General features: G+C 43.5%; 2 protein-coding genes across 2 annotated transcripts in view; one reads left to right on the top strand and one right to left on the bottom strand.

Annotated features, from left to right (window-relative positions):
- The first annotated feature begins 9,593 nt into the window (after positions 1-9,593).
- Positions 9,594-48,762, top strand: CCNH (cyclin H). Its single transcript, XM_044274840.1, has 9 exons — positions 9,594-9,745; positions 11,609-11,731; positions 16,703-16,776; positions 26,020-26,230; positions 38,250-38,413; positions 38,511-38,581; positions 39,268-39,379; positions 42,031-42,091; positions 48,620-48,762. Exons 1-9 carry the CDS (start codon positions 9,629-9,631, stop codon positions 48,653-48,655), a joined length of 969 nt encoding a protein of 322 aa, XP_044130775.1. The 5' UTR covers positions 9,594-9,628; the 3' UTR covers positions 48,656-48,762.
- Positions 48,763-56,070: 7,308 nt separating this feature from the next.
- LOC122923951 (ras GTPase-activating protein 1) overlaps positions 56,071-72,089 on the bottom strand; it is a gene marked incomplete at its 5' end in the record, with an annotated part of 38,024 nt that continues 22,005 nt past the window's right edge. The window contains 3 exons of the mRNA XM_044274838.1: positions 56,071-56,855; positions 58,530-58,664; positions 62,179-62,256. Of these exons, the coding sequence (XP_044130773.1) occupies positions 56,772-56,855; positions 58,530-58,664; positions 62,179-62,256 (297 nt within the window). The remainder of the gene's footprint in view (positions 56,856-58,529; positions 58,665-62,178; positions 62,257-72,089) is intronic.

A 72,089-nucleotide genomic window follows, 5' to 3' on the forward strand; every position in this document is an offset into this window, starting at 1 on the left:
GTGTGATGGTGTGGGGGTGCTTTGCTGGTGACACTGTTGGGGATGTATTCAAAATTGAAGGCATACTGAACCAGCATGGCTACCACAGCATCTTGCAGCGGCATGCTATTCCATCCGATTTGCGTTTTTAGTTGGACCATCATTTATTTTTCAACAGGACAATGACCCCAAACACACCTCCAGGCTGTGTAAGGGCTATTTGACTATGAAGGAGAGTGATGAGGTGCTGCGCCAGATGACCTGGCCTCCACAGTCACCGGACCTGAACCCAATCGAGATGGTTTGGGGTGAGCTGGACCGCAGAGTGAAGGTAAAAGGGACAACAAGTGCTAAGCATCTCTGGGAACTCCTTCAAGACTGTTGGAAGACCATTTCAGGTGACTACCTCTTGAAGCTTATCAAGAGAATGAATTAAGTCACTGTCGTTTGGAACGCTATATTTCTGTTAAAACTGTTACTTTATTAATCAGAAAACAAAAAGGGAAGGGGGACTAACCTATATTAAAATTCTAGGACGCCATCCATTCAGTATAGGGTCGATGAATAGGACCTATAAACCGCAATTGCGGTGGATACAGCTGTGGATGGGGTCACTAGAAATACCGCAGGCTAGTGCTGTACTGCTGGTTGAAGCATAGGGCCATGGGGCCGTGCTAAATCAATACCACAGAAGTTAGGCACTATGGCGCGGTCGAGGTGCTCTGAACCACTGCCAGCTGTTGGATCCCTGGACTAAAATTATTCATAGACTAATCCAGTGATAAACATCTGCCTGCAGAAGCCGATCTCAATTGAAACCATCCGTTCATATGAAACGGGTGTCTGAGAATCGGCCCTGCAAACACGAATCAATGGATCTAAGCTAAAGCTGGGTGGAACAGAAAAAAACTGAATTGCCGTTGCTCATCTACCTGCAGAGGGCTGAGAGCCGCAGACCTCAACTGCAGTGTGAGCGCAATGCAGATACATATGAACATTATTTCATCCCCACACCACACTCGACGCGTTTCGCCATAAGGCTCGTCAGGAGCGTGTATCTGTGGTTATCAGGAGAAATATTCAAAGCTGCTGAGCCTCCGTTACAGAGACTGCAGCTGTAAGTACGAGGTGGCCGAACGCGGCCGCTCAGGTGCACAGAATATGAGGAGAGTCCTCCTCCCCTCTGCTGAGCCACGCCTACAGAACGGCCAATGAGGATACAGGAGGCGCGGCATCGCCGCATCATCCGTCCCACCCCCATTGTGCCGCCCCCTCTATGAGACCGGCCCAGATGAATGTCATGACATTCTACATTAGAATTAGAGTTGATGTATACGGCGACTTATTAAAACGGCGACTTATGTACAGCACCGATCGGGACGCGGATCATAAAGTGGTATAGACTACATTATATTTTATTTTATTTTGTTGAGGACATCAATCGGTGGTTGTAGAGACAGCACAACAGGATCACAGAGGACCCTGCCGCATTGTTACTAGATGGTGATACTGTGATCAGGCGGATGTACATAGCGATCCCTTCATAGATTGCAGGGGCGGTGTTTGGTATGATGTGGTATAGGTAATCCACAACCCATGATTATACTACCATACCCCTACTGTCTCCTGGCCCCATCAGTGGCCTAGGTGATCACATGTTGTGCTGACCTAATAACATGGGGTCATTAGTGGTCAGTCCTACTAGGACACATGGATCGTGGGCAGTATATCATCACCCCTAATGTTCCCCTGTTGCACTCCAGCTCCAGGGATCTAGAGAAAACACACAAAGGAATTATACTCATTCAATCCCTGGGGCTGGAGCGCACACAGGCGGTAAATCCACTGTGTCTCTTTTTGTAATAAGCGCCTGTCGAAGTCGCCTCCTCTTGGCGATCTTCTGACCACCTCCACAGCCTGAAATTTGATGACATCCACATCACCATTGTGCATGGTTGATATGTGTCTAGCAATCAGGGTATCAGCCCCTTTGCGGATGTCATTTAGATGTTCTGCTACTCTTCTACGGAATTCTCTTGTGGTTTTACCCACATATTGCTTTCCGCAAACACAAGTGGCCAAATATACCAGGCCTCTTGTTTTGCAATTAACAAATGACCTAATAGTGAACCTCTGTTCGGTGACGCTACAGATAAATGTGGCGCCAGTCTGGATTGCAGGGCAGGCCACGCAACTGCCACAGCGGAAGGTCCCTTTGAGACTAGTGCTCAACCATGTGGATGTAGTCGGGGCCTGAAAGAAGCTGTGGACCAGGCGATCTCTCAAACTACGTCCACGTCTGTACGTAATTAGAGGTACATCGCCTATCATATCGCCAATGTCCGGGTCTGATTTAAGAATACCCCAGTAGGTTGTCAGCAACTCACGCACTGTGTTGTGTGCTTCATCATATGTGGCTATAATGCGCAACTGGTCTATTCCAACCGATCCCGACCTAGGGGTAAGAAGGGTATCCCGGTTTTGTGCCAGCGAATGCTGGTACGCCTTAGTTAATACATGTTGTGGGTACCCCCTACTCCTAAATCTGGTTCGTAGATCACTGGATGCCGTTCTGAAATCCGACATGCTGGAGCAGTTGCGCCTTACCCGAAGGTATTGCCCTTTTGGAATTCCCCTCTTCAGGGGCAAGGGGTGGCAGCTGTCCCAACTAAGGAGGCTGTTTGTCGCAGTCTCCTTGCGGAACAGTTGTGTGCCAATGTTGCCCAACCTGTCCCTGAAGATGGTCAAATCCAGAAAATTGATTTGAGATTCCTGGATCTCCGATGTAAAGAATAATCCCATAGTGTTTATGTTCAGGTCTGAAACAAACCGATTGAAGTCCTCAACACTCCCAGACCATAAAATCAAAACATCATCGATGAAGCGTAACCACAAATTAATGTGGTCAGCCCATCTCTGATTATCCGCGAACACAACTTCACGTTCCCACCAGCCCAGGTAGAGATTGGCGAAGGTCGGGGCACAGGGGCTCCCCATCGCCACTCCCCTGAGCTGGTGGTACATGCGATGGTCAAAAATGAAACAATTGTGCTCAAGGATAAATTTCATTAGTTCAAGGATAAACTCGTTATGCTGCCAGCAATGGGTGCCACGTTGACTGAGAAATGAGGCCACAACTGATATACCAGTTATATCAGTGAAATTTTTATCAAGAGAATGCCAAGAGTGTGCAAAGCAGTAATCAAAGCAAAAGGTGGCTACTTTGAAGAACCTAGAATATGACATATTTTCAGTTGTTTCACACTTTTTTGTTACGTATATAATTCCACATGTGTTAATTCATAGTTTTGATGCCTTCAGTCTGAATCTACAACTTTCATAGTCATGAAAATAAAGAAAACTCTTTGAATGAGAAGGTGTGTCCAAACTTTTGGTCTGTACTGTATATATATATATATATATATATATATATTTACCTTATGGTAAGCATTAAGCGTTCTGCAGGTGAAACACTTCGCCAAAAAGTGGTGTCCTGTCTTTTGATGCGATGAGACACTCTTTGGAGCAGATTATCAAAACTGTCGACGCTCATCGGGACAGCAGTTCGGGAAACAGAACTTCAAATGCTCCCCTTCTCATTCTGGCAGAAGTAATCAGATGCACACAATAGTGACGGCGCCGTCTGGCGCGAAGACGTCTTCTCCAGTGGGAAACAAGGATTAAAGCCTGAAATCCAAAGCGAATGTGGTCCGGCATCATCTTGCTATCTTCTGAGGCAGCATCTGAGGGGTTTGTGACCTTCGTTTATCTTTTTTTAGCCACTGTATAATTTGCATGTGAAATTGTTTCTTTTGATATTTTAAATACCGGATCCGTTATTTCGTCTTAAACCGGATAACGGATAAGACGAATCCGTTATTTCACCGGATCTGGGGGGGAGGAAAAGACTATCAGTTTGCATGCGGTTTGACGGATTAGGCAGGCATTTTCAGGCAACGGAACTACTTGTGGGAATCCAACAACGTTAGTGTGAAAGTACCCTTATCAATAAGGGTGCAGCCAATTATGTGACAGAGAAAACAGAGTTAATTAACAGTCGCGTTTCTCTGAAACCACACCACAGTGTGTTATACTGCACGACTAGGCATAGACAGAGCAATCATCAGATTTTAATTTTTTACTTATGCATGAAATCCAGTTTAAAATGTGAAATGTATGACAAGATATTTCAACATCACTTTATTATGTATTGATGGAAATGCATGGCTGTACTATATAACATTTAGAAAGAAGTTGAGTTAATAGGACTGTACACTTTGGACAATATCATTATATAAGAGGTGAGTAGGGACCCTCTTCCCCCAAGAATAAGCTGATTTCAGGGTATACCACTACAGAGACCTCCAGTGATCATCTATAATCCGCAGGTGAACCTAACTGCACGTGTTCAGTTCTCATGTAGCACCACCTCAGGAGAAATGAAAAACTAGATGCTGTGCAATCAATAGAGCATGTGTAAGGCATGGGCCTCCAGAACAAGAGACACTCTGCAGCCACTTTATGATAACAGATTCAGGATCCTCTTTCATTAACCACTTCAGCCCCCCTAGCTTAAACACCCTTAATGACCAGACCACTTTTTACACTTCTGCACTACACTACTTTCACAGTTTATTGCTCGGTTATGCAACTTACCACCCAAATGAATTTTATCTCCTTTTCTTCTCACTAATAGAGCTTTCATTTGGTGGTATTTCATTGCTGCTGACATTTTTACTTTTTTTGTTATTAATCGAAATTTAACGAAATTTTTGCAAAAAATGCCATCTTTCACTTTCAGTTGTAATTTTTTTTTTAAAACGACATCTATATATAAATTTTTCTCTAAATTTATTGTTCTACATGTCTTTGATAAAAAAAAAATGTTTGGGTAAAAAAAAATGGTTTTGGTAAAAGTTATAGCGTTTACAAACTATGGTACAAAAATGTGAATTTCCGCTTTTTGAAGCAGCTCTGACTTTCTGAGCACCTGTCATGTTTCCTGAGGTTCTACAATGCCCAGACAGTAGAAAACCCCCACAAATGACCCCATTTCGGAAAGTAGACACCCTAAGGTATTCGCTGATGGGCATAGTGAGTTCATAGAACTTTGTATTTTTTGTCACAAGTTAGCGGAAAATGATGATTTTTTTTTCCTTACAAAGTCTCATATTCCACTAACTTGTTACAAAAAATAAAAACTGCCATGAACTCACTATGCCCATCATGAAATACCTTGGGTGTCTTCTTTCCAAAATGGGGTCACTTGTGGGGTAGTTATACTGCCCTGGCATTTTAGGGGCCCAAATGCGTGCAAAGTAGTTTGAAATCAAAATCTGTAAAAAATGACCAGTGAAATCCGAAAGGTGCACTTTGGAATGTGGGCCCCTTTGCCCACCTAGGCTGCAAAAAAGTGTCACACATGTGGTATCGCCGTACTCAGGAGAAGTTGGGGAATGTGTTTTGGGGTGTCATTTTACATATACCCATGCTGAGTGAGATAAATATCTTGGTCAAATGCCAACTTTGTATAAAAAAATGGGAAAAGTTGTCTTTTGCCGAGATATTTCTCTCTGCGTCCGCAGCAAGCAAAGTAATTTTTTTTTTTAATGTCTGATGTGGATCAAATCTGAGGCTGATGGGGGTGCAATTTGAGGATCATGGGGGTCTGATGTGAGGCTGATGGAGGCTTTGGGGAGTCTGATGGGGGTCTAATCTGAGGCTGATGGAGCTTCGGGATCTGAGAGAAAATATTTTTTTTCTTATTTTCCTTCTGTATGTGGTAGGCGCGTCTTATAGGTGTGACAGGTGTGTCTTATAGTCTGAAAAATACAGTACCTCATATTCATTTATATAGTGATAACTGCATTAGTAAGGCTAATTTCATACTCGCATTTGGTGCGGATCCGTCTTGTATCTGCACAGACGGATCCGCACCGATCATGCAAACGCTTGTATCCATTCATAACGAATCCATTTGCATTATTCATTAAAAAAAACGTCTAAGTCAAAACGGATCTGTCTTGACTTACATTGAAAGTCAATGGGGGACGGATCCGTTTTCAATTGCACCATATTGTGTCAGTGAAAAACGGATCCGTCCCCATTGACTTACATTGTAAGTCAGGACGGATCAGTTTGGCTCCGCATAGTCAGATGGTCACCAAAACGCTGCAAACTGCGTTTTAGTGACCGTCTAAAAAAACGCAACGGAGACCAAACGCAGCCAAATTGATGCATTCTGAACGGATCCTTATCCATTCAGAATGCATTGGGGCTGAACTGATCCATTTTGGGCCGCTTTTGAGAGCCCTGAAACGGATCTCACAAGTGGACCTAGAAACGCCAGTGTGAAAGTAGCCTTAAATGTATAATCCATATATTCGATATTTGCAGAGTGCTGTTGCATTGTGTTTTTGCTAATTGACTTTATTTCATTCACCTTTCTGACCAGTGGCATATACAGTCAAATGTTTAAAGATGCCACCCTCTCTGGTTTTACAAGTAAGGTACACAGTTCAGTCCTGTTTTACAACACAGACACCTGGAGCTAATGTTTGTGATCGGCAATAATGCCAATTACAGACATTGAAATCCTGAGATGACATGTTCAATTGTGACCACGACATCTGAGGTGGCTTTCCCCAAGAGTGTTTCCAGAGCCCGAACGGCTCCACCTTGCAGCGATCGGGGGAGCCGCTGTTTCGCTGTGGTAACCTCGGTCTCTCTGAAAGATCCAAGGCCACCACAGCGATTGTTTCTATGCTTCATAGGAACATAATGGAACTTCCATAGGATTCAATGGTAATACATTGCTGTCTATGCCAAAAGATGACCTCATAAACAAAAAAAAACAACAAAAAAAAAACTGCTGCATCCCAAAACATCCAAACTATTAAACTATAAATGTATTTATCCTTTATGGTGAACGCCATAGTGGAAAACAAAATCAAAATGGAAGATTCACCACTCTTTTGCTGCTTCGCCTCCCCAAAAAAGTGATCAAAAAGTCACACACACAAAATGGTATAAAAAAAATCCCTACACATTACACCGTAAAAAGTGAGCCCTCACACAGCTCCGTACACACAGCAATAAAAAATAGGGGTCATAATATGGTGATGCAAAGAAAAAAAAAAATCTTTTTTTCCAAAGTTACTGTATTTTTCGCTTTATAAGACGCACTTCCCCCCCCCCCCAAAAAAAAAGTGGAGGGGGGGGGGAAGGTTGTGCATCTTATAAAGCGAATACTAGTGAGCGCTTTAATTATGGAAGCGCTCACTAGTATACATTAGGTGACGGAGAGGGGAATGAAGCGCTGCAAGCGCTCCCTGTACTCAGCCTTCCTGATCTTCCTTCCTGGGGCTGTGGGCGCACTGTCCTGACCGCATACAGCGTCAAGACGTAGTGCGCACACTATGACCCGACGCTGCACGAAGTCAGGTGAGAGAAGACAGGGGAGCGCGACTTCTAAAGACATCGCCGAACCCAGAGTGGAGCTGCGGCGCAGGAGAGGTAAGAGAAATTTTTTCTTTTAAAGTCTGATCTGAGGTCTCATGGGGGTCTGAAATGGAGGGCTGATATGAGGTCTGATAGGGTTCTGATGAGGGTCTGATATGAAGGTCTCATGTAATGTCCTGATGTGGGGGTCTCATGTAATGTCCTGATGTGGGGGTCTCATGTAATGTCCTGATGTGGGGGTCTCATGTAATGTCCCGATATGGGAGTCTGATGTGATATCCTGTTATGGGGGTCTGATGTAATGTCTTGGGGGTCAGATCTAAGGCTATGATATGGGGGTCTGATATGAGGTGTGATGAAAAATATTTTTCTCCTTTAAAACCTGGGGTGCATCTTATCAACAGGTCCATCTTAGAAAGAGCGAAAAAATACAGTATATTTCTTAGAGTATAAAAACACTAGAAAACTATATAAATGTGGTATCGCTGTAATCATAAAGTAACAGGTCAGTTTTACCACATAGGAAATGCTATAAAAACGAAACTCATAAAACTGTCAGAATTGCATTTTGCTTCAATTCCACCCCATTTGGATTTTTTTTTCCACACCACCACTACACTGTATGCAATATTAAATGGTGCCATTAGAAAGTACAACTCATACGGCTATGTGAACAGAAAAATAAAAAAAAGTTATGACTCCGTGAATACAGGGAGTTCAAAATTAAAAAGCTGAAAATCCTCTGGTCAGGACTGGGTTAAGCTGGTCCTCTTACCTGCATGCTACACCTCCGGCAGTCTCAAAATGGATGCTGGCAGAGGGTTATGTAACAATCATATTATATATATATTTATTTCAATGGGTCCGCAAAAAAATAAAAATAAATGAAGTTACTCCATGCATTCCATTTCCGTATGTCCGTATTTCTGTTCCACAAAAAAATAGAACATGTCCTATTATTGTCCGCATTACAGTTCTGTTCGATTAGGGGCTAGCTGTTCCGTTCCATTCTGCAAAATACGGAATGCACATGGACATCATCCGAATTTTTTTGCAGATCCCTTTTTTGCAGACCGCAAAATACATACGGTCATGTACATAAGCCCTAATGCTAATGCATTGGAGTGTATGAGAGAAGCAATCTAAAGTTTGTTTGCTATAGTTCCTTATGAGAGCTATAAAAAAGTGTAAAAAATAAATAAATGTTTTTAAAAATAAAAAATATAGCTAAATATTCTAATCACCCACTTTCTCCAAAATGTAAATAAAAATGTGTAAGCAATAAAACTACACATCATGGACATTGTCCTGTGCAAAAACATCCGTATTATTAAAATATAAAAATATTTATCCCACATGGCGAAGCAGAAAAAAAATCTAAATGGCCGATTCACTGTTTTTTGATCTCTTCACCTACCACAATTTTTTTTAATAAAAAGTAATTAAAAAGTCATACATACCCCAATTAGAAGTACAGATCGCCCCGCAAAATAAGAAGCCCTCACACAGCTCTGTACACACAACTGCTAAAAAGTTATAGGGGTCAAAATATGGTGACGAAAAAATAAAACTAATTTTTCCCCACTTTTTTATTATTTTATCACTATCAAAACGCAAGAAAAACTGTACATATAAGGTATCGCCGGATTCGTACTGACCAGTAGAGTAAAAGTAACTGGTCAGTTTTATTGCACATCGAACGTTCTAAATAAAAAATAAAAATAAAAAAAACCTGTAAAACTGTGGTGGAATTGGTGTGTTTTTTTGCAATTTCGCCCCCAATTGGATTCCCCCCCCCCCCCCCCCCGCTTCCCAGTACATCATATACAATATTAAATGGTGGCGTTGGAATGTACAACTTGTCCTGCAAAACACAAGCCCTCATATGGCTATGTAAACAGACAAATACAAAGTTATGGCTCTGGGAAGCGCAAAACGATAAGGCAAAAAAAATAATAATAACAACTCTGGGGTAAAAAGGGTTAATAACTAGCCCGGTGAGGCGCATGGTCACTTTGGAATTGAGGCTTCCGGTGTCACATGACCCTGTGTCGTCACAAGGTCCTTACGGCGCATGGGATTTAGTCGCACGCTCGCATGCCTCTGACGTCTGCATTGCGTGTTTAGAAAGCGACTCGCCGTCTGATGCGGTGACGTATAATGTGTGCGCAGCAGACGAGGCAGGAACATGTACCATAACAGTACGCAGAGGAAGCACTGGACTTTTCACAGCGAGGACGAGCTGCAGCGGCTCAGGGTCCAGGCTAATAACCGCTTCCGGGCGAGGATACGAGCGACGGGGCAGGTGGGCGCAGGGCAGTAGGCTGGTCCAGAGCCCGGCATTGTGCTTCTCTAGAAATGTGGAGTGACTTCATGTTTTACCGCAGCTGCTGCAGTACATGTTGGGTCCAGAGCAACCAATCAGATCGCGGTTTTCATTTTCTAACCTGCTCTGAAAGCTTTGATCTGATTGGTTGCATTGACCTGATGTATGAGTTCCAGCCTCTAGGGGGCGGGGTTTAGTCCCTGCATATAGATGTTGGCTGTGGACATAGGGATCATAAAACCTGACTGACCTACCCTGATCAATCCAGTGTAAACCAAGCCTTTACCTGCGTAGATCCCGGTACATTTCCCTTATGCAGGACAATGTCCAGGGGACGGCCACGTGGGCTGCACTTTCTGTGTTAGGTTTGTCACCGATTTCATCCTCTGCAGAGCAAAGGTGAAAGAACTGTCACCCCAATTATGGACCATTATCTACAGTAATACACGAGTAGTCCTGCAGATATGGAGTCCAGATCACTATTCTTTACTTTCCTGCTGTCAGTGCTCAGAGCTGCGTTGAAATACGTTGTCAGGATTGCTGCGCATGCGCACGACTCCTCTCCTGTCTTAGAACAGCACAGCAGTCCAGACTGTGCATGACAGTGGGGGATTGGAGGGCAGGCGGAAAGCAAATGGTGATCTGCAGTACTACTCATAAAGCACTAGATAACATGCGCTGCCGCTGGAATTCCATCCCGCCCCCATTATAGTAAATGGGACAGGAGCGGACCTACGGGGGCAGCACGGATCCAGCAGGCTGCCGCTAGTGTGAATGTAGCCTAACGCGGCACTACGGATTAACCCGCAGATTGTTTTCACAGTGTGTTGAGACTATTAAACACTGCAGATTTGCTGCATGTGAATTCCTGGCGACAAATCCCCAGTGTATCCATCTCCTAAAGGAGTTGTCCTGTGGGATAAAACTTTTTTTTTGAAAAAGGGGCAGAATGGGTTAAAAGGTAAAAGCATTACTCACCTCTCCGCTGTTCCATGGCTTGCCGGGTCCCCAATTCCTGGTCTGTCTCGAGATTGATTAGATGAGAGGGCTTTTGTTGTCAGACGAGATGAGACCCGGAAGCGAGGACTTGGGATCAGTGAGGTGAGTAGTGCCCTCGTTAACGAATTCTGCTCCTTTTCTGAAACACGTTATACCATCGGACAACCATTATAAAATACATTGATGACTTGAGTCTGACAGAGCGAGAGCTGCTGCATTTTAGTTAGACGTTTTCTGAGATTTAGGCTAGTTTCTCCTTTGCGGCACAGAGAACAGCCTGCCACAGGTCGTTGGATCTGACATTGCTGGATGTTACCGGAAATCCCGGCGGCCCGGGGATCTCAGATCAATGGGTTTTTGTCCTGCTGATTCCCGACACTATGCGGAACAACCTGCTGGAGAGCTGTGCCGCAGATGAGAACGTTTCCTTAGATATTGATGACCTATTTGGGGGGGGAAGCACCCCTACCAGTCAGGTGTTTCAGGCAGCGACCAGTGCTGGAATCTATAGAGTGGACTGAAAGCTCGATTAACTGCAGTTTCCAGCATCGGCGTAATGTCTCTCCTGCAGTACTCCGTGGTCACTGCACAGTGGATGGAGCCTTCTGCATAGTGTCTGGCACTGGGATGAAGCCTGAAAGGGCTAATCAGTGGGGGTGCCGGCTGTTGAAGAAATCGGTTCTGGATTCTGCACACCGATATAAAACATGTTTTACTTCTGGATCTCCTGCCCCTTTCAGCTGGATTGTGAATGTGCGATGCATAGAGAAGGGATGCTGTGAGCCGTCTCATCCAGTGCTGTCACGATTTCAGTAATGCCTTCTTACCATGCTGTATTTGCAGGCTCATCTGTGTGATATATTTAATCTGGACTATCTTGAAGAGTTAACCATTTGTAAATACTATGAGAAGAAGCTTCTGGATTTCTGTAATGCCTTCAAACCGGCCATGCCTAAGTCAGTACTGGTGAGTAGGATCAGGATCAAAGAAGTTATCAACGTAAAGGGGCACGTTTACCAAGACTGGCTTTTTATTTGCTGGGTAAAACAGAAATTTACAAAAAAAATGGTGCACTACAATAGTAAGTGCAATTGACAGTATATGGCTAAACCTTCACAATGATATTAAAACAAGACTTTCGCCAATATATTCTTATATCAAGAACATACTGGAGACCGTGCACCCTGTCAAGGTATCTCAAAGTGGCACGGGACCTAACTCTAACCTACCTGGGCCGTATAGGCAATTACAGGGGCATAAGGTCCGACACACAGCGAACTGCCCCCAGTTACTTCCAGCGTGAAATCACACATACAATGGGAGGAGGCTGAGTCCCATCTATCACTGACTCATGTGACGCAGACCGCACAGGTGCACCTGAATGTTACCCATAGATCAAAATCAAGACACATTCAAACCTGGAATTGCCTCACCTCCAGGCGTGCATGTACAAAGAGAATAACAAAATAAAGTGGTCCTAAAAGGCAGAAAATGCTCAAAACCCTATATGCTGTTGCGCATTTCTAACCTGGGGAGCAAATCCTGCACATGTGATCCGTTGCTAAAAGCAATCCCCAGCAAAAATGCATACAGTGGAGGATGCCTGCAGCGGAACACATGTACCACAAAGACATCCTGCACAGGATAACCAAATGTGCGGATTTCAGATACCGAAGCCCGCGCACCTCGTCAAGGTATGTTTTTGATATAAGAATATATTGTCGAAAGCCTCATTTTAATATCAGTGTGAGGGTTTAGCCATATATTTTCAATAACATTTACCATTGTAGTGCACCATTTAGTTTTTGTTTTATATAGCCAGTCACATCCGCACATTTGGTTATCCTGTGCGGGATGTCTTTGTGGTACATGTGGTCCGCTGCAGGCATCCTCCATTGTATGCATTTTTGCTGGGGATTGCTGTTGGCAATGGATCACATATGCAGGCTGTGCAACAGCATTTGGGGTTTTGAGCATTTTCTGCCTTTTAAGGCCACTTTATTTTGTTCTTTTTATTTGCTGGGGCAGGAGCACAGTCACACCTAACTGGCAGGTACGGTGTAAAAACGGACGTGCAGCTAAATATTGTCGCACGGCTGGTTAGGACAGGGGACTTGCGACTATTTTACTTCTAAAGTAGTCACAATTCCCTTAGTAAATGAGCCCCTTAAAGAGGTATTCCTATCTCAGACCTCTGATGCCATACCCATGAAACCTTCATTCTCCGTGTAGGTGCAGGACCCTCGCGTATCTGACATTTATGTCTTGTGGATAGGTTATAAATGAGATGGGAATACCTCTTTAAAGAGAATTTGTCATCAGTTTTATGCTGTCCTACCTGAGAGCATCCTAAACCGGTGATGGACATCCTGAGGAAAACAATGGGGCGCTTTCTTTCAATTAGTCATTTTGCTAAAATCAGGAGCCAAGCCCCAGAGTCCACTCAATATGCTGCTCAACCTCTGGAGTCCTTATATTCATGAGCTCCTTGCTCTCCCCATCCACCTGCTGCTGATTGACAGCTCCCTTCCTATAGTAATCAGTGGCAGATGGTCAGGGACATATCATAGCTTGTGCAGTGTATTCAGTGGACTTCGGCAGCATGGGTGGCTCAGTGGTGAGCACTGGTACCTTGCAACGCTGGCGTCCTAGTAGGGTTTTTGCGGGTATTGAAATTTCGATACCCAATCAATACTTTTGTCCCAGTATCGATACGATACCGGGATTTCCATATTTTCGATACTGGGCTGCGCTTCTGCGCAGTCTAGTATCTCTGAACATGAGCTGTCGGCATGCTCATGTTCTCTCAGCAGCACGGGGTGAAGGAAGCTGTCCTCTCTCCCCCTGTGCTGCTGCCACCAATGAGCGGAGGAGGGGCGGGCGCACTTCGCCACCAATGATAAGACTTTTCCGGCCCAACTGCGGCCCTGCTGCCCAACAAAATATTAAGTATGAATCACCCCCTTTTCCCAATTTCACATATAAAATGTATAAATAATAAACATATTACATATCGCCACGTCAGAAAAGTCCTAACTATTAAAATATAAAAAAAATCTATGCGGTGAATGCCGAAACAGGAAAAAAAAAAAACGGCGCGATTCGCCATAAAAAAAAAAAAAAATCGAAATGCACATGGCTTTTTTGGTTTATTTTTTTTCGAATAAAAAAAATTTGGTATCGCAGCAACTCTAGGTCCTAGGTTCTAAAACATCTGCATGGAGTTTGTATGTTCTCTCTGTGTTTGTGTGGGTTTCCTCCTACACTCCAAGGACATACTAATGGGGAGCTTAGATTGTCAGCTCTACTAGGCACAACAAGCCATGATAATGTTTGTAAAGCGCTGTGGAATATGGTGGTGCTATATGAGCAAGTAAAATACATTTATTTTTTCCGTTGACTGCTTTCACAGTCGGTGGGGCACATTTACTAAGTTTCCCCGTCTGCGCTGCCGCTAGGTAGGGCTTCTTTATAATGAGGAGTCTGCCTCGTCATAAATTAGGTGCATCTGTGGCTGGAGTAAAAACTACTGTGCCTGGCGGGCATAGTTTTTAGCTGACATTTGCACCCGTTTTCCCTGACAAGCTCCTGCCTGCCCCTAGGGCTGCAGTAAGCAATTATTTTAGTAATCTAGTATTCTATCGATTTATTTTTACAATTACTAGAGTACTCTAATTAATAAAAAAAATTAAAAAAAAATTCTTAAAATAACATATTTCTTTATAAAAACAATATTTTTACTTCTTACAGTGGTATAGCAAATAATTGCACACACCTAAGGCTTCTTTCACAGCTGCAATATACATTCTGTCAGAAGAACAGCCAGAATGTACCATATCGGGTATAGCTAGATTATCTGCCGGCTGCTGCAGCGATTGACTGTAATGGGGTCAGGCCTTGTTACAGCATTCAAGCTGGGTTTTGGCCAGACAAAAAAAAAGAAAAGAAAAAGCTTTGGACGATACCCAGCATGTATGCCGGAACATGGCCAGATGGCCTTGGACCACATTATAGTCATTGAGAGCATGTAGCTGGTTGTATCCGGCTATACCCAATACGATATACTCCAGCAGGCTGTTCTTCTGCCAGAATGTGTATCTAAGGCTATATTGTGAACTCCGGCAGTTTGTTGCGGTTGGAGGAACAGACTGCCGCAGTTCACTGGCTGCATCTGTCATAGCTGGATGCCCATTGACTGTAATGGGGATCCAGACAAAAAATGATGCACAGTGACATAGCATTTTGATAATACCCCTCCCAAGTCAGCCTTACCTTCAAATCAGTCCCCCCATGCCGCCAGCCCGCAATCAGACCCCCATGCCACTATGATCAGACCCCCAGGCTGCCACCATCAGACCCTCCCTTGCTGCAATCAGAGCCAGACCCCCATGCCATCCATTGCCATGTCCCCCACTGCCATCAGATCAGCCCCTGCATGCCAGATTGCCATGTCCCCCACTCCCATCAGATCAGCCACTCCATGCCAAATCGCAGGTGCTCCCCGCCATCACAGGATCCCCCCGCCTCTAACTATATACTCGCTTTTCCTGGCAGTGCCCTGACACATGGAGTCCACAGGAGACGCGTCTTCATCCCAGCATGCACTGGGTGGGACCTGCCAGCGCGCTGACTGTGTGCATGCAAGGCTCTGGCCAGTGCAGCGCGGTGCCAAGTCGGGAGGCCACGGAGGGGTGAGTGAGAAGCTTCACTCGCGCTCCGTGGTCACGTGATTTAAATGAATCCTCGATGCAGGGAAACTGCATCTAGGATTATTTTTTTTTGCCTCGATACTATTAAATCGATTAACCGTTTCAGCCCTACCCACCCCTTTCACGCTCGACTGGCGTAGAAGGCGCAAAACTGTCCGTTTGCCAAAATTGTGTTGAACGGCCAGACAGGGAAGTGGACTTTCAACACTTTTTTACGTCAGTATTGCAAGTCCATTAGTAAATATGCCCCAGTGTTCGGTCAGTGTTTTCCATCAGTGACTGTGAGCCAAGACCAGGTTTGGGTCTAAACCACTGAACAGGAGCAGATCTTTCCCGTATACCTCATCTCTGTGTAGCTCCACACCTGACTTTGGCTCACAATCACTGAGGGAGAGTTATCAAAACTGGTGAAAAGAAAACCTGGCTTAGATGCCCCTAGCAACCAATCAGACTTTACCTTTCATTTTTGACATACCTACAGAACGAAAATGATTAATAACACAATGTATAGATATATCGCACCTGTCTTTAATCGGCGCAGGCGCACTGAGAGGCGGCCGCTCCATCCTCAATGCGCCTGCGCCGGGTGTAGATGTGACGTCATCGGCGCAGGCGCATTGAGGATGGAGCGGCCGAGAGAGCCACATATGCAGGCTGGTACGGTGCAGGCGCGATATTTTGAATTCAAACAGGGCCAGCAGAGAACGATCCCGTTCCCTGGCCCTGTCAATCACACAGCGGAGGGGGCGTCATTAGCAGCGGACGATGCGGCTGCTACCAGCAAGTAGCCGCCCTACTTGCTGGTAGCAAGGTAATTTACATATTATAAAACTTGCTTTTTTTAACAAAATCTACAGAACCAAAATGAATATTTAGCTTATGTATAGGGAGCTCGCAGTGTAGGGATTAATATTAACCCAAAAAAAAAAAATGGTTTAGTGGGCTGACAGAAGCCCTTTAACTTCTGTAAAAATGTCCTTTCCTTGTTGGCAAAACGGACAAGAATAGGACATTCTATCTTTTTTGCAGGACAGTGGAAAGAACGTGCAGATGTGGACAGCACACTGTGTGCTTTCCTCTTCGTTTGCGGCCCCATTTGAATGAATGGGTCCGCCTTCAATCCGCAAAAAATGTGGATTGGATGCGGACCAAACATACGTCCTTGTGCAATGAGCCCTTAGGGATATAAAAAGTAAAATGATCTATAAGCTGTTTTTCTTTCTTCCAGGGAACGGCTTGTATGTACTTCAAACGTTTCTACCTCAATAATTCAGTCATGGAGCATCATCCACGTATTATAATGTAAGCGCTGATTGCCTCTAATATAGAAATACAAGAATTTGTAGAGGGTAGAAGATGAAGTCAAATGTGACCGTGACCATTTCTACCAGCATTTTGGTGCTCAAGCTGCTGGTAGCTGCAGATGCCATTGTTAAAGGGGTTCTCTCACTTCAGCAAGTGGCAGCTATTACAAGGCACTTACTAAGGTACTGTGATTGTCCTTATCGCCTCCTTTGCTGTAATTTTTCCATCCCATTATACACTGTTTCCATCCATGGTTACGACCACCCTGCACTCCTCATGGGAGGTCATGTGCAAACACACTATAGGAAAAAAACTCTGGCCTATGTAGCGTATTTTCCGCTTTATAAGACGCACCCCTCCCCCCCCCTCCTCCCAAAACACGTGCGTCCTATAAAGCGAATACAGCATTATTTCATGACCTGTGCTACATCGCAGGCCGCTATGCCTATGCATCAGTGACAGGTAAACAATGGCGCTATCTGGGTAGTCATAGCAGCTATACATATAAAGTGTATGCGGCAGCCCCTAGCAGTGCTGCGCTGCTTTGCTAAACTTGCAGTAATCACTTATCTGTAAGCGGTACTCGCCATACACGCAGCGGGCAGGCCGGCAGCGCACTTCTCTTACTCAGTCACGCTCCGGCCCCGCCCACTTCATTAATGGGGTCAGATCCCCCATAACGGAGTCATCCACAGATCCCCAAAAATACTTTCCTCCACAGATCCCACTGTGGGGGTCCACCACAGATCGCCTTAATCACAGTGTGTCCCCCCACAAAAAGCACACCATTTAGTTCAAAATATTTTATTTTCTTCATTTCCATTTCATCCACCATGACGGCTACAGATGAGATTAACCCCTTGACCTCTGTACAGGCATAAATACACAGAGATAGAGTTTAAAGGGCTTCTGTCACCCCACTAATCATTTTCGTTCTGTAGGTATGTCAAAGAAGGTACCTTTATAATATGCTAATTACCTGTCTACCAGCAAGTAGGGTGTTTTTTGAAATGCTGACAGGGCCAGCCGGAGGGGGAAGATTGTGGCTGGCCCTGTCAATCAACAGGAGGGGGGGCCTTTTTTTTTTTTTTTTTGCGGCTGCTACCAGCAAGTAGACACCCTACTTGCTGGTAGACAGATAATTAGCATATTATCAAAGTACGTTTTTTGACATATCTACAGAACGAAAATGATTAATAACATAATGTATAGCTATATCGCAGGATAGGGATTATAAGTACCCCAAAAAAAAAAAAAAGAATTTAGTGGGGTGACAGAAGCCCTTTAAAAGCCCCCACCCACTCTCTCCCTTCAGTGTTTCCTGTCCCTATGGGGGCATTACACAGAGAGGCCTCTCAAAAGGGAGTTTAACAGTTTTTTATTTTTATGTTTTTGTTGTTTTTTATTATTTTTTATTTTTCTTTTAAATATAACAAGGTTGGCTTAGGGTACTTTCACACTTGCGTTTTTCTTTTCTGGCACTGAGTTCCGTCAAAAGGGCTCAGTGACGGAAAAGAACTGATCGGTTTTATCCCCATGCATTCTGAATGGAGAGTAAGGGCCCTTTCACACCTGCGTTATAGTCTTCCGGCATAGAGTTCCGTCGTCGGGGCTCTATGCCGGAAGAATACTGATCAGGATTATCCTAATGCATTCTGAATGGACAGTCCGTCCTTCAGGATGCATCAGGATGTCTTCCGTTCCGTTCCGGAACGTTTTTTGGCCGCAGCAAATAGCGCAGCATGCTGCGCTTTTTGCTCCGGCCAAAAATCCGGAACACTTGCCGCAAGGCCGGATCCGGAATGAATGCCCATTGAAAGGCATTGATCCGGATCCGGCCTTAAGCTAAACGTCGTTTCGGCGCATTGCCGGATGCGACGTTTAGCTTTTTCTCAATGGTTACCATGGCTGCCGGGACGCTAAAGTCCTGGCAGCCATGGTAAACTGTAGTGGGGAGCGGGAGCAGCATACTTACCATCCGTGCGGCTCCCGGGGCGCTCCAGAGTGACGTCAGGGCGCCCCAGGCGCATGGATCACATGATCCATGCGCATGGGGCGCTCTGACGTCATTCTGGAGCGCCCCTGGAGCCGCACGGATGGTAAGTATGCTGCTCCCCCGCTCCCCACTACTACTATGGCAACCAGGACTTTAATAGTGTCCTGGGTGCCATAGTAACACTGAAAGCATTTTGAAGACGGATCCGTCTTCAAATGCTTTCAGTACACTTGCGTTTTTCCGGATCCGGCGTGTAATTCCGGCAAGTGGAGTACACGCCGGATCCGGACAACGCAAGTGTGAAAGAGGCCTAATCCGTTCAGAATGCATCAGGATGTCCTCAGTTCAGTCATTTTGACTGATCAGGCAAAAGATAAAACCATAGCATGCTACGGTTCTATCTCCGGCGGAAAAAACTGGAGACTTGCCTGAATGCCGGATCTGGCCTTTTTCCCATAGGAATGTAATTCAAAATGCCGGATCCGGGGGGTGGGTGGGGGGGCACTGTGCCAGGATCCTTCACGCTGGACTCGTCTCAGAGACAGGACTCATCTCAGGTTAAAGGGGTTTTCTCATCTCAGACAATGGGGGCATATCGCTAGGATATGCCCCCATTGTCTTATAGGTGTGGGTCCCACCGCTAGGACTTGCACCTATATCGAGAACGGACCCCCGAAAGTGAAGGAGAGCGCACTGCGCATGCACAACTGCTCTCCATTCATTTCTATAGGGCCGCCAATAATAGCCGAGCGCTGGCTTGGCTATTGCTGTCTGCCCCATAGAAATGAATGGGAGCATGGGCCGCGCATGTGCGGCAAGCTCCCAATCACTTCTATGGGAGAGGGGGGAATTAGCGCTTGGTGGTGGATGGACCCTGGGAAATCTGGTGTCCTCCAGCCACATCGCTCCCAGCTCTGTTCTCGATATAGGTGCGGGTCCCAGCGGTGGGACCCGCACCTATCAGACAATAGGGCGTATCCTAGCGATATGCCCCCATTGTCTAAGATGGGAATACCCCTTTAATTTGTATCAAATCGTTTTTTTACACAATAAAAGCACACAGAGCTGTGGGGACTGGGTATTGTGGATGTGCTAGTGGCCATCTAGCAACCCATGTCCTCAGCGCTTCACACAAAATCACAGTGACAGGTTCCCTTTAAGGTCCAGATATCGTCTCTGAGCATGTTTTATGATACAAGCCTGGCTGAACATCGATGGGTAAAGAGATTTGTTATAGGGCACCCTCTGACTAAGGCCAACCTTGATTCATCAATGGGATCTTAACATTGTATTAAGTGGTCTGACTAAGCCTCCCTTCTTTCCCTTAGCAGAGATTTCGATCAGACACCTGTACTTCAAAACGGCTTTTCTGATAGACGTATAAGTGAAATTCAGGCCCTTTCCTGTAGAGAACCATACCTGAAGGTTTTTGAGGACAGAGTAACATTGAGGCTAGACCTAGGGTTCCTCCCCAAGGTGGTATCAGATTATCACCGTGACCAGGAAATAGTTTTACCATCCTTCAGTCCCATCAAAGGATGAGGCTGAAGAAAAATTGCATTTTCTTGATGTCAGAAATATCATCTTACAATATCTAGAAGCTTCTAAGACCTTTAGGAAAGACGATAACCTGTTCCGCTTGTTTCGTCCCCCAAACTAAATGAAGAAGCTTTCCAGGGCCTCTATAGGTCGCTGGATTAGAACTACTATAGGTTGCTGTTACTCCCTTCAAAATATTCCTTGTCCTAGGGCAGTAATGGCGAACCTATGGCACGGGTGTAAATATTTGTTAGTTCTCATTTGTGGCCGTCATGTTGGATGAAATGGAAAACCGTAATTGGACTTACCGGTAATTCCGTTTCCTTGAATCAATTATGATGGCCCGGATATATCTCCCCCTTGCGCCCCGGATATTATTTATATATTGTGTGTCACATAGCAAGGGGTTTTGTTTGGGAAGGCAGGTATTTTCCTCCCAACATGGGCAGCTGGGCTGATTTCCAGCCAGGTGAGATCAAATACCGGACCGGAGTTTAAGTGCTGGTCCGGGTTTTGCAGCACCTGGCTGTCCTTTTAAATAGGCAGTTGGGCTCAGAATCAAAGTCTCTGTTTTGGGATCTGAGGCATGGTGCCGCACTGGAGGGCTGACCGCAGCATGAGAGGAAACAGGCCCCCTAAAGCCTGCTAACCAGGTGACTGTTTTGTGCTTTGGACTTTCCTTCGTGTGAACAAACACGAAGACTGAGAAATGTTGCTTTACTTTTGCCTTGTGTGTGAATAAACACTGAAGTTTTCTTTTACAAACTGTTGTTTTTGCCTCTGTTCTGCGTTCGCTTACCCTGCAAATCCTCACTATATATAGTGTATCTCTATCAGATATGTAAGGCCGCTACATGGTCTAGTATCAATACATTCATAATACATTATCGTCTAAACATCTCTGCTTCTACAGATCTGGCCTTTGGCCAGAAAGTTCAGCAAGCATTAGCCCCCCCTACTGTATAATCTGTTAGTTCTAATCTGTAGCAGTCATGGTGGATGAAATGGAAAACCGTAATTGGACTTACCGATAATTCTGTTTCCTTGTATCCACGGCCTGTATATTCCCACCCTTAACCGCTACAGGACCGCTGTAATTCCTCCTGGACGCACACAGGCGCGCGTGATCGCAGGATCGGAAGGTAAGCGAGTGGATCTACAGCCTGCCAGCGGCGATCGTTCGCTGGCAGGCTGTAGATGTTGTTTATTTTTTTTTACACCCCTAACAGGTATATTAGACGTTGTTTTGATAACCGTGTCTAATATACCTGCTACCTGGTCCTCTGGTGGTCCCTTTTGCTTGGATCGACCACCAGAGGACACAGGTAGCTCTGTAAAGTAGCACCAAACACCACTACACTATTTCCCCCCCCCCCCCCCCCCGTCACTTATTAACCCCTGATCACCCCATATAGACTGCCTGATCACCCCCCCTGTCATTGATCACCCCCTGTAAGGCTCCATTCAGACGCCCGTATGTGTTTTACGAATCCACACATACATGGATCAGATCCGCAAAACACATACGGACGTCTGAATGGAGCCTTACAGGGGGGTGATCAGTGACGGGGGTGATCAGCCCATATAGACTCCCTGATCACTTCCCTGTCATTCATCATCCCCCTGTAAGGCTCCATTCAGAGGTGCGTATGTGTTTTGCGGATCAGATCCATAGATGCGTGGATCTGTAAAACACATACGGACGTCTGAATGGAGCCTTACAGGGGGGTGATCACCCCATATAGACTCCCTGATCACCCCCCTGTCATTGATCACCCCCCTGTAAGGCTCCATTCAGACATTTTTTTGGGCACAAGTTAGTGGAAATTGATTTATTTATTTTTCCTTACAAAGTCTCATATTCCACTAACTTGTGTCAAAAAATAAAAACTCACCATACCCCTCACGGAATCCTAATGCGTAAATTTTTTAGACATTTATATTCCAGACTTCTTCACGTTTTAGGGCCCCTAAAATGCCAGGGCAGTATAAATACCCCACATGTGACCCCATTTCGGAAAGAAGACAGCCCAAGGTATTCCGTGAGGGGCATATTGAGTCCATGAAAGATTAAAATTTTTGTCCCAAGTTAGCAGAAAGGGAGACTTTGTGAGAAAAAATAAATAAATCAATTTCCGCTAACTTGTGCCAAAAAAAAATAATTTCTATGAACTCGCCATGCCCCTCATTGAATACCTTGGGGTGTCTTCTTTCCAAAATGGGGTCACATGTGGGGTATTTATACTGCCCTGGCTTTTTAGGGGCCCTAAAGCGTGAGACGAAGTCTGGAATATAAATTTAGTCTAAAGTCTAAAAATGCCCTCTTAAAAGGAATTTGGGCCCCTTTGCGCATCTAGGCTGCAAAAAAGTGTCACACATGTGGTATCGCCGTACTCAGGAGAAGTTGGGGAATGTGTTTTGGGGTGTCATTTTACATATACCCATGCTGGGTGAGATAAATATCTCGGTCAAATGCCAACTTTGTATAAAAAAAAAATATGGGAAAAGTTGTCTTTTGCCGAGATATTTCTCTCGCCCAGCATGGGTATATGTAAAAAGACACCCCAAAACACATTGCCCAACTTCTCCTGAGTACGGCGATACCACATGTGTGACACTTTTTTGCAGCCTAGGTGGGCAAATGGGCCCACATTCCAAAGAGCACCTTTCGGATTTCACAGGGCATTTTTTACAGATTTTTTTATTTCAAACTACTTCTCACGCATTTGGGCCCCTAAAATGCCAGGGCAGTATAACTACCCCACAAGTGACCCCATTTTGGAAAGAAGACACCCCAAGGTATTTCATGATGGGCATAGTGAGTTCATATAATTTTTACATTTTTGTCACAAGTTAGCAGAAAATGATGATTTATTTTATTTTTTCTTACAAAGTCTCATATTCCACTAACTTGTGACAAAAAATAAAAACTTCTATGAACTCACTATGCCCATCACGAAATACCTTGTGGTGTCTTCTTTCCAAAATGGGGTCACTTGTGGGGTAGTTATACTGCCCTGGCATTTTAGGGGCCCAAATGCGTGTGAAGTAGTTTGAAATCAAAATGTGTAAAAAAAAAAAAAAAAAAAAAAATGGCCTGTGACATCCGAAAGGTGCTCTTTGGAATGTGTGCCCCTTTGCCAACCTAGGCTGCAAAAAAAGTGTCACACATGTGGCATCGCCGTACTCGGGAGAAGTTGGGGAATGTGTTTTGGGGTGTCATTTTACATATACCCATGCTGGGTGAGATAAATATCTCGGCAAAATAAAACTTTTCCCTTTTTTTTTTTTTTTTTTTTTTTTTAATACAAAGTTGGCATTTGACCAAGATATTTCTCTCACCCAGCATGGCTATATGTAAAATGACACCCCAAAACACATTCCCCAACTTCTCCTGAGTACGGCGATACCACATGTGTGACACTTTTTTGCAGCCTAGGTGGGCAAAGGGGCACACATTCCAAAGAGCACCTTTCGGATTTCACAGGCCATTTTTTACACATTTTGATTTCAAACTACTTTGCATGCATTTGGGCCCCTAAAATGCCAGGGCAGTATAACTACCCCACAAGTGACCCCATTTTGGAAAGAAGACACCCCAAGGTATTTCATGATGGGCATAGTGAGTTCATGGAAGTTTTTATTTTTTGTCACAAGTTAGTGAAATATGAGACTTTGTAAGGAAAAAAATAAATAAAAAATTCATCATTTCCGCTAACTTGTGACAAAAAAATAAAAAGTTCTATGAACTCACTATGCCCATCAGCGAAGACCTAAGGGTATCTACTTTCCGAAATGGGGTCATTTGTGGGGGTTTTCTACTGTCTGGGCATTGTAGAACCTCAGGAAACATGACAGGTGCTCAGAAAGTCAGAGCTGCTTCAAAAAGCGGAAATTCACATTTTTGTACCATAGTTTGTAAACCCTATAACTTTTACCCAAACCATTTTTTATTTTTTTTACCCAATTTTTATTTATTTTTATTAAAGACATGTAGAACAATAAATTTAGCGAAAAATTTAGATATGAATGTCTTTTTTTTTATTTTTTATTTTTTTATTTACAACTGAAAGTGAAAAATGTAATTTTTTAGCAAAAATTTCGTTAAATTTCGATTAATAACAAAAAAAGTTAAAATGTCAGCAGCAATGAAATACCACCAAATGAAAGCTCTTAGTGAGAAGAAAGGTGGTAAAATTCATTTGGGTGGTAAGTTGCATGACCGAGCGATAAACGGTGAAAGTAGTGTGGTGCAGAAGTGTAAAAAGTGGCCTGGTCATTAAGGGGGTTTAAGCTAGGGGTGTTGAAGTGGTTAATGTACGTTTAATGAGTATGAATTTAATACTTTATTATTTTTTGTGTTTATATAGATATTGTTAGTACTTGATAGCACCCACTTAGGGTAATTTGTAAACACTGAAGGGAGAGAGTGGGTGGGGGCTTTTAAACGCTCTGTCTGTGTATTCCTGCCCGTACAGAGGTAAAGGGGTCAATCTCATCTGTAGCTGTCATAGTGGATTCAAGGAAACAGAATTAGGTAAGTCCAATTACGGTTTTCCGCCTAAAAAACCTAGGTGCGTCTTGCAAAGCAAAAAATACGGTACGTTTCCATTGTCCCAGCCACCAGGCTGGCATTTTTTTTCCTATAGTGTGCAAGCACAGGCACTGCTGCTGGATTGCTGGGTCGTCATAACCGTGGAAACAATCAGTGTATAATGTGGTGGAAAAATTAATCAAGGGACAATATGGGCAATCACAATACATTAGTAAGTGCCTTGTAGTAACTTTCTGTACATAATAAATGTTAGTTGCTGAAGTGACACAACCCCTTTAATTCATCAGCCTCATTCACACGTCAGTGTCTTCCATCAGTGATTGAGCAAAAACCAGGAGTGGAACCTCCACTGACATAGGGTATAATGGAAAGATCTGCTCCTGTTCTGTGTTTAGAACTGCACCTGTTTTTGGCTCACAATCACTGACCAAACACTGATGTGTGAATAAGGCATTAGTTGTGGTGGATCAGGATTTATATGTGTATTCTTTCCTCCATATGTGTATTTGGAAACAAATACAGACAGTACTCGGACATGCTGTGGATTCCAAATACTGATGGAAATGATATCCCCATGTGAATCGCTCCATTCATTAACATTAGCAGCGGATTCCGGAACACAAAATCTGGGCCATATACAGATTTCAAATGCATTCTTGTGAAAGAGGCCTTACTAGAATGTCGTGGAAACCTTAGCAAAGCGTTTTGGTTGGGATCCTATAAAAGACATGCAGCCCTATAGTCAGCCCTGTAGTTTTTGCACTTGCAATATAACTTTTGCTTCAGGGACTGTAGTAGCAAATAGAGTATATGGATGAAACTACTGGGACACCCCTCCTAATCGTCACATTCAGGTGCTTCCTTCTGTCCCATTGCCACAGGTGTATAAAATCCAGCCGCTAGCCATGCAGTCTGCCTTTACAAAGGTTTTAGAACGTCCTATTCTTTCACAAGAGCTTGCTGTATTCCTGAGCGGTCCCGTAATAGGATGTCACCGCTGCAACACGTGCACGTATAATGTGTACAGTAGGTGCCCCAATACTTTTTTTTAGTTTTTAACAATATAATGGAGATGACCGAAGCCTTCTTATTAATTCATGATGGCTCCTGTATCTGATTTGAGCTGAAGCATAATATTTCGTGTTTACAGGTTGACCTGTGCGTTCCTGGCTTGTAAAGTAGATGAATTCAACGTATCCAGTGTCCAGTTTGTGGGGAACCTGCAAGAAAACCCCTCGACTCAAGAAAATGTCCTTGAACAAATCTTGGAGTATGAATTGCTGCTTATCCAACAGCTGAATTTCCACCTCATTGTGCACAATCCATATCGACCATTTGAAGGATATCTAATTGATATAAAGGTATTAGCAGGTTTGAATCCTGTTGTTTGTCGTGAATTTGGTTTGAGGGGGAACTAATATATTCTTACCCTGCATTTAAATCCTATCCCTTATTCCCTGGTATCAGCAATTTCACACTGGGGCTATGCTCTTGGTAGTGACCTTTAATGAGATGAGACTAGGTTGACATCACATTTAAGGCTCTTTCATAGGGCCATGTTCCTTGCAGGAATCGCGCTCCGTGTGAGGGAGAGAGTGTGCGGTCTGGACTACGGACTAAGGGTCCATTCACACATCCGTAGAATGTGTCCGCACCCGTTCCGCCATTATCCAGAACGGATGCCCCATTCATTCTCTGTGGGTCAGGAATGGATGCGGACAGTACACAGTGTGCTGTCCGCATCCGCATTTCCGGAGCGCGGCCCCCAACTTCCGGTCCGCTGCTCCGGGAAAAAAAATAGAACATGTCCTACTGTCCGGGTGTATTGCGGAACCGCAATACACTACGGACGTGTGGATGGACCCTAAAGCTGTGTGCCTCTGCCTGAACTTTATGTAACGGAATCATATTGACATAAAGCTGTCAGCATGATTCTGTTCAAAGAAAAGTCAGGCCGTGGCACACAGTATTATCAATCATAGGGCCGTGCACAATCCCTCTCACATGGAGCATGATTCCCGCAAGGGACACGCTCGTGTGAAAGAGCCACTAAGGACCCTGTTAAACCATCTTGTTTTTTTTGTCTTGCTGAGAAGAAAAGCTGAAAAATGTCTGACCTCTGAGACCCAACATATTTGATAGCTATTGTTTCCTTTTTATTGGTCATGTTTGATATGAATGTATTGTTTTGATTCAAAGCATTCTTATAAACTGATGGTGGGGATCCAACGCTGGAATGAAGAGGTTGCTGCTCTGATTTAGCGCTTTGTCCCCTCCTAAGGTTTCCCTGCACAGCGGCTCTCCTGGCCGTGGGGTTGTATATTGATCTGCAGCAGAAAAGGGGGACTCGGGGATCAGTAGTGGACTCTGAGCCAGACAGCAACCCATCATAAAGGATGGCAAAGCTGTATATATTTTGGGGCACATTTATTAAGACCGGCGTTTTAGACGCCAGTCCTTAACCCTTTCAAGACCAAGCCATTTTTCACCTTCGTGACCAGGGTTAATTTTGCAAATCTGACATGTATCACTTTATGTGGTGATAACTTTGGAATGCTTTCAATTTATCCAAGCCATTCTGAGATTGTTTTCTCATGACATCTCGTACTTTATGTTAGGAGTAAATTTGGGTTGATAATTTTTACCTTTTTTATATTATAAAAAATCCAAAATTTACAGACACTTTAGGGAAAAATGTAATTTTCTAAATTTGAATTTCTATGCATTAAAGGCAAATAATGATACCTCATTAGATAGTTTTTACTTAAGATTTCCTATATGTCTACTTCATGTTGGCATCATTTAGATGTTAGAAGGTTTAGAATTTAAGAAGCAATTTTTTATATTTTAAACCGACTTTTTCAAGGACCAGTTCAGTTCTGAAGTCACTTTGAGGTTCTTACATAATAGAAACCACCCATAAATGACCCCATTTTAGAAAGTACACCCTCAATTTGCTTAAAACAGTTTTTTCAAACTATGTTAACCCTTTAGGTGTTCCACAACAATTAAAGGAAAATGGAGGCGAGATTAACAATTTTCAGTTTTTGCGCAGATTTTTCATTTTAATCCAATTTCTTTCTATAACACATCAAGGGTAAACAGCAAAACTAATCTCAATATTTATTACCCTGATTCTGCAGTATACAGAATCGCCCCATATGTGGTTGTAACCTGCTGTATGGGCACACGGCAGTTCTCAGAAGGAAAAACCATATGGTTTTTAGAGAACAGATTTTGCTGGAATGGCTTTTGGGTGTCGTGTCACATTTGACGGCACACTAAGGCACCGCTACAGTAGAAACCCCCCCAAAAGTGACTCTATTTTGGAAACTGCACCCCTCAAAGAATTTATTGAGGGGTTACCTCAGAGGCGTTTAATAATATTTAGAAACAAATTCCTGTGAAAATAAAAAATTATTATTTTTTTACAAGAAAAAGTTGCTTAAGCCCACATTTTTCACTTTAACAAGGGATAACAGGAAGAATGCACCCCATAATTTGTTGCCTAATTCAAGAGAAAATTGGTAACACCCCATGTGTTGTTGTAAACTGCTGTATGAGCAGACAGCAGAATTCAAAAGGAAAGGAGCGGCATCTGCATTTTCTAACGTGGAGTTTGCTGAAATAGATTTTAAGGGAGAACTCTATTGAAGAAAGAACTTCATTTAATCGGAAATGCGGTAAATCCTATACGTGACATTTCGGCCACAATCTGGCCTTTATCAGACTGTTACCGCTAGAGACTGCTCGGGTGGCAGACGTTGCTTCAGGAATTGCAGAACTTAGTCTGCAATTCCTGAAGCAATGCCTGCCATCCGAGCAGTCCCTCTAGTGGTAAAAGTCTGAAGGCCAGATTGTTGTGTATATGATTTACCGCATTGCTTTTTATTCAATTTTATGTGAGGTGAAGTGGTCTAATTTCAATTCTGCCTTTTTTTTTTTTTTTTTTTTTTTGGGTTAATACAGTTATGTTCTACCACTTTTATATCATAAAATTACTTGTATATAAAACGTTTTGCATCACCAAAACGAACACTCATAACTTTTAGATTTTTCCGTCAATGTAGTTGTGTGAGAACTCGTGTTTTTTGCAGGACGGGCTGTAATTTTTACTGGTACAATTTTCGGGTCTATATGACTTTTTGAGCGCTTTTTATTCCATTTTTTTAATTTTTTTTAGGAGGTGAAACAGGTAAAAATTGCAAGGTGAAGTGGGCTAATATTTTAATATGTGGCATTTTTGATGTGGTAATTTTTATTCTGTGGGTTGATATGGTTATGGCAACACCAAATATTTTTTATTTTTTTCCATGTTCTATCACTTTTTAATCTCATAAATGAGTGGAGATGTGAAAAATCTGTTTATTTTCTTTTTAACCCGTAGAGGACCAGTGCCGTACATGTACTGAGCTATGAACGGGCGGTTGCAGGAGATGCACCCACTCGATTCGCGGCAGGGGTCCGGCAGTCACTGATAGCCAGACCCCTGCTGCATGCCGGAGCATTAACGCTTGATGTGCTGCGGTCAGCGCTGACCGCGGCACCTGCGATGTCCTTGCGGGTATCGGCGCTTCAATCGGGTCCCCGTGCTCCTGTGACGGGACCTTATGGCAGGGAGGGCACCCCGATGCCTTCCTTAGGCATTGTGGCTGCCTTCCGGGAGAGCCTGTGAGATCCAGCCCGCTGGATCTCACAGGCAAACAGGCTGTAAGTGTATTACACTGGTAATACACTTACAGCCAATGCATCACAATACAGAAGTATTGTAATGCAGTGTAAAGGGGACCAGACCCCCAAAAGTTGAAGTCCCAGAGTGGGACAAAAAATTAAGTTTTACAAAACAAATTCAAAAAAAATAAAGTGTCCTTTTCCCAAAATAAAGTAAAGTAAATTCTTATTATTTTTTTTTAAATAGGGAAAGAAAGAAAAGTAGCCAAATCGGGTATCGCTGCATCCATATTGAATACTGTAAAAAAACAATAAAAAAAACACCAAGCAATGAAAAAGGCGTATGCCCCCCAAAATAGTACCAATCTAGCCGTCACCTCATCCCACAAAAAATGATATCCTAACTAAGTCGTCCAAAAACTGAAAAAACTATAGCTCTCAGACTATGGAGACACAAAAATATCTTTTTTTTTTTTTTTTTTTTTTTTTTTTTTGTTTCAAAAATATTTTGTAAAACTTACATAACTAAAAAAAAGTAGACCTATTGGGTATTGCCGCATCCGTAAGAACCTGCTCTATAAAAATATCACATGACCTAACCCCTCAGGTGAACACCATAAAAAATAAAAAGTCATATACACCCTAAAATAGTATCAATCAAACCGTCATCTCATCCCGAAAAAACATGAGTCCCTACACAAGACAGTCGCCCAAAAAATTAAAAAAATACGGCTTTCAGAATGTGGAGATACTAAAAAATCATTTTTATTATTTTTTTCAAAAATGCTTTATTATGTAAAACTGAAACAACCCAAAAAAGTAGTCATATTTGGTATTGTTGCATCCGTAACAACCTGTTCTATAAAAATACCACATGATCTAACCTGTCGGATGAACGTGGTAAATAATAAAAAATAAAAACCGTGCCAAAACAGCTATTTTCTGTTACCTTGCCTCACAAAAAATTGTAATATAGAGCAACCAAGAATCATAAAACTGCCACCTTATCCCGTAGTTTAAAAATGGGGTCACTTTTTGGGAGTTTATACTCTAGGGGGCCTTCAAACAGGACATGTGGTCAAAAACCAGTCCAGCAAAGTCTGCCTCTCAAAAACCATATGGCATTCCTTTCCTTCTGCTCAATGCCCTATGCCCGTACAACAGTTTACAGAAGCACCCCCTATGTGGTTGCAAACTACTACAGAGGGGCCATAAATCAGGGCCATAAATATTGAGTTTTGTTTGGCTGTTAACCCTTGCTTTGTAACTGGAAAAAATTGATTTAAAATGGAAAATCTGCCAAAAAAGTGAATTTTTATCTCTATTTTTCCATTAATTCTTGTGGAACACCTAAAGGGTTAACAAAGTTTGTAAAATCTGTTTTGTATACCTTGAAGGGTGTAGTTTCTAAAATGGGGTAACTTTTTTGGAGTTTCTACTCTAGGGGTGCATCAGGGGGTCTTAATGTGACATGAGAGCTTAAAATTATCCCAGAATCGGGGCAATAAATATTGAGTTTTGTTTGGCTGTTTACCCTTGGTTTGTCAGTATAAAAAAAAAAAATTGATTTGAAATGGAAAATCTGCCAAAAAAGTGAAATTTTGAAACTTCGTCTCCATTTTCCACTAATATTTGTGGAACACCTAAAGGGTTAACAAAGTTTTTTTATAAAATCAGTTTTGAATACCTTGAGGGGTGTAGTTTCAATAATTGGGTCATTTTTGGGCGTTTTCTATTATGTAAGCCTCACAAAGTGACTTCAGACCTGAACTGGTCCTTTTAAAAAGTAGGTTTTGGAAATTTTCGGAAACATTTTAAGATTTGCTTCTAAGCCTTCTAACGTCCCCAAAAAATAAAATGGCAATTACAAAATGATATAAACATGAAGTAGACATATGGGTAATGTAAAGTAATAACTATTTTTGTAGGTATTACTATCTATTATAAAAGTAGAGAAATTTTTATTTGGAAGTTCGCTTTTTCCAAATTTTTGGTAAATTTGGTATTTTTTATAGATAAAATTGAGTCAAATTTTTTTTAACACGGTCATGAAGTACAATATGTGACGAGAATATAATCTCAAAATGGCCTGGATATGTAAAAACGTTTTAACGTTATCGCCACAAAGTGATACATGTCAGATTTGCAAAAAATGGCAGGTCCTGAAGGGGTTAATTTATATTTATTTTCATTATTTTTTTTTCCTTTTTTCTTTTTTCCTTCTTTTTCACACTATTTTTATTTTTATTTTTATTTTATTTTTTTATTAAGTCCCACTTGGATCTTGAAGAAACAGGGGGGCTGATGGCTGTACTATACTTTCCAATGCTCTTGCATTGCAAAGTAAAGTAGTATCAGCTTTTCTGATGGCAACACTGGACGCATTTGCAAAGCGTTCGGTTGCCATGGCAACCAGCGGGCCGCTGCCATCACATCGCAGAAGCCTGATGGTTGGTTGAGAGAGGGAGCGCCCTCCCTCTATTAACCCCATGGATGCCGCTGCCACAGATTATAGCAGTGTCTGCATACAGATGACACTCACTGCTGATGGCGGCAACTCAGGAACTGTTGCACCACTATCTGTGTCTTAAATGCACCTAATTTAGGAGTATTTCAGAATAGTAGATGACACCCTTTATGTTTTGGGGGTCTGATTCCTATGTGTTAGAATATTAGTTCTGCTTTTAGGGCTTGTGCTCACAACAAAACCGTACAGCGAGTTATGGAGTTTCAGTATGTGTTTAGGGTATATAATATACAAAAGTGTTACTATTTATTTTATGGGTATAGGCTCATAGCAGACTTTGGACACCTTATTATGGATTATTTTTGCTTATTGCTACTTGTTCTCTGCTTCTAGAAGATGAGAAGAAACGGCAGATCATAAGGTCCCCTCGCATGTAAGCTCCCTTGTCCAGTGTCAGCGCTGTGAAGGAGGTGACCGATCTGTTGCTGGGGCAAAATAAATATGAAGTCTACCCCAGCCTCCCTCGGAAAGGAATTCTCTGGGCAGGAGGGGAATAGCAGTCACATGTCCATAAGTCAGGACTAGCCTTCTGGACAGCCAAGTTGTCTGTCCGCCTGAGAGAACCCACGGCAGCCTAGGCAGCACGTAATTGTGGCAGGGGCCCAGACCCAGGGCAGCTGGATACTCCAGCTCCCAGCTTTGACCTTGCTCCTGGCCAGCCAGTACTTCTGACTGGCTGGGAGTGCTTACTGGCTCCTGGTCGGTGCTCAGGCGTTGCTTGTTGGGGTTCCGCGGGTCTGACTCCTGCCCCTGGCTTGTGGTTTAGCTCAATTCTGTGGGAGGTGCTTGCAGACCTGCTGCCTCCTGAGTTAGTCTCTTCCCTGTTTCGCTGCTGCATCCCGATTGGTGCTCGGGGGTGCATGTAGCGGAACCCTGGGCCCCACTTATGGCCACCCACAGTAGTCTTTGGTGCAAGGCTCCCTTTGTCTGCAGCCTAAAATTGAGCTAGAAGTAGGCTCCCTTACCAGACTGCCACATTGCGCCCTGCCACAGGCAGAGTAATTGTACATTCCCTAAGGCCATATATACAACCCTCTTCAGTACTGACATGCACCGGACATCAGCTTTAGGCCTCATGCACATGGCCGTAGCCCGGCCGTAACAGCGGGTCTGCAATATGCGGGCACCGGCCATGTGCTTCTCGCATCACGGATGCGGACCCTTTCACTTGAATGAGTCTGGAGCTGCGGTGTAGAACCCCACGGAAGCGCTCAGTAGTGTTTCTCTGTGCCTCAGCACTGCAAAAGAATAGAACACGTTTTTTATTTTTTTAAACGGTGCGGACGGACCCATTCAGGTTGAATGGGTCTTGATCCGTCCTGGCTGCTGCATGGACATTGCCCGTGCATTGGGGACCGCAAATTGCCGGAACGGCCGTGTGCAATGAGGTCTTACACTCTTCAATGGTGGAGTAATTGTGCTGTCGTTAGGAGCCATGTCTGACAAGCCTACATAGGTAAGAGGTGCATCAGACATCCGCCTTACTTAAGTCGTGGGTGGCAGGTGCTGTCGGACAAGCCTGCTTACTATAGACATGAATTAAGTTTTATCTTTTTTTTTTTTTTTTTTTTTTTTTTTTTTATTTATTTATTGGGAAAACTACAAAACATTTGCAATAAAAAAGTTTTTACAATCTCTCAATTCTTAGTGACCCGAGTAATTATATATAAATATATTCCACTCATCTTTTCATAGTATTTAGAAAACCCTCCCCTCCCTCCCTCCCAGTTTGTGGTGCGTCAAAGTAGGACCCCTATATATGAAACAACTTGATCTCAACTAACCAGACCTCCAACCACCCCATATCCTACTCCATTGGTATTCATTTTCCCTCCGTCTATATAAAATTTTTCGTAGTTCTTTACCTTATCAATTAAATTTATCCATGTGTTTATGTCTGGAGTGGATCGGGCAAACCAGGTGCGGCTGATCAAAACTCTAGCCAACATCAGTACTCTACTCAGGAGAATCTTTTGATGCTTATGATTTTTTAATTTGGAGAGATCATTGAGAACAAATACTTGTGGTTCAAAAGGAATTCGAATTTTTAGTGTACACATAATACAGTTATTGATACCATTCCAGTAGTTTATAAGTTCTGGACATTAACATTAAGTTTTATCATTAACTCTTTCAGTGGTTGAGTGTTTGAACTGTTAAGTCTATACATCTCATACCCCGGACAACTGCATTACGCTCCTGCTTGTCAGGTTTATGCAGTCCTGACCTCTCCCAGCCAACAGCATTACTCTGTTCTTTAGGAGCAGTAATTATTCTGTCACTAAATTTTAGAGATGGCTAGCCCTAGCCTGCTAGTCTCCCTGCATGGGCAGGGTAATCTGGCTTTCACGTTCCACTGTATCTGACAAACGCATTAGTCAGTCAGTCCCCACCCAGTGGTAGAGCACTTCTGCTATTGGCTTTTCCAAGCCTAAAGGCCCCTTTCCTCGGCCCGATCTAGTAAGCGTTTACATGCAGCGATCTCAACAGTATGGGGAGGAGCGATCACTTATGCCATCGCTTGTCCTCATCAGAATCCTTGCCGACAGCAGAAGCTGTTTAGACCCAACGATCTGCTTCCAGCAAATAACTACAATCTATTAGGTGAATGTGCGCTTGTTCATTGGGTAATCAGCGGCCCCTTTACACAATCAGATTGTTAATGAACGTCCATAAGAACGCTCGTTAGCGATAATTTGCCCGACCATCGGGCAGTGTATGTAAAGGTCACTTCAGCTGTTCATTACTCTCCTGCGCTATAGTCTGCTGCGATACTGAATAGCCTACGCAGCGGCATTACTTCCCTCACAAGATGGACCGATTGCCCTTCCTGAATGCTGTATTTCACCTGTATATGTAGTACTCAAGTCACAGCATTTTTCCCTCGACGGTGGAGTATTGCACTATGGCCAGATTCTCTGGCAGGCCTACGCGATTTTGTTGGTTACTAGGAAGCGGCTTTGCTCCTCAGTTAGTGATTTATTTGGTTTCTGATAAGCCTGCACAGCTCCTGTCATCAGGCAGTCTCATTATACCCCTTCACTGTGAAGTTTTTGCGGTGTCTCTATATGCTGTATCTGTCAAGTCAGCATTAAACCAGGCGGGGGCATTTTTTCCTTCATATGGCAGAGCGTTGGCGTCTTTGTTGGCTGCTCTACCTGACGACCCTGATTGCTTTTCCTTCCTCATTAGGTGGAATTCTTCTGCTATCTCCCTGTGCTGTATCTGTCAGCCCTACCAAGTCTTTACAGGTACCAGACAACCGCATTACCCCCTTCATGGAGGAGTAATGGCGCTATCGCTTGTTGTCAGAGATGTGTCAACACAGCTCTAACATATACTGGGCAACTGTGTCTTCTCCGTCCACGGTGGCTTAGTTCTCCTATTCATACAGTGTCTTTTGACCATATGATGTTTCGGTTTTCATCAGATGGCGGAGTCTCAGTGTGGCCTCTAGATGCCGCAGTCTAGTGCTCATCAGAGACTCAGAACACAGACAGTTGTAGGACTCGTCGTTAGAGGATCTATTGGACGTGTCTGCACACATTTCCCTCTGTGGGGTAATACGACTTGTACAAGCTGCTGTCTGTGTCATGGTATAGCACTTGTTTCATGCTCCAGGTAGTCTATTATAATGATGGTCTTGATTCTCTTGCCACCAGAATATCCTGAGTCCAAATCATGGTCTGCAGCACAGTAGTAGCTCCAATCTTATGGGAATACAGCCTTAAAGGGACTCTGTCATCACAGTTTCAGCTTTTTAACCCTTCCCATAGCTTTCTAGTAGCATTACAGTTGATAAAAACGTTACCTTTATAAGCAATCGTGGACTTATAAAACTGGCAAAAATCATCTTAGTAGGATATGAGGGTAGAAATGAGGGCTCGCAAGTGCCCAGGGATGGCGTCAACCTCGTAGATGCCCAGGCAGCTCTGCCTTATCGTCGCTTCCCCCCGCCCTATCTTTCCCTCTGCCCGCCCATCTTCTTACTACTTCTCTTGCCGAGATCCCACGCCTGCGCGCTGAGTCCATCGGCCGGCGCATGCGCAGTAATTAATGCGCATGCGCCGGCTAACGGACTCAGCGCGCAGGCGCGGGATCTCGGCGAGAGAAGAAGTAAGAAGATGGGCGGGGGGAAGCGACGATAAGGCAGAGCTGCCTGGGCACCTACGAGGTGCCTGGGCACTTGCAAGCCCTCATTTGTATATCCTACTAAGATGATTTTTGCCAGTTTTATAAGTCCACGATTGCTTATAAAGGTAATGTTTTTATCAACTGTAAGGCCCCTTTCACACAGGCGAGTATTCCGCGCGGATGCAATGCGTGAGTTGAACGCATTGCACCGGCTCTGAATCCCAACCCATTCATTTCTATGGGGCTGTTCACATGAGCGGTGATTTTCACGCATCACTTATGCGTTGCTTGAAAATCGCAGCAAGCTCTATTTTGTGCATTTTTCACGTAACACAGGCCCCATGAATGGGGTACCGGGAAAATCGCAAGCATCCGCCAGCAAGTGCGGATGCGGTGCGATTTTCACGCACGGTTGCTAGGAGACGATCGGGATAGAGACCCGATCATTATTATTTTCCCCTATACTATGGTAATAAGGGAAAATAATAGCATTCTGAATACAGAATGCATAATAAAATAGCGCTGGAGGGGTTAAAAATAAAAAATCATTTAACTCGCCTTAATCCACTTGATCGCGCAGCCGGCATCTCTTCTGTCTTCATCTTAGCTGTGTGGAGGAACAGGACCTGTGGTGACGTCACTCTGGTCATCACATGATCCATCACCATGGTAAAAGATCATAGCTAAGATGAAGACAGAAGGAGATGCCGGCTGCGCGATCAAGTGGATTAATGCGAGTTAAAAAAAAAATTTAACCCCTCCAGCGCTATTTTACTATGCAGTCTGTATTCAGAATGCTATTATTTTCCCTTTATAACAATCTACAGAACACCGATCCCAAGCCTGAACTTCTGTGAAGAAGTTCGGGTTTGGGCACCAAACATGCGCGATTTTTCTCACGCGAGTGCAAAACGCATTACAATGTTTTGTACTCGCGCAAAAAAATCATGCGTGTTCCCGCAACGCCCGTGTGAAAGAGGCCTAATGCTGCTAGAAAGCTATGGGAAGGGTTAAAAAGGTGAAACTGATGACAGACTCCCTTTAACAGAACTTTGTACTGCAGAAACACATTGGGCCATGTTCACATAGGACAGTTATGATGAATAATAGGATTACATTTCTAAATTGCTTCATAAAAAAAAAAAAATCTTGCATCCACCTGAAAAAAAGCTGTAAACTCATGGCCACTAGGTGTCTCTCTTCCACTTAATTTTCTGTCCACTGCCTGTTTTTAGACAGGATCCATCCCTACTAACAGACACAGAAGACATCAGAGAGAAAGTAGGGGCAGGTCAGAGCTTAGGTCCTGCTTCTGCACTGCTTCTTAATTTACAGGAGTGTCCTGCCTTTCTGTAAGTGTGATGTATCCCTCCTTATCTGTTCTGTGAGCTCTGGACCTAAAAACAGACCTAGTGGGAAGTAAGGGAAAGAACGTCACAGCAGTACAGAGCTGGCAGATTTCACAGAAGGGATACACACCCTGCTTCTGAGTGAAATGCATCTAGCTGTGTAGCTGAAAAAAGGAATAATATGGCTGAAAGATACATTAGGGAAGTCCAAAAAAGACCTGCTCTTTCACAGTAATGATATATAGAAATACAGCCATTATGCAAAATTTGTTGTGAAAACACGCGTATGCTTTACGTTTTACTTGAAGGATTTTCCGTGAATTTTTTATTTATTTTTTTGTTACTGATGACCTATCCTATAGGTCTTGATAGGTCTTTAGTATCTGACTGGTGGGGGTCCGACACTGAGCAGCTTACCAAGCAGAGCGCCGTACATTGTATAGTAGCTGTGCTTGGTATCGCGCTCAGCCCTAATCACTTGAATGGGGCTGAGTTGCTCCTAGGTCAGGTGACGCATGAACGTGTGGTCACTCGGCCTAGGAGAAGCAGAGAGAAGGTTGCGTCGCTACTGTGAGTGACGCTGCCTTCTCAAACAGCTAATCAGCAGGGGTCCCGGGTTTCAGATCCCCATTGATCAGTAAAAAAATCTCGGAAAATCCCAGTAAAACAGTTACCCTCACTTTTTGTTTTACTTTTCAGACTCGATATCCACTGCTGGATAATCCTGAAATGTTGAGGAAAAATGCTGATGACTTCTTGCACCGGGTTGCTCTGACTGATGCCTGCTTACTGTTCACACCATCAATAATCGCTCTAACAGCCATTTTATCCAGCGTGTCCAGAGCAGGACTTAATATGGAAAGGTACAAGGAAAATTCTCAACGTAAATTCTTCAGTTCTTGTAGTACATTGTTCTCCTCAGCAGTCACGATCAATACATTTGATTCCTCTGTATTCCAGTTATCTATTGGAGTGTCTGTCACTTAAGGACAATCGAGAAACCATGACACATTTACTGGATGGCATGAGACGTACGTTATATACTTTTCCTACACTTGTATTATATTTGGAGCCTAATGCCAATTTGAGGGCATCACCATTGCACTTCTTCAGTCTGTGGTCAGCCCCTCGCTCACTGCTTTGCCACTGCTTGGCCCTTTCAATCAAAGGGAGGGACTGACCACAGAAAGTGGAGCTTGGGTGCAACAAGAGCAATGGTGATGTCCTCATTGCACCAAAGGCTTAATTTGCATGTCAACAAAGTGTTATAAGTCAGGCTTCAGATTACCAAACGAAAAAGCATTTTAACCTGGAGAACCACAGCTGTGTGTTTGCAAACTGTTTGATAGGGAGGTCACTGGTTACAGATTCCCTTTAAATACATTGAATTATGTATTTGGATTATTTTAATAGATTGGCTACAGCTAATACACATAATATAAAGAGTGGCAGGCCTCATGCATACGGAGTTCCTACAGTTCTGTATTATGGACCCATGTGCCACCATATGGTGCCTCTGTGAAGCCTAACACAATGGCGCATACCATTTTTATTTTCTGTATAAATCCATAATGAAGAAAAACCTGTGTGCCCCTGCCTAAAATCAGAGGTAAATTATGGACCCCCAGAGCAGTCTACTGATCCGTAATGTAGTTCCCAACAAAATAGTGACTTCTGATTAGACTAACTTACCAAGACTCTCAATCACTGGTTTTAGGACTTAAGATCCTGGTGTCCAAATATGAATTTGCCAGGCCTGAAGAAGTTGCTTTGATTGAAAAAAAAATGGAAAAGTGCTACAGCTCTGAAGCTTCCTCTGCTGGCAATGTGTAAGTAGCAAACGGATACGTATTTAACATGGCCGTCCTGGCGATTGTGCTTGTAATATTTTCCATATTTGTTTAAAGTGAATACAAAACCAATATACATTGATTAGCCATAACATTAACACCACTTGTCTAAGGGTCCATTCACACGTCTGTGAATGTCTCATTCTGGGTGCGGACCCGTTCATTCTCTGTGGGGCAGCAATGGATGCGGACAGCACACAGTGTGCTGTCCGCATCTGCATTTCCGAGGCACGGCCCCGATCTTCCGGTCCACGGCTCCCGAAAAAAATAGAACATCTTCTATACTTGTCCGCAATTGTGGGCAAGAATAGGCAGTTCTATGGGGGTGCCGGATGTATTGTGGGTCCGCAATACACCACGAATGTGTGAATGGACCTTAACACAGAGTTAGATCCCCCTCATGCCGCAAAAAATGTTTGACCTCTCAAGACATGGAGTCCACAAGACCTTGGAAGGTTTTTAGTGGGTATCTGGCTCCAAAACCTTAAAGGGGTTGTCTCACTTCAGCACAAGGCATTTATCATGTATAGAAAGTTAATATAAGGCACTTACTAATGTACTGTTATTATCCATGTGGCTTCCTTTGCTGGCTGGATTCATTTTTCCATCACATTATACACTGCTCGTTTCCATGGTTATGACCACCCTGCAATCGATCAGCGATGGCCGTGCTTGCACACTATAGGAAAAAGTGCTGGCCTCTATTGTGGCTGGGACCGTGGGAACTCACAAAGGCTGGTGCTTTTTTCTATAGTGTGCAAGTGTGGCCACTGCTAATTTATTGCAGGGTGGTCGTAACCATGGAAACGAGCAGTGTATAATGTGATGGAAAAATGAATCCAGCCAGCAAAGGAAGCAATATGGATAATAACAGTACATTAGTAATTCCTTGTATACACTTTCTCAGTGACACAACTCCTTTAAGTCCTGTAAGGTGAGGCCTCCAGGGTCTTTCAGATCCTTACACGTGGCCATTTTATGTGCTTCTAAAACATCATCTTGTAATAACTGCCTCGTCACTTGCTCCCTAATATAACCCACCCCTTGACAGGTGCCAGTGGTTTTATTTTTTGGCTGATTGGGGTATATATTTATATACTCTTTAGTTTCCCTGTAATTTGGGACAATACTAGGGCTCATTTACATCTGCATTGAGCTTTGTGATCCATGAGAAAAACAGAAAAAAAAAATCATCCGTTTTATGCCACTTATGTTTGAATTTTAGAACTTTAGATTGTCTCTTCTGCTCAGTCTCTGTCCACTCTGTCGTATTTCCACTATTTTTGGCACAAGAAAGACTTTATTTCCTCCAGAAATAACAGATGCATGACAGAATGGAGCTGTACATTTATTTTTATTTTTTTCTCACATGAAAGTCAGTGGATGATTAATACAGACAGAATAGAGCCGTCATACTGTTATCCCAATTCTACACTCTATTATGCTAACAGATAATGTCTTCCTTTCACAGCAGCAGTAAACTGACAGTTGGTTACTTGTGTGTTATCTACTGACTGCTACAGAAGGATATTTTCTATAAAAATTTCAGTTGTACAATTTTTTTTTTACCACGGAGTTAAAATACTTTGATGGTCATGTCCCTTTTAACTCCTTAGTGACCACTAATGCCTTGTCACAGCGGTCACTTAGGGGTCTTAGGCTGGGCAGCCCAGACTTAGCGCTGCATGATTATCTGCCCTAATGGCTCCAATTGGCATAAATGCCTATCCTGGGTGTTTAACCCCTTAGAAGCTGTGGTCAATAGTGACCGCTGCAGCTAAGTGGTTACAGAGGGAGCAGACTCCCTCTGTCTCCCATCGGCAATCCAGTAATGAGATTGTGGGGTGCCAATGTATGTGCATGGCAGCCTGGGCCTAATGAAGGCTCCAGGCCTGCCTGCAGTGTTTCCAATCTGGCTTTGCCTCTCTGGCACACCCTGATGGTGACTGTCAGTATAGCACTGACAGTATAATGCATTGTACAGCATAAGCTGTACAAATGCATGATAGAAGTGATCAGAAGATCGTGTGTTACAGCCCCCTTGTTATAGGTCTTAAGATGCAGCAATGAGAACTTTTCTTTTTTTTTTTTTGTTTTTTTTTTTGTTTTGTTTTTTTAAAGGGTTTTCATTTTGCAAAAGTGTTAATGTAAAAAAAAACTACTTTATTTGGTATTGCTGTAATCTTTCTGCGATACCATGTTATTTATGTTGAAAAATGAATACCACAAAATTAACGTAAAAACTCTGTGGCGGTATTGCCGTTTTTCCATCCCACCCAGAAAGAGTGAGTAAGCTATGTGCACCCCAAAATGGTGCCATTAAAAACTGCAACTTGTCCTGAAAAAAACAACCCCTCATATGGCTACATTAATGGAAAAATAAAAGTTCTAGCTTTGACGACCGGGGGGGGGGGGGAGGAGAATCATTAAGGCCCAAAAGAGTCTAGTCACCAAGGGGTTAAAACATTCAATTGACTTGTACTGTATATAGTACCGGGTCTTATTTTTGAAGCCCTCAGTTTTGACATGAAGAACAGAATGTTGGCGGCACACTGTATATAGTTTTGAATTAACCCAATACACTGTACCCAAAATGTTAATCCACGTACTTCATATGTCCTTTATTCTAGGAGAAAAAGAAAAGGTTATGAAGATGATGGATATATTTCAAAAAAGTCCAAAACAGAAGAGGTGTGTAACGGTGTTCACCGATTGTAGTACGGGCTCTGGGAGAAGTGTGCATTACAGCCAGGTGGTGGTCAAGGTTTTACAAATGCTGTTTGTATGTGGATGGTTAGAGCAGTAGCGCCTTTATCTTACCATCTAGGTATATTTTGATCAGTGCTTGAGGATCTCCATTTTGCTAGCAACCTATTATAGGGTTAGAGAGGACCTTTCATGGAATTTCTTTTGTTGAAGTACCTTTATGTGCGGGGTACCCTTCCGCTGATGCTGCTAAATTCCTTGTTCTTTTTTTCAAATACCCCTCGCATGTGCCCGCAGTTTTCGCGCCTCCTGGTCACTGGCTGTGACGCGCTCCGCTGCCATTGGACTGCAGCACAGCAAGGGAGAAGGGCCCCTTGAAGTATGCCTATACCTATTCTAGGGTTCTCTAGAACTGAACTATTGGTGACATATCCTTGTGGTAGATTATCAATATCAGATCAGCAGGGGTGCGACTTCCAGCAACCCCACCGAACAGCCGTTTTGCCGTAGGTCTGGAACTTCATGGCTCCGCCCACTGTAGTGGTCAGATCTGGTTATTGCAGCGCTGCTCCACTTAAAGGGAGTCTGTCACCTCCATATGGCCATATACAGTGCTTACATGGCTCTGTAGCACACCTATACAGGATTGTAACGGTACCTTTCTTCTTTTCTTTAGACTTGCACCAGCAGGAAAAACGAAGTTTAATTCATATGCAAATGAGCACTCACAAGTGCCCAGGGGCGGCGTTCAGTGTGTAGGTGCCCGGGCTGCTCTGCCTTCTTTTCACTTTACTCCTCCCCAGACTCTGCCTTTGCCCGCCCTCCAAGTCCGGACCTATCGATGAGGCAAGAGACTTGGAGGGCGGGCAAAGGCAGAGTCTGGGGAGGAGTAAAGTGGAAAGAAGGCAGAGCAGCCTGGGCACCTACACACTGAACGCCGCCCCTGGGCACTTGCTAGTGCTCATTTGCATATTAATTAAACTTCGTTTTTCCTGCTGGTGCAAGTCTAAAGACAAAGGTACTGTTACAATCCTGTATAAGTGTGCTAAAGAGCCATGTAAGCACTATATATGGCCATATGGAGGTGACCGACTCCCCTCAACCCTTTCGCTACCAGTGCCGTACGTGTAGAGCGATATGCAAACATGGCGCCCGTTCACATGTTTCAAACTGAGTCCTTCCACTCATTACTGCGAACGGCAATAATGCTGATAGAGGTAATTAAAGGCTTTAGATGCAGCCACTGGGGATGTCTGTAACTGCTTTGAATGCTCTGAGTCTCGCTGATGAGACCCAGAGCATTCAATTTCAGGCCTCTTGCACATGAACGTTGTGTGCCTGTTGCCATATTGCGGCCCACATACGGCGGGTCCGCAATACACTGGCACTGGCCCTGGCCCGTGTGCACTCCTCATCATGGATGCAGCCACTTCACTTGAATGGGTCCGCAATCACGGAGATGCAGAGTGGAAGCCCGGATCTGAACCCCATGGAAGCACTATGGAGTGCTTCCGTGGTGTTTCTGTCCGTGCCTCTGCACCTCAAAAAAATAGAACTTGTTCTATATTTTTTTTTTTATAATTATTTTTTTTTTTTGCGGTGCGGACGGATCACGGACCTATTCAAGTTGAATAGGTCTCGATCCGTCCCGGCAGCCGTACGGAAGTTGCCCGTGCATTGGGGACCGCAAACGGATGCACAACATTCGTGTGCAAGAGGCCTCATGCTGCAATTCTTATTTTGGCCACCAGGTGGCAGGTCAATTAAAAAAATTAGCAACAGACCGTAATAAAGACCTTTTTAAAAATACATGATTGTTCAAAATGAAAAATTAAACAGATTTTATAGGCTCATATGAGCTTCAAAATCAGTACAAAAATGTTTAAACTGTTAAATATATAAAAAATAGTTTACATCACCCTCTTTCCGTATAATAAAATAAATAAATACAGGTCCTTCTCAAAAAATTTGCATATTGTGATAAAGTTCATAATTTTTTGTAATGTACTGATAAACATTAGACTTTCATATATTTTAGATTCATTACACACCAACTGAAGTAGTTCAAGCCTTTTATTGTTTTAATATTGATGATTTTGGCATACAGCTCATGAAAACCCCAAATTCCTATCTCAAAAAATTAGCATATCATGAAAAGGTTCTCTAAACGAGCTATTAACCTAATCATCTGAATCAACTAATTAACTCTAAACACCTGCAAAAGATTCCTGAGGCTTTTAAAAACTCCCAGCCTGGTTCATTACTCAAAACCGCAATCATGGGTAAGACTGCCGACCTAACTGCTGTCCAGAAGGCCATCATTGACACCCTCAAGCAAGAGGGTAAGACACAGAAAGAAATTTCTGAACGAATAGGCTGTTCCCAGAGTGCTGTATCAAGGCACCTCAGTGGGAAGTCTGTGGGAAGGAAAAAGTGTGGCAGAAAACGCTGCACAACGAGAAGAGGTGACCGGACCCTGAGGAAGATTGTGGAGAAGGACCGATTCCAGACCTTGGGGGACCTGCGGAAGCAGTGGACTGAGTCTGGAGTAGAAACATCAAGAGCTACCGTGTACAGGCGTGTGCAGGAAATGGGCTACAGGTGCCGCATTCCCCAGGTCAAGCCACTTTTGAACCAGAAACGGCGGCAGAAGCGCCTGACCTGGGCTACAGAGAAGCAGCACTGGACTGTTGCATGTCATTCGGAAATCAAGGTGCCAGAGTCTGGAGGAAGACTGGGGAGAGGGAAATGCCAAAATGCCTGAAGTCCAGTGTCAAGTACCCACAGTCAGTGATGGTCTGGGGTGCCATGTCAGCTGCTGGTGTTGGTCCACTGTGTTTTATCAAGGGCAGGGTCAATGCAGCTAGCTATCAGGAGATTTTGGAGCACTTCATGCTTCCATCTGCTGAAAAGCTTTATGGAGATGAAGATTTCATTTTTCAGCACGACCTGGCACCTGCTCACAGTGCCAAAACCACTGGTAAATGGTTTACTGACCATGGTATTACTGTGCTCAATTGGCCTGCCAACTCTCCTGACCTGAACCCCATAGAGAATCTGTGGGATATTGGGAAGAGAAAGTTGAGAGACGCAAGACCCAACACTCTGGATGAGCTTAAGGCCGCTATCGAAGCATCCTGGGCCTCCATAACACCTCAGCAGTGCCACAGGCTGATTGCCTCCATGCCACGCCGCATTGAAGCAGTCATTTCTGCAAAAGGATTCCCGACCAAGTATTGAGTGCATAACTGAACATAATTATTTCAAGGTTGACTTTTTTTGTATTAAAAACACTTTTCTTTTATTGGTCGGATGAAATATGCTAATTTTTTGAGATAGGCAATTTGGGTTTTCATGAGCTGTATGCCAAAATCATCAATATTAAAACAATAAAAGGCTTGAACTACTTCAGTTGTGTGTAATGAATCTAAAATATATGAAAGTCTAATGTTTATCAGTACATTACAGAAAATAATGAACTTTATCACAATATGCTAATTGTTTTAGAAGGACCTGTACCTAAATAACAAAAAATATTTTTCCAATACGGTGATTGGGGTAACGGGGGGGGGGGGTCAAAATAAGTCACATACACACCAAAATGGTATCAATAAAAATGACAGATTGTCCTGCAAAAAATGACCCCCAACACAGCTCAGTAGATGTAACTATAAAAAAAGTTTTTTTTTAAATTTACATTTATTTTTACACTATTTTGTAAAAAAAAAAAAACTATACATATGGGGTATTGTTGTAATCACACTGACCCAGAGAATGGAGGAGATGGGTCAATTTTGCTGCAACCTAAACGCTGTGGGAACAAAACTCGTAAAACGGTGGAGGAATTGTTTTTTTACCACTTCCCACTACATTGTATGCCATAATTAATGGGGACATTAGAAAGTACAACTTGTCCCGTGAAAAATAAGCCCTCATAAACGTAACGTGAACGTAAATATAAAAAAGTTATGTCTCAAGGAAAATATGGAAGAAAACAACAAAAAGCAAAAAAACCTTCGGTAGTGAAAGGGTTAAGGCCACCTGCACAAGTTGCAGAATACATGTGTTTTTTCCACACAGAAAAAATGCAGCGTAATTACAGTTCCAGCAAAGTGTATGACCTTACACAAATCTCATGCACGCTTTGCAGATTTTAATTTTTTGTGTGTGGATTTCAAAATCTGCAGCATGTCAATTATGTTTGTGGTTTTAGCTGTGGATTCCACCCTTTTCAATGGAATCTGCACCAAAAACGCTGTTGGATGTTGTGGTTTTTGGTGCGGATATGGTGCAGAAATGCACATAAATTTTGTGCAGATCCTATATGTGTTCCGCCGCGCTCGTGTGCAGGTGGCCTAAAGAAGTATTTCGGTTGTTTCAAGATGGCTATTAGGCCTCTTTCACACGGGCGTCAGTGTGTGTGTGTGTATATATATATATATATATATATATATATATATATGTGTATGTATGTGTGTGTATATATATATATATATATATATATATAATTTGTTTTTCACGCGAGTGCAAAACATTTAAATGCGTTTTGCACGCGCGTGAGAAAAATCTGCATGTTTGGTACCCGAACTTCTTCATAGAAGTTCGGGTTTGGGTTAGGTGTTGTGTAGATTGTATTATTTTCCCTTATGACATGGTTATAAGGGAAAATAATAGCATTCTTGAAACAGAATGCTAAGTACAATAGGGCTGGAGGGGTTAAAAAATAAATAAAAAAAAATTAAAGATTTAACTCGCCTTAATCCACTTGTTTGCGCAGCCCGGCTTCTCTTCTGCCTTAATCTGTGAGGAAAAGGACCTATGGTGACGTCACCACAGGTCCTTTTTCTCACAGATGAAGACAGAAGAGAAGCCGGGCTGCGCGAACAAGTGGATTAAGGTGAGTTAAATCTGTTTTTATATTTTAACCCCTCCAGCCCTATTGTACTATGCATTCTGTATTAAGAATGCTACTATTTTCCCTTATAACCATGTTATAAGGGAAAATATTAATGATCGGGTCCCCATCATGATAGTCTCCTAGCAACCGTGTGTGAAAATTGCACCGCATCCGCACTTGCTTGCGATTTTCATGCTGCCCCATTCACTTCTATGGGGCCTGCGTTGCGTGAAAAACGCACAAAATAGAGCATGCTGCAATTTTCACGCAACGCGCACAAGTGATGCGTGAAAATCATCGCTCATGTGCACAGCCCCATAGAAATGAATGGGTCCGGATTCAGTACGCATTGCACCCACGTGGAAATCTTGCCCCGTGTGAAAGGGGCCTTAGATTGGGGGTCCTACAGCGCTCGTCTATCTCTGGAATTCCCATAGAAATGAATGGACTGCCCACTCCCAAATCTAATACCGGTAGTTATCTCCTATAACGTGAAGCAACCAGAATACCTCTTTAAAGTGAAAGCTTTGTAGATTCAGTGTATTTCCTGTCCTGGAGCTGCTGCAACACCTGTTCAGCAAGGGTGCCAGTCTCACCCCTGCTCATCTTGTATTGATTACCTATCAGTTCTGGGCAACACCTTTTAAGTGGCCATTCACATGTCCGAATAAATGGGTCCGTATCCGTGACACAATTTTGCGGAACGGGTGCGGACCCATTTATTTCAATGGGCCGCAAAAGATGCGGACAGCACAGTGTACTATCTGCATCCGTAGTTCTGTTCCATGGCCCTGCAAAAAAGATAGAGCATGTCTTATCCGTATCCACAGACAAGAATAGGCATTTCTATCACCGGGCCGGCCATGTGCCGTCTACTAAATGCGGAATGCACATGGACATGCAGATCGCAAAACACTTGCGGACGCATGAATGGACTCTAAGGCCAAATGCACACTGCTGTTTTTCATGGCCGTGAGCGGTCCGTGGAACCGCGGTCTGGATTCCTGCTGAGTGCAGGAGCGCACGGCGTCATTGGTTGCTAGGACGCCGTGCGCTCCCTGCTGCCACCGCAATACAGTAATACACTGGTATGATCTATACCAGTGTATTACTGTACTGTGGCGGCAGCAGGGAGCGCACGGCGTCATTGCAACAAATGACTCCGTGCGCTCCTGCACTCAGCAGGAATCCAGGCTGCGGTTCCACGGACCGCTCACGGCCGTGAAAAACAGCAGTGTGCATTCGGCCTAAGGCTGAGTTCACACTTCAGTTATTTGATCAGTTATTGTGAGCCAAAATCCATAGTGCAGCCTACTCAGATAAGGTGTAATGGAAAGAGCTGCACCTCACAATAACGGATGGAAATAACTGAAGTGTGAACTCAGCCTTATATTTGCACTACTGTTGGAATTTGGACAAGAATATGAAGTGTATAGAAAGTGTGCCAAATCTTCCCTGACAGATGATTGGGGGGAGGCAAAGGAGTGAGAATGGGCACTTCTATGCCCAATACTTTTATCATCAAGGGAGTTCAGGGTGTCATGAGGAATGAATAGCTGTCATCTACTGCCAGTTTTATAGCCGGTCTATAGTATGATTATTGCTTTTTCTTCTAGGAGTGGAGTGATGACGATCTCGTGGACTCTCTCTAGTGGCTCCGCAGACCATCATGTTACTTTGTGTACATAATTTTATACTTTCTTGTGGACAAATATTTAATATGTTTCTAGTGCACTAAAATAAACCTGCATAAACTCTGCTTTGTATGTGATGGCCTTCATTTTCTTTTGTACTTGTCCGAAGCGCTGTCAGGAACGATTGCTTGCTTCCTTCCTGGCTATCATCAGCCTTATCTGCTAGTGCAGGCATGCTCAACCTGCGGCCCTCCAGCTGTTATAAAACTACAACTCCCACAATGTCCTGCAGTAGGCTGAAAGCTGTAGGCTGTTCGGGCATGCTGGCAGTTGTAGTTTTGCAACAGCTGGAGGGCCGCAGGTTCAGCTTGCCTGTGCTAGTGTAATGCCTCATTCAAACATCAGTAATTTTCATCAGCGATTTTGTGAGCCAAAACCAGGTGCTGCTCTAAACACAGAACAGGTGCAGATCCTTCCATTATATCATGTCTGTATAGCTCCATGCCTGGTTTTGGCTCACAATCATTGATGGAAATCACTGATGTGTGAAGGAGGCATAATACAGCCCTAAATATCTCAGAGCCCGGAAGATCTTCTTTGGTCATCTTATCGTCCCTACAAATCCTTAGAATTTAGAAATGGCTTTCACATGCCATGGTTTTGTTAAACATTTTTTTCTTCATGTTTTATAGCACTCTCAAGGTTTTAGTTTCCGGTTTATGCGTTTCTTAAAGGCGTTTCCCAGGTGGTATATATTGATGACTTATCCTCAGGATAGGTTATCAATTGGGATGAGCGAATTTACTTCGGATGCATCATCCGAAGTCGATTCACATAAAACCTTGTTGTGATACTGTACGGGCGGGAGCTCTGTGCAGTATTAGAATGTATTTGCTCGGATGAGCTGAAGTTATTATTTTGAAGTCCCGTGAGACTTTGTGTAATAACTTTGAACTATTACTGTAAAAAACCTTGATACCGAACTCTGGTTCGGTTTAAACCAAACCTGAGTTCGATATCAAGTTTTTTTTTTTAACGATAGTAATTCACAAAGTTATTACACGAAGTCTCGCGAGACTTCTAAGTAATAACTTCAGCTCATCCGAGCCAATACAGTACAGTAAGGAAATGAGATCTGCACACCCTCTAATGGTAGGTGCTTACAGAGGACAAAAGTCAGTCTATTATACAAAGGAAGATCTATGGCCATAGATTTTCCTTTGTATAATACACTGCCTGTCCCCCAAAAAAAGTTGCCACCTGGATTTTAACTAAGCAAATAGTTATGAGCCTCCTATTGGATAATTACTGCATGGGCGATTAACTTTCAGCTGCCAATAAGTAGTTTAACCCCAACTGGTGCAATGAGTTGCCTCTCATTTCTTAAACAACCATGTCAAAATACACATCTCGTGGTCATGGAAAAGATGTTAGATGTTTCCTCTGCTTAAACTATGCCAATGATTTGACCCTTCTCAAACAGACTAAGGTGATTGCAGAAACTACTAAAATTGGGTTAAGAACTGTCCAACGCATTATTAAAAACTGGAAGACTAGTGGGGACCTGGAGATCCCGCCCGAATTTATGCAGGTCCCCATCTGGTGGACACTCCCCTAGGGGACCAGATGGAGGACTGTGACACAGGACAGATATGCAGCATTTCAGGATACACAGACACAATACATCCCCACAATGCATCATGGTTTCCTCCTCTCTGCCCTGGAGACACCCGAGGAGCAATTCAATTATCTCTCATGACAAAGGGAAATTGCCAATACACATGTGGGGACAACAGGACAGAAATCACCATTTAAACATACAATGTCACAACCCTTACAGTAAACAGACATTTAACATCCCGAAATGGCACGAATTAGGCCAAGGGTTCTGATGAGAGGCCCATAATCCTGGGGCAAGAGGCTAGCAAACAGGCCCCTCCAAAACCCAGTGGTGAGGTTGGTTTTGCCACAGGACCCATCGTATTCGAGGAAGAAATCCTGAATGATCATGATCGGCAATCACTTGAATGTTTGGTGAGATCAAATTGAAGATAAACAGCAGAACTCAGGGCCATGTTTAATAGTGAAAGTAAGAGCATCTCCACACGCACAATGTGAAGGGAACTCAAGGGATTGGGACTGAACAGCTGTGTAGCTGTAAGAAAACCACTAATCAGTGAGGCAAACTAGCAAATTTAACCCTTTTTTTTTTTCTGGAGAGCATAAAGATTGGACTCTGGAGCAATGGAAGAAGGTAATGTGGTCTGATGAGTACAGATTTACCCTGTTCCAGATTGACAGGCGCATCAGGGTAAGAAGAGGCAGACAAAGTGATGCACCCATCATGCCTAGTGCCTACTGTACAAGCCTGTGGGGGGCAGTGCTATGACCTGGGGTTGCTGCAGTTGGTCAGGTCTACAGTCGTGGACAAAAGTTTTGAGAATAACACAAATATTAGTTTTCACAAAGTTTGCTGCTAAACTGCTTTTAGATCTTTGTTTCAGTTGTTTCTGTGATGTAGTGAAATATAATTACACACACTTCATAAATTTCAAAGGCTTTTATCGACAATTACATGACATTTATGCAGAGAGTCAGTATTTGCAGTGTTGGCTTTTCTTTTTCAGGACCTCTGCAATTCGACCGGGCATGCTCTTAATCAACTTCTGGGCCAATTCCTGACTGATAGCAACCCATTCTTTCATAATCACTTCTTGGAGTTTGTCAGAATTAGTGGGTTTTTGTTTGTCTACCCGCCTCTTGAGGATTGACCTCAAGTTCTCAATGGGATTAAGATCTGGGGAGTTTCCAGGCCATGGACCCAAAATGTCAATGTTTTGGTCCCAGAGCCACTTAGTTATCACTTTTGCCTTATGGCATGGTGCTCCATCGTGCTGGAAAATACATTGTTCTTCACCAAACTGTTGGAAGAAGTTGCTGTTGGAGGGTGTTTTGGTAGTATGGTACCATTCTTAATTCATGGCTGTGTTTTTGGGCAAAATTGTGAGCCCACTCCCTTGGATGAGAAGCAACCCCACACGATTGGTGTCAGGATGCTTTACTGTTGGCATGACACAGGACTGATGGTAGCGCTCACCTTTTCTTCTCCGGACAAGCCTTTTTCCTGATGCCTCCAACAATCGGAAAGAGGCTTTATCAGAGAAAATGACTTTGATCTGCTGCAGAAAATATGGTGAACAGACTGCTGAGGACTAGGGCAATCTGTCCATGATGGGTTTTTTTGGGAGAGAAGTGGCTTCTTTCCTGCCCTTCTTGACACCAGGTCATCTTCCAAAAGTCTTCGCCTCACTGTGTGTGCAGATGCGCTCACACCTACCTGCTGCCATTCCTGAGCAAGTTCTGCACTGGTGGCACTCCGATCCCGCAGCTGAATCCTCTTTAGGAGACGATCCTGGCGCTTGCTGGACTTTCTTGGAAGCCCTGAAGCCTTCTTAACAAGAAGTAAGCCTCTTTCCTTGAAGTTCCTGATGATCCTATAAATTGTTGATTGAGGTGCCATCGTAGTAGCCACAATATCCTTGCCTGTGAAGCCATTTTTATGCAATGCAATGATGGCTGCACGCGTTTCTTTGCAGGTCACCATGGTTAACAATAGAAGAACAATGATTTCAAGCATCACCCTTCTTTTAACAGGTCAAGTCTGCCATTTTAACCAAATCAGCCTGACCTAATGATCTCCAGCCTTGTGCTCGTCAACATTCTCACCTGAGTTAACAAGACGATTACTGAAATGATCTCAGCAGGTCCTTTAATGACAGCAATGAAATGCAGTGGAAAGTTTTTTTGGGGATTAAGTTAATTTGTATGGCAAAGAAGGACTATGCAATTCATCTGATCACTCTTCATAACATTCTGGAGTATATGCAATTTGCTATTATAAAAACTTTTCCAATATTTATGTAATTCTCAAAACTTTTGGCCACGACTGTAGGTTCAGCAACAGTATGTGCTCCAAGAATGAGGTCAGCTGACTACCTGAACATACTGAATGACCAGGTTCTTCCATCAATGGATTTTTTTTTTCCTCATGGCACGGGCATATTCCAAGATGACAATGCCAGGATTCATCAGGCTCAAATTGTGAAAGAGTGGTTCAGGGAGCATGAGACATCATTTTCACACATTGATTGGCCACCAGAGTCCAGACCTTAACTCCATTGAGAATCTCTGGGATGTGCTGGAGAAGGCTTTGCGCAGCAGTCAGACTCTACCATCATCAATGCAAGATCTTGGTGAAAATTAATGCAACACAGCATGGAAATAAATCTTGTGACATTTTGCAGCAGCTTATCGAAACTATGCCACAGCGAATGCGTGCTGTAATCAAAGCTAAAGGCTTTTTTTTGGTGGCAACTTTTTTTTTTTTTTGAACAGGCAGTGTACATTCTAATACTGCATGGAGCTCCTTCTCTGTACAGTATTACAACAAAGTTTTATGCGAATCGACTTTGGATGAAGCATCCAAAGTCCATTAGCTCATCCTAGTGATCTGATGTGCAGTGGTCAGACACCCCGACCAATCAGTTTGAAGAGGAGGCGGTGCTCCAGGTGAGTGCTGCTTCCTTTTAATAAAGCTAGACCTAGAAATACAAGAATATTCCAGAACGCTAATTACAATGAATAAGCAGCAGTGTCAAAAACAGCTCCGCACTAGCTGTTATAAGCGGATTACACAAGTCATTTGTAAAGAGAAAGGAGACACCGTGCTCAGCCTAGTAAACCTGACCCTTATTAACCTCTGGTTCTGATCGTGAAAAACCGGTCCACCTCAGTTTGGAATAACAAACACCTTCTCGGGTGTTCCAATATGCATGTTTTCTTTTGCACAGAGGCAAATAGCAGGTAGAATAGGCTGTGTGGAGTTCGCATCCCCCCCCCCCCCCCCCCCGGCCGGTAGCGAAACTCCGTTTGTACCTACGCTCACAAGGGGAGCTGGTGACGTCCTTTTAATAAAGCCTCATTCACACATTCGTGCTCAAATCCATGAGAAGGCGTCAGTGATGCTGTCCGTGTGTCATCTGTGTTTCACTGACACCGCACAGCAGAAAAATAATTTTTGAAGCATCACTTCCTAATCAGTGCAACATGGATGCATGCAAGTTTAGTCAGATTTTGTCTGCATTTGTGTTCAGTGTTTGTTATTTTCCGCTCGGGTGCAATCAGTGAAAAACGTATTGGACCCAGGTTACATCTGGATGTAATGAGTTTTTCACTGAACCCCATTCACTTCTATGGGGCCAGGCTGCATGAAAAATGTAGAACATCAAACATGCTGCGATTCTCACGCAACGCAGAATTGATGGGTCAAAAAAATAAACAAACACACGGACACAGACCCATTGAAATGAGTCCGTTTCAGTGCGGGTGCTATGTGTTCATGTCACATTGCACCCGCATGGAAAACTGACTTATGGGAAAGGGGCCTAAGGAAGGCACACAGAGCCATTGTTCTTAGCCCACAGACAAGAGTTGCTCCTTATGAAAACTTTTATTGGGCCTAGAGAATACACCATCCACCCCAGAACAGTCACAGTTCCTACCCTTAGGCCTCATGCACACAACCGTTGCTGTACGCGGCCCACAGTAGGCATCGGCCACATGCTCACCGCATCACGGGTGCGGAACAGAGGCATTGTGGAACCACTAAAGCAGGCATGTCCGAACTGTGGCCCTCCAGCTGTTGCAAAACTACAACTCCCAGCATGCCTGGATAGCTTACAGCTATTAGGGCATGCTGGGAGTTGTAGTTTTGCAACAGCTGGAGGGCCGCAGTTTGGACATGCCTGCACTAAAGAGTTCTATTTTCTTGTGGTGTGGACGGATCACAGACCCATTCAAGTTAAATGGGTCTGGATCTGCCACACGGATAGCGCCCGTGCATTCTGAATGCAAATTACGGTCCCATATGCACAGAACAGCCGAGCAGTGGCCGTGTGCATAAGGCTTTATACTGTTGAAATGTAGCGCTCTTAAGACCAGGTAGTATATCTTATCCTTTTTGACAATATATGGCAATTTAAAGGCTGTGTACACCTTCGGGGCAATTTTTTTATTTTATTTTTTATTTGTGCATTGTACTCATTATGAGGTAAATTATTTTTTCAATTGGTCTTTATTAAAAATATGGAGTCCTTTGCTCTATACAGAGCTGAGATGCTCTACTAGCAGGATCTAAATTTTTCTGTCAGACAGGAAGCTCTGCTCTGACCTTATAAACACTCAAAACTCAATCCTGATAACAATGTGGCTTAAATAAGTGTTTATGACCTCTTAGTAATTTAGAGATAAGGGTTATTAGATGACAAGCACAAAGTGAAAGTAAGATGCACACAGCTATAAAAGCAGTTAACCCTTTGTGACAGAACAGCTCAATATTTAATAAAGACTAATAAAATCATTTTTTTAAGCCCCAAATGAGTAAAAGGCAATAAAAAAAAAAAACTGTCCCCCGAAGGTCCTTTTACATGGGGCTGATTTACTCGGCGATTATCAGGAACAAACAAAATATTCCAAATAATTGCCAGGTAGGGAAATTAGAGCTGCATTTAGATGTAGTTATCTCCTCTGTATGGGGTGCATTGATCTCTACAGCAATCGGCCAAGCTGCTGCGCAGAAATAATGATTTTTGGTGTCGGACAAAAAAAAAAAAAAAAAACGACAATCTGGTGACGAAAGAGCATTTTCTTGTTCACCGGGTGATCGTTAACACCCTGAACATTGCCCAGATTGTTGGTCCTTGTAAAATGACAATTAGGTCATTGGCTATACTAGCAGCACAACCGTTGTAGTGGCCAGAATCGCAATGTAGCGTTGATTCATTAGAAATGAATGGGGCCGCAGCATAGTAGTGGTACCGCAGTAGTAGTACGCATGTGGCTTGTGCTGTAACCTCATTTATGTCTTTGGGATCACTACTAGACCCCTGTGAATCTGGCTGTGCCCAGTGTCACCGTACCCTTAATCAGCACTTACTGTGCAGATGCTGCAACCGTAATGCAAAAGATGCAGCAGGACTGTGAGCAAGTACTTACTCCATTCAGATGTGTAGTGTAAAGACAAGGAAGCAGAGCTCGGCCTCCTCGTTAAACAGGGGTGTCAGATATTGATGACCTATCCTGAGGATAGGTCATCAAATATAAAACCCCCTGCCCAACCCCTTTAAGATATACATGGATTAAATTACTGCCATTTCTGAGGTTCTTGGCACACATTTTGATCAAATAATGTGAGCCCACCAGCCATAACATGGCAGTCGCATATATAAGGATCCCTACACAAGGTGAATATTATTGCCGTCTTAGGCCTGATGGTTTTACAGTAGTGACAGGCAAGTTACTGACACAAGCTCACACTTATGCTATTTTCAGTAAGAAGTTCCTGCAGAAATGACAAAAATAAGAGAACCAGAGAATACTTTACAAAACTGTTTAATGCATGCACATCAAATACAACGATCAATAAATTTAAGGAAATCAATTTACTTGTGTAAACACTTTACAAAAAGCTTTTCATTATACATGGCTTTGATGGAAAACATCTACCATAAATCAGTGATGCATAAAACATCTTTCCAAAACTTAACATGATCCCTGAAAGACAGGACAAAAATAAAATAGTAGCACTTGCTTCATCATCAGTTTTTGAAGACAAAACTACATATTTTTTCAGGTTGGTTTAACAGTCGCAAGTGATAACAGAAACCAGTTAAAAATACCAGTATAAAAATAGCTTGAAATCCAGTTATAAATGACCGTCAGGGAGCGGAACTTGTCTACTGTCAGCCACTGGGTTTTGGAATTGTAGACTTTGGCATTATGCACTGAACTGGGGTCTTCTGAGTTCAGTAGAGGAAGGCTCAGACTTGAAGTCAGTTCAAAGTGTGAAACGTGCAATTTCTGTGGACCAGGTTTCCGGAGATGGAACCCCCTAACGCTGCTGGCACAGGGTTGTCGGCAGAAATGTTTTATTTTTTTTTGCTGCATAGTCTCACACATCACATGTGGCTATCATGTGCTATTTTGTTTTGCTTGTTTTTTGGAAAGAGCAAAAAGGAAGTGATATTGTGAAGAAATTTCCAGGTGTTTGCATGCAGAGCAGGCGGAGGAGGGTGTGCTACCTGGTGTTGTTCGTTACCGAATACTGATTTTGTTTCTGTTGAAGTAGTTCTGTGATTGCTAGAAGCTTTTTGAGGACATGCTGGAAGAAAAAAAATGTTATTTAGAATATATGAAAACTATCTAATGAAGACAACCAGTGTACATATGACCTTTTTGGGAAAGTGAAACTACAACACCCAGCATGCAACTTCCTCTGCTCTTCTCAGAATGCTCATAGAAATGAATAGATCATGTTGGGAATTGTAGTTTCACAACAGCTGGAGTGCCAAAGGATGCTGACCCGTTTTAGGGCATGTAAACATAAGAGACGGGAGTCCAACACTCAACCTCCGTCTCATGAGCCTACAAGGTCTTGGTGCCATTGAGACTGCAGCCATTCTTAGGAGGTCTCTTTCACACGAATACGGATTATGCCAGGACCTGTTCCAGGAAAAACTGATGATTTTGCACACAAGTTCCAATCCGTTTGCATTCAGTGCCTTTTCCCGTCCAGGGTTATATGCGATAGACTGACTATCTATCTACATCTCCCAGCAACCATCAGTGGAAAACCTCACTGCATCTGGATGTCTTTCACACAAGCCCCATTCACTTCTGTGGAGCCAGAGAGCTGCATGAAAAATGCAGAATATAGAACATGCTGTGAAAAACAAAACCCATTGCACAGAACCATTGAAATGAAAGAGTCAGGATTCAGCCTGGATGCTGGGAAACTCGCTTGTGTGAAAGAGCCCTAACACTGCGTTGCCTCTAATATCTAGACATGGCTCCCCCAACATAATCAGCCGTTTCCTAGGGGTACCCGGAGCAGCTCCTGGGTCACATTCTGGAAAGGGTTGTCTGCTTAGACGCCCGCTTTAGATAGGACACTTCTGTTCTCCCGTCACGTCTATTTTCATTTTTTGTCTTTCCTCCTGAAAATGTATGCATACATTGGGTATTAACCATTCCTAGTCACTAGGGTGTGTCCCTGTCACATATGCATTCTCCAAGCATGCAATGTCATTGTGACTGGGGGGCTGGAGGTAACAGACACACTATGCTTGACACTAGTCAAAGGGTTAAACACCGATGGGTTTAGAAAAGGTGTAGTAAGAAAAGGAACTAAATAAAATACAAACAGTTACAAAACAGAACGACCTAACACCCAGTCTGTGTGCTCCCTTGTTCCTTCCCTACAGCATGCAGTGAACCATACTTTGTCCAAAACACTTTTACACTCATTCTTTGGGACCACTTGTCAAATTTGTTAGTGGTTGAACAATGTTAAGGTGGCAGGACCAAGCACCATGGTGGCCCAGTGGTTAGCACAGGTGCCCTGCAGCACTGGAGTCCTAGGTGCAAATCCTATTAGATTGGTGGAGGTCCTACCACTGGCACCCCCATTGACCAAGAGAACACAAGCCCTATACCCTGTGGAGCCCCATGCTCCCTGCCACTCCACTAATTTCTATGGGAGTTCCGGCGATAGGTGAGCACAGTGCATGGCTGACCAGCTGCTCTGTTTATTTTGGGGGCTCCACTGTGTATGGTGCCCCCGTTCTTGTGAGCGACAGTGGTCCCAGCAGTAGGACCCACACCAACACTGCAGAGCTCTAAGAAAATGAAAATGTAAGTCAATTTAAATATTTACTAAACCAGACATGTCAGAAGAGCCAGAGAGGTTCTTTGTAACTAAAGATCCTCCAGGAAAATTCTAATGTCCGTGCGGCGCCATAGCATGACCCCGATTCTATGCTCGATGGAACATTACCTGCTGGGCACCTCGTTCATTACTAATGGTTCGGAGTTCATCAGAATGTGCCACACACATCTCATGTAAAGCTGCCAAATTGCGGGACAGGTCTGTCCTAGAGTGTTCAGTAGTATCCGGTAGCTCAGGAACGTTCTGAAATAGTCAAAATATATTAACCATTAACATTCCAGATTCAATATTCCATTATTTGGTGTGTTCTAATAGTCATTTCAACCAATAACACTGTATATACACAATTACAAACAAGAGGGGTTGATTCCCATCTTGTATATTAAACCATATACAGTATTTTATTTCCATTCCATGTCTTACTGAATTATTCTTTACATTTTAAAGTTTTTTTTGGGGAACTTAGATTTTGATCCACAGCGGGGTCCAACAGTTTTTTGAGGCGCCAGTGGACACAGTCAGAAGTAGAAGGCTACATCCACTGTGTAGTGGCTGTTCTGGGGTACTGCAGCTCAGTTCCCATTTAAGTGAATAGAAGTTGAGCTGCAGAACATTGCACCAGAAACTACACAGTGTACAGAGCTGTCTGCTTCAGGAGGCTGGCCGTCCCGAAACAGCTGATCAGTGGGGGTGTCGGACCTAAGGATAAGTCATGAATATCTAAAGGTCCTTTCTCGCTCATGTCATTGGGGGACACAGAAGACCGTGGATATAGCTGCTGCCCCTAGGAGATGATGCTAAGTGGGGAGAAGAAAGGGGGGAGGAAAAAGAAAAAAAAAAAAAAAAAAAAAAAAAAAAAGGGGCAGACAAGCTGCTATATTTACTTTTTGCTGCTTCTTCATGGGAATACATGCGGTTCAAACCTCCTGTTTCCTAACATGTTTCCGTGGGTGACCAAGTCTGCTGCTCATTCCCTGCCTCTAGAAGACAAGGCGAATCAGCAGATCATAAATCTGCCGTTACCTGCTAGTGATCAGGTCACCTCACGTTAGCCCCCTGTCCAGGGGGCATATACTATTTGATTTTTATAAGAGGGTGTTTTTTCTTCAATAGACAGAGTCCCAGTGTGCCCCCTGGACACCGCATCCTATGTGTATTCTTGGTCATGGGCTTTGCACTCGTTTCACTCCAGGTGACCACACTTCACCATTATGTCGGTGGAATCTGATGGTTTCCGTGGACATCATTTTTCAGCCTGCTAACCTTATTCCCCTGCCTTGGGTGAGGTAATGGCACGCTATCTTGTCCATATGCGTTACTCAGCTTCAGCGATTGGATGCCATCTTTGCAGCTACTAGACCACTAGTCACTGTATCTACCACGTCCATGTCTAGCATTTTGCTGGTCTGATTTGGGAAGCCATGAAAGCTTGAGTCGGGCTCTACAATGGATACGAGGCACCTGCCTGGATTCCACTGCAGCTGTCAGGTTTTCTCCAGTCATTACTTTCTCTTATGCAGTTCTCATGTAGTTGGCAGCTTCCTTAAGTGTTTCTGCCTGGATCGAGGAACTACTTACATAAGTCTCCCCGCAGTATTACAGTTCCCTGAGCCCTAGTGGCATAGGCGATTTTCTGTTGCTGCCAGGATTTTTCAAAAGTCCAGAGCCTGGTCTAGGACCACGGTGCTACTTCCAGTTTTTGGGGGGATTCAGTCTTAAAGGGAACCTGTCACCGGGATTTTGTGTATAGAGCTGAGGGCATGGGTTGCTAGATGGCCGCTAGCACATCCGCAATACCCAGTCCCCATAGCTCTGTGTGCTTTTATTATGTAAAAAAAACGATTTGATACATATGCAAATAAACCTGAGATGAGTCCTGTATATTGAGATGAGTCAGGGACCGGACTCATTTCAGGTTAATTTGCATATGTATCAAATCGTTTTTTTTTTAAACAATAAAAGCACACAAAGCTATGGGGACTGGGTATTGCGGATGTGCTAGCGGCCATCTAGCAACCCATGTCCTCAGCTCTATATCCAAAATCCCGGTGACAGGTTCCCTTTAAGTCTTTATTTTCCAAAGTTTGCCACTGCCATGGCATTTCTCCCATTTGCCAACGGTTTTCGTTCGCCAGTTTTTCCCTCGACAATTTATTTTCTTCTCCTGTTTAGTGCACCCAGCATCATGCACAATTCCTGCAGCCCACCAGCGTACTCCCTAATGGGGATCTTTTCATCCTCATGTTCACCTCGTGTGTGATGGGTTTTCTTTTTTTTCCCTCCAGGGTTAGTTTGTTGGATTTTTGTTGACCATGCCGTTTTTTTCCAAGCCTTCCATCAACTCTTCCTTGCAGTGCAGCCCATCTAGGTCTCCTAGCGAGAAAACTGAATTTTTGTAATCGCCTCCAGTTGACTTTTGCTGGCTGATCCTAATGCCGGTGTAAAAACCGACTGCAGGTGGGAGGAGCATTATTTTTTTTCTTTAATACTTGTGGTCCATTCACACGTCTGTATGTGTTTTTTGGATCCGCAAAACACTGACACTGCCAATGTGCATTCCGCGGACCGCACATCGCCCGTACTTTGTGCGGATCCGGATAGCACATTCCGGCCCTATTAAAAATGAATGGGTCCGCACCTGTTCCGCAAAATTGCGGAATGGATGCAGACCCATTTTGTGGACATGTTAAGTCCCCAATAAACAGTAAGAAAAGGATTTTACAGTTGAATACAAAAATCTCATTTTTACACTGACCGATAATCAGGCCATTTATAGGGGATAAGCGCTTGTAGAAACACTCATTCCCGATAACTGGCTTGTGTAAAAGGCGCCGGTGGTACCCAATGAACAAGCAAATTCTCAGTCAGCCAGAACCAAAAATCATCGTTTCTGTACAGCAGATTGGCCAAACCAGAATTTGCTGCCCAAAATAAATGATTTTCTATGGGGACAGGTGGTCGCTGTAGTGATCGCTTGGCCCCATACAGTGAAGGCGATTGCCACATGTAAATCCAGCTCATCTCTGCCGACAATCAGGCAATTCTAATTAAACGGTCTGTGTAAAAGGACAGTTAGTCCTGGAAAACTCAGCTTTCCATCTTAAAGGGGTATTCAGATGAGACTAGTGCTAGCACAGTCCACACAACTGGTTTCATAACCACACCCTCTGGCCGCTGCATACGGCGGGTATTCTGACCTCTGCCATCCAATCTCACTTTCAAGTACACTTGTTATTTAAGAGATGCATTTTGACCCTTCACAGAATAGGAAGGGCAATCCTCCTCACATCAGTTTGCTTACCACAGTCCTAGTGACCGGGTAACATTACCCCATAGAAGTACCCACACAATACTGCCTCATTGTTTTTGTTTTTCTTAAAAGGGGGTTATCCAATACCATAAACTGCCCCCCATGTGCCGGGCCCCTCACAGGAAATATACTTACTCCGCGCAGCTGCTGCTTCTCCCCGTGAACAGATGAAAACATCCGGCGTCAGGGAGGAGCAGCCAATGGCAGGCGGAGACGGTGATGAGCCTCCCTAGCGTCACATGCGATGCTAGGGAGGCTCATCCCCGTTTGCCATTGTCTGCTTCCCCCCCCCCCCGACACCGGATGTTTTCATCTGCATATGGGGAGAAGCAGGTGCGGTGAGGGGAGCCGGGTAAGTATATACACCCTTTAATTTTGAAATTATTTCCCTCAAGCTATCACAGTTGTGTCACCACAACTCAATCACTGTCAGATATGAACACTCACCCCAAGTTCATCTAAGAACATGATCATGCGGTGTTTGTTACTTTTAATGAATGGATTCACTCCTTCCATGTAAGGTTCCTAAAAAATAAAAAAAAAAGGGAAAAGATAAAACAAGTGTGAGTGCAGCTGTGTCTAAAAAGGATCACTGCTTCATGAGTAATGGAGAGGGTGCAGTCCAGTAATGCCAGCTACAGCTTTCAGGTACTCGTCATGATACACAACACACCCCAGATCTACACACATCACCTGCACTACTGCCATTTAGTTATAGATGCACAAACACGACAACTGTAAAGGATGTAGAAATGGTAAGTGTAATGTGTGGAAAGAGCATACGGTCCAGGTACTGAACAAACATCTACAGCAGCGCTATACATCATGTCTACTAGCCACACACCGGCTCTCGTATAGCGTCAGCTGCTATCGCTTTGGTGGTGTAATCAATTCTTACAGGGAAATTAAAGGGGTTGTCCAGCCAAAAATAGAGTGACTTAAAAATAACAGCAGTAATACCTCACCAGTCCCATGCCACTCCTGTTCTGATGCTTCCTGGGGCCAATGGTGGTCTCCACCTCCTGGTCCCTCTTAAAGGAAATGTGTCACCAACATTCTATTTCCTGAACATGATTAAGGGGTCGTCCATCTGAGCTGTACTTATTTAGACAGCATTGAGAAAGTGGCTTTACAGCAGCCCCATGGGCCATAGACACAATGGTCAGGTGGGGACTTCTGTGGGGGAATTTTCTAGGCATGCCCTGTGACCTGTGCAGTGGTCATTGTACAAGGAAAGGATAGATAGGCTTTGACAATCACCTATTGTGAATGGTGGATCCTCTTATCTTTTGTTCTAATCCTGCCTGTAATGATACCACCTCTGTATATAGATAAGCAGATAACTGCAGTAAAGTAGAAGTGGCGTCCTATTATTAGGCATAGTGTCCAGTTTGAAAACTGCCAGATTTTATGGTTTTTGCTAAAAATATAGATAGATATTGACATGGCAAATTAAAAATATTGAAGTAAAAAATTCTTTAAAAATATGTTAAACATAAGAACATGATTTCAACAATGGGTAATTGTCTAATGATATATTTCCTTTAACACTGAAATGTAAGGGGTCCTTTACTCGAGCCGATTATCAACCAGATGATTGCCAACAAGTGTTCATAGGAACACACATTAGCGATTATCTGGCGGTGTAAAAGTGCCGCCGAATACCCAATGAACAAATGAAATGCTTGTTCATCGGGTAATCACATCATTCATGCGGTCACAATAATCGTTGTTTGCTGGCAGCAGACCGTGCTTTGTAAACATCTGCTGCCGGCAAACAATGAGTCTGTATGGGGACGAGCGATGGCATTAGCGTTTACATTCAGTGATCTCCTCCACTGACAAGCAGGCTCTGGTTGGGAAGGAACGCTTCCTCCCCAACAATCGCTTGCAAAACTGACCTTGAGTGCTCAGTCAGTGCCCGAAGCAGGTCACCACGCCGCGGCCAGTGATTGACTGCTACATTTCCTGTGCTGACATTGAAGTGTTGGAACAGGAATGGCAGGGGATCAGAGGGGCAACTAGGACTTTCATCAGAAAAAACTAAATATGGCCTAAACTGCTAGTAGTGCTGCTCAAACATAAATAAGCAGACCCTGCCACTCCCATACAGCCGCTGCCCATTGCCCCATCGCTTTCTCTTCTTCCTGGTCCAGCGATGACTTTCCTACACAGGGATGTGCGACCAATGCAGTGGTTGCTGGCTGGAGCGGTCACATGCCTGGGTCAGAACATCACTAGACTAGAAAGCAGAGAGCAAATCACACTTTGTGATGGATTAGGTACAGCCTGTAAAGTGCTGTGATATATCAGTTGCCAACTGCTTGCAAATCTTGCTGGATGTCTTGGATGTCTGCACGATCATAACTACCATTAGAGATCACATGACAGCTGATCTTAAAGGGGTTGTCCTGTCACATATGTGTGCTGCTGCTCCATTCAAACGGAGCAACACAAGACCCCTGTTCCTGTGACTGGCAGGTGCGCTAGCCGCCGCCCCCCCTCACTCTAGCGTCCACTTGTCCCCATACAGCGGAGGTGACTGCCAAGTCTAAACGCAGCCCTTATGTCTGCTGATGATCAGGCAATTATTGGGATTGTCTGGTTCATTCCCGATAATTACCTGACATCAGTCCATGTAAAGCGGTCAAGCTAAATACAGGCTCTCACAGTAATGTCTGGGCTAGACAGACTTGTGGTGCTGCAGTAGTAATCTTCACATAGCCCAGATGGAAAGGAATTCTTGTAACCTTTCCTGACACCTGACAAGTGTTTATTAACTACTTGAGTTCCTCATGTTGTAACAATGAAGGTCCGGATGGATGTTACCTTCACTGCTAACTGCTAGTAATTTATTCCTAACTTTTAGAAGGAATAACAAAGGAAGGAACATCACAGTCATAAAAAAAGGTGCAACAGAATGGTTATTACATAAGGAATACAAATCGCTACTAAAACAGACATGTCAGGAGAGGGGACAGGTCCTCTTTATCGGCTGCTAGAAAACTGGTCAAAAATGAAAAATCTGCATTGTGTATAAATTTCACACTGTTCGGCCTCCTTCACACACAAATTTGGTCTGTTTTTTTATGTGTAGAAAACGCTGATATAAAGCATTTTTTGAATTTTTTTTTTATGATAAATACATTTTTACTACACGTCCGACAACCATTTTTTTGCCCTATGGAGACAACTATGGGAAAACCCTGCATAAAAACACTAAACCAAAGCATGCAGCGATTTAAAAAAATGTAATGGACATAAAAACGCACTATATGTGAAATAAGAAAAATGTCTTGTCCAGAGGGGCAGACTGGAAATTTTTCCTCAGGGTCACTAAGTGGCCACATGGTGTACGCAGGTCCAAAGTGGCAGAAAATGGTAGGGCTAGCAATACCGTAGTGCAAAGCAAAATACCGCCCAGCAGAACCAAATACCACAATGCAGCACAAAATACTGCCACCCGCACCACACTATCAATGTTTAACCCCTTAAGGACACAGGGCGTACAGGTACGCCCTTGTGCCCTGGTACTTAAGGACACAGGGCGTACATGTACGCCCTGTGCATTTTCAATCACTGCCGTGCGGCTGGCAGTGATCGGAACCCGGTGCCTGCTCAAATCATTGAGCAGGCACCTAGGCTAAAAGCGCGGGGGGGTCCCGTGACCCCCCCCCCCCCCCCCATGTCGGCGATCGCGGCAAACCGCAGGTCAATTCAGACCTGCGGTTTGCTGCGATTTCTGCAGTTTCTGATCCCCGCGGTCCCTGACCGCGGGGATCAGAAACTTTAGGATTAAAAATTGTTTCCAGTATCCCTCCCCCTGCACCCCTGAGTTATTTGAGCACGGTGGGAGGTGCAGGGGGAGGGTTGCGGGCGGTGCGGTAGGCGGGATCGCAATCCCCCGCCCGCCTCCCATTGCGTAATCGTTGGCGTCTAGTGGGTATACCAGGGTGCCAGCACCCTGGTATAAACGGCTGACATCGGTGATGCGATGTCAGCCGTTTAACCCTTTCCATACAGCGGTCCGTACGGACCGCTGTATGGAAAAGGTTAACAGCTCAGGGAGCTCCCTCCCTCTCCCATCGGGGGGCTGCTGTGCCTTTGCAGTCCCCCGATGGAGAGGGAGAGAGCTTCCAGGCAGCCCCCAAGCCCCGTCCTTACCCTTCCCCGTCTGCGAAGTTCTGGCAACTACTGAGCAGACGGGGAAGGTTCCCATGGCAACAGGTCGCCTTCTCAGGCGTCCTGCTGTCCATGGTGCTGAACAGATCTGTGCTGAAAGCATAGATCTGTTCAGACAAAGTGTAAGTAAAATACAGTACAGTACAATATATATTGTACTGTACTATATTATGCAGACATCAGACCCACTGGATCTTCAAGAACCAAGTGGGTCTGGGTCAAAAAAAAAAAAAGTGAAAAAAGTGAAAATAAAGTAAAAATCAAAAAACACATTCATCACTGATTAAAAATGAAAAAAATAAAATTCTCTACACATGTTTGGTATCGCCGCGTCCGTAACGACCTGATCTATAAAACGGTAATGTTACTTTACCCGAACGGTGAACGCCATAAAAATAAAAAATTAAAAACTATGATGAAATTGGAATTTTGCCCACCTTACTTCCCAAAAAAGGTAATAAAAGTGATCAAAAAAGTCGCATCTACGCCAAAATTGTAACAATCAAACCGTTATCTCATCCCGCAAAAATCATACCCTACCCAAGATAATCGCCCAAAAACTGAAAAAGTTATGGCTCTTAGACTATGGAAACACTAAAACATGATTTCTTTTGTTTCAAAAATGAAATTGTGTAAAACTAACCTAAATAAAAAAAAAAGTATACATATTAGGTATCGCCGCGTCCGTATTGACCGGCTCTATAAAAATATCACATGACCTAACCCCTCAGATGACAACCGTAAAAAAAATTAAAATAAAAACGGTGTAAAAAAAGCCATTTTTTGTCATCTTCCGTCACAAAAAGTGTAATAGTAAGCAATCAAAAAGTCATGTGCACCCCAAAATAGTGCCAATCAAACCATCATCTCATCCCACAAAAAAATGAGACCCTACTTAAGATAATCGCCCAAAAATTGAAAAAACTATGGCTCTTAGACTATGGAGACACTAAAACATTTTTTTTGTTTTAAAAATGAAATTGTGTAAAACTTACATAAATAAAAGAAATTGTATACATATTGGGTATCACCGCGTCAGTGACAACCTGCTCTATAAAATTACCACATGATCTAACCTGTCAGATGAATGGTGTAAATAACAAAAAAAAAAAAAAACGGTGCCAAAAAAGCAATTTCTTGTTACCTTGCCGCACAAAAAGTGTAATATAGAGCAACCAAAAATCATATGTACCCTAAACTTGTACCAACAAAACTGCCACCCTATCCCGTAGTTTCTAAAATGGGGTCACTTTTTTGGAGTTTCTACTCTAGGGGTGCATCAGGGGGGCTTCAAATGGGACATGGTGTCAAAAAAACCAGTCCAGCAAAATCTGCCTTCCAAAAACCGTATGGCATTCCTTTCCTTCCGCGCCCTGCCGTGTGCCAGTACAGCAGTTTATGACCACATATGAGGTGTTTCTGTAAACTACAGAATCAGGGCCATAAATAATGAGTTTTGTTTGGCTGTTAACCCTTGCTTTGTAACTGGAAAAGAAATATTAAAATGGAAAATCTGCCAAAAAAGTGAAATTTTGAAATTGTATCTCTATTTTCCATTAAATCTTGTGCAACACCTAAAGGGTTAACAAAGTTTGTAAAATCAGTTTTGTATACCTTGAGGGGTGTAGTTTCTTAGATGGGGTCACTTTTATGGAGTTTCTACTCTAGGGGTGCATCAGGGGGCTTCAAATGGGACATGGTGTCAAAAAACCAGTCCAGCAAAACATGCCTTCCAAAAACCAAACGGCGCACCTTTCACTCTACGCCCCGCTGTGTGGCCGTACAGTAGTTTACGGCCACATATGGGGTGTTTCTGTAAACGGCAGAGTCAGGGCAATAAATATACAGTCTTGTTTGGCTGTTAACCCTTGCTTTGTTAGTGGAAAAAATTGGTTAAAATGGAAAATTAGGCAATAAAATGAAATTCTCAAATTTCATCCCCATTTGCCAATAACTCTTGTGCAACACCTAAAAGGGTTAACAAAGTTTGTAAAATCAGTTTTGAATACCTTGAGGGGTGTAGTTTATAGAATGGGGTCATTTTTGGGTGGTTTCTATTATGTAAGCCTCGCAAAGTGACTTCAGAGCTGTAGTGGTCCCTAAAAATTGGGTTTTTGTAAATTTATGAAAAATTTCAAGATTTGCTTCTAAACTTCTAAGCCTTGTAACATCCCCAAAAAATAAAATATCATTCCCAAAATAATTCAAACATGAAGTAGTCATATGGGGAATGTAAAGTCATCACAATTTTTAGGGGTATTACTATGTATTACAGAAGTAGAGAAACTGAAACTTTGAAATTTGCTAATTTTTCCCAATTTTTGGTAAATTTGACACTTTTTTATGCAAAAAAAAATAATATTTTTAACTTTATTTTACCAGTGTCATGAAGTACAATATGTGACGAAAAAACTATCTCAGAATGGCCTGGATAAGTCAAAGCGTTTTAAAGTTATCATCACTTAAAGTGACACTGGTCAGATTTGCAAAAAATGGCCTGGTCCTAAGGTGTAAAAAGGCTGTGTCCCTAAGGGGTTAATTGCCTCGAGAACAGCAATACAGTTGAATTCAGGAGGGCACCTTCAGCCGCTGGCCAGGTGCATAAGTGCCTGATGCTCCAACATTAATGCTGAGAGCATGAGATCTTTATGTATGTCGGCTAAGAGGGGGGCTTGGGCGGCCCCCTAGACATCGGCCCACCAGGACATTTCCCTGTAGGGTCTATCGCCAATCTGCCCATAATTGCCCATCATTTTCATTAAATTACAACTAACATTTGAAGGAGTTTTTTTTTTTTGCAGAAATAAAAAGCTGTGGCCTAGTAGGGGTCAGTCAGCCTTTATTTTCATGGTGTTACTCAAGAGTTTTCCCATTACAAACACATGCTCCATCCAAAGGCTTGGGCTGCCCCATTTGAATGGTGCAGCGCTCACGACCACTCAACTTTATGGCACTGCCGGAGACAGCAAAGTATATGACAGTCCAATAGAGTGAAATGGAGAAGAAGGCGTGCACAAGTGACCGTTGTTCCACTCAAACCGGGGAACTCAATAACCCCCACCCCATCAGACACTTATCCCCTATCCCAGGCATCAGCAATCTACAGCACTCCAGCTGCTGGGAAACTACATCTCCTAGCATGCTCCATTCACTTCTACGGGAGCTCCGAGAAGAGCTGAGAACGTGTGCTGGGAGTTGTAGTTTCTGGACAGCTGGAGTGCCGAAGGTTGTTGATCCCTGCCCTATCCTGTGGATAAGGGACCAGTGTCTAATGGGACAACCCCTTTAAATGGCTACAAACTATCAGCTCTCCTGACCGGTCTAATTTAGTTAATATGTATATTCAACATGCAATGATTGTGGAGCATCTTTTCTTAGAACTCTGCATTGTGCTGTGCAGACTTGGAATTTATGACACCAGTATGATACTGATTAGACAGCGTCAAGACTGTATAGGGTAATGCCCCCCTCGTTTCCCAAATCATAACACCCAGCTGTCAAGTTATGGAAAATATTCAGGACAAATAACAGGATGTTATACAGCAAGTTAGACTTGATACCAGCTTTAAGCTTTGCACATCGTTAACTAAGGCTACTTTCACATCAGCGTTTTGGGCGGATCCGTCACGATGTCACAATAAAACAACCGCATGCATCCGTCATGATTGGATCAGTTTGTATTATCTGTAACACAGCCAAGACGGATCAGTCATTAACTCCATTGAAAGTCAATAGGAGATGGATCAGTTTTCTATTGGCCAGAGAAAACTGATCCGTCCCCATTGACTTACATTCTGTGTCAGGATGGATCCGTTTGGCTCAGTTTTCTCAAGCGGACAACAAAACGCTGCAGGCAGCGTTTTGGTGTCCGCCTTCAGAGCGGACTGGAGATTGGACTGATGCATTCTGAGCGGATCCTTTTTCATTCAGAATGCATTAGGGCAAAACTGATCCTTTTTGAACCGCTTGTGAGAGCCCTGAACGGATCTCACAAATGGAAAGCCAAAAAGAGTGTGAAAGTAGACTTATACGTAACAAAATGTATGTGTAAAGATGCTCCAGAACTCTTCTTTCAGGAAAATACAATTTAAAAAAAAATATTGATCGGCCTCATTATCTGAATAGTTGGGGTCCGAAACCTGGCACCGCTGCCGATCAGCTGTTTCGAGGTAGCGCCAAAACTCCAATATGTAATGGACAGAGATGTGTAGATCCAGTACTGGAGCTACTGCGGAACAGCTGATTGGCAGAGGGGCATGATGGCCTATCCTCCTAGACATCCCCTTTAACTAAACCAGACATGTCAGGAGAGGCGATAGGTACTCAGACTTCAGAAATACAATTCCCCAAAGTGTTTTAATGTGGTTAAAGGCATAGTTATGTCAATGTGGCTGCTGACATGACTGCTGTGTGCTGTATGTCTGCACTATCCAGGCATCAGTAAAGCGATAGATCGATATATACACTGAACCTGCTCTCACAGTAAGATGAGGCACATTATAGTCTGTGTTAATTGTATGGTGTTAAAGTAAGTCCAGTTGAGATGGACTGTACATCTCTTCTGACTATAGTACAGTGAGTGGATGAACGATGAGCTACACTTACAATGAAATGGAAGTCATGCAATGACAAGTGCAGAAGCAGTTCCAGTTATAAGATTAAAGGAAATAAAGCTTGTTTTCTTACAGCTCCGGAGTTAATAACAGCAGCATCATGTCCCTCCCGTGCCAACCAGAATAAAAGGAATTGTTATTAGATTGTATTCTGGACTTCGTGCATGTATACTAAGAATGCAGCAAGGGTTATAGGTACACAGAGTAAGCCGACAGATTAAACTGAAATGAATGGTCTTTTGTGTGACATCAGTTAATATTCATGTGCGTAAGTGAACTCAGCGTATCGTCATTGGACAAGTCAGTCCGACATCAAAGGCGGCAGATCTGAACCTGGATACTTTATAGCTGAGGCTTCTTTCACACTTCCGGTCACAGTTCCGGCATTGCTGAATGTTACCAGAATGCCTGCCGGGGTCCGAAGGAGATCTGGCCAGACACAAACCCCTGCACACAGTCAATGGGGCAGACGGGCATTCTGGTAACATCCGGAGAGCTCCAGCAGGCTGTTCTCTGCCGGAACTAAGGAGGAAGTGTGAGACTAGCCTAAAGCTGAACACAAAGATTAACAATCCACAAATACAGAAATATATTGTACGGATCACAATTCAACACTGTATGCAAAAGGGGGGGCAGGAAAACTTGTGCACAAATGACCTTAAAGGGTTTGAAAATGTACCCACCATAGCGATCAGCTGAACATCAATTTATACAAATTGTACTGAATCTTTCCCCATAAAACTATGTCAACTTGCTCAGCTCCTCCTGCTCTATAACATGCAGCTCACCATGTTCAATGTGACCGGTTGCCTTTATGCACTCATGATCAGTCAGGTGACTTCTTCTCCATATAGGTCTGAGGCTGGCGTCAAGTTTTTTTTCTAGTGTACCTGACAGGTTTTTGGGGTTTTTTGCTCAAAAATGGTCAGCTCCAGATGCTGTGGGAAAGTCTACTGGAAATAGACTACTGGGGGGAGTCCATAACATTTTCTCCAAATTTAACCAATGCTTCTCCCCCCCCCCCCCATACAGCTCTACAAAGGAAGTGACATCATGTGTCAAAGACTTCTCAAAAAACGACAACACCCACCCAAAAAACTCCAGGACCGAAACTCTGTCTGGTTTCATATTGCCGGAGAGCAATAAGGAGATTTTTGTATAACTTACCAGTTAAATCTCTTTCTCGCTCTTCCTTGGGGGACACAGACCTTGGGTATAGCTCAGCTCCCTAGGAGGCGTGACACTAAGTAAAACTGTTAAGCCCCTCCTCCATCAGCTATACCCTCAGCCTGGAGATAGAGGCTACCAGTTGCGTGTCCAAGTAGTGAAAGGATAACAACCAATAACGGAAACAACCAGCCAGCAACCCAACGGGGCGCCAGACCATAACCCTGTAACCAAACACAGAAGGGTGGGTGCTGTGTCCCCCAAGGAAGAGCGAGAAAGAGATTTAACTGGTAAGTTATACAAAAATCTCCTTTTCTCGCCCATTTTCCTTGGGGGACACAGACCTTGGGACGTTCAAGAGCAGTCCAAGAAGGGAGGGACCACAAACCCAAGGCG

Source organism: Bufo gargarizans, unplaced genomic scaffold (assembly GCF_014858855.1).
Source record: "Bufo gargarizans isolate SCDJY-AF-19 unplaced genomic scaffold, ASM1485885v1 original_scaffold_2092_pilon, whole genome shotgun sequence".
NCBI classification, from domain to species: domain Eukaryota; kingdom Metazoa; phylum Chordata; class Amphibia; order Anura; family Bufonidae; genus Bufo; species Bufo gargarizans.

Excerpts from the sequence above, each read along its gene's own strand:
- CCNH (XM_044274840.1), top strand. The coding sequence starts at position 9,629 with ATGTACCATAACAGTACGCAGAGGAAGCACTGGACTTTTCACAGCGAG. Across the intron at positions 9,746-11,608 it reads GGATACGAGCGACGGGGCAG|GCTCATCTGTGTGATATATT; the intron begins GTGGGCGCAGGG and ends CTGTATTTGCAG. Across the intron at positions 39,380-42,030 it reads GCTTCCTCTGCTGGCAATGT|GAGAAAAAGAAAAGGTTATG; the intron begins GTAAGTAGCAAA and ends CCTTTATTCTAG.